Source organism: Alnus glutinosa, chromosome 9 (assembly GCF_958979055.1).
Source record: "Alnus glutinosa chromosome 9, dhAlnGlut1.1, whole genome shotgun sequence".
Taxonomy (NCBI): Eukaryota; Viridiplantae; Streptophyta; class Magnoliopsida; order Fagales; family Betulaceae; genus Alnus; species Alnus glutinosa.
Window position 1 is genome coordinate 20,885,744 of NC_084894.1, and position 72,089 is coordinate 20,957,832.

The following is a 72,089-nucleotide window of genomic DNA, read 5'->3' on the forward strand; positions in this document are numbered from 1 at the left end:
ATTGGTGGACTAAAGATTGTCGATTCAATAGCAAGACCCATTAAGATTTTTTGCAATAATTCTGCTATAGTTTTCTTTTCTAAGAATAACAAAAGTGGAAGCAGAAGTAAGCACATCGACATCAAGTATCTTAGTGTTAGAGATAACATTAAGAGACATGAAGTTTTCATTGAGCATATTAGTACAGAATCAATGGTTGCAGACCCCATGACAAAAGGTTTACCGGTAAAACAGTTTAAAGGTCATGTGGACCATAAGGGACTTGTTGATTCATTTTGTACTCAGTTTTGATCTATAGACATAAAGTTATTGTAATAAAGTTTATTGTGCACATTTGTTATTTTATCTATGAAGATAAATAAAGTTGGACCCGAATGACTTATAGGAAGTTCATTCATAAAGCTTATCTATCCATAAGGTACTCACATAAGGAATGGTTTACACTGTGATACATGGAAGGGACGACCTAATTTTATAATGGTTTTACCGCCATGATTCATATGAAACATTTTTTATTTGAGTTGGAGGATTCCATAAGAGATTGGCCAAACTAAAGAACGTAATACCATAAGGTTATGTGTCATAAAGGCCAAGTGGGAGAATGTAAAATATTATTTCCTTATGTGGCCTTTATATCACATATTACGGTGTTTATTATATTTATTATGTTTTAATAAATAAATATAATATACGATATTAAAGTTATGGTAATTTTTATTAATTTAGATTACCGTAATGGAATCGCTTAATTGATTTTAAAAAAATCAATTAATAATATTGTTTCCTTGATGGGAGGAACAATACGATATTTACCATTTTAAGGGTCCCTAACCTAGCCTATAAATAGAGTGTCTATGTACACCATCAGTATAACCATTAAGCAAAAGACATAGGTTAGAAGACGCATCAATATTTTATTCTTTAGAAGTTCTTGAGAAGCGCTTGAGCAACAATGGCCAGAGGTAAGCCTAAAACCTATTCTATATTATTTCCGCTGCGCATGTTACGTTAAATAATATGTTGATGATTTCTAACAATATATAATATGTTTTTGGGACATCTTGGAAGCAGTACATAGTTTTTGATGCAAAGGTTTTGAGCAAGATTCCTAGGGGGCCATTGATGGATAGGAAGAAGGAATAGTGTGGCAGTCTTCATGGCCATTTTCAAATAGTTGACAGTGTGCCTTCAAAGGCGGTGCTCATTTTTATCCATTGTTGTCTAGAATCCTGTTTTCTTGTTTTAGTACTTGTTTTTGCTATATATATATATATATATATGGCTCATTTTAAATGGGTCTATTTGCTGTCGGTTACTTGGTAATTATTGGAAGAAAGTGGGTGTTAGTTTTCCTTGCTTCATCTGCTGAAGTAAACTTCTTTGGAACAATTATTGTGGATGCACTCACTAATCCCCCCACCCCTGCATTCTGAACAAAAAAAAAAAAAAAAAATATTGATGCTTCTTTCTGTTGGAGTTTGAACTTAGAAAATAGTGGAATTCTGGAAGTTTATCCATTTTGACATGTTTGCTGTACTTTAATGCTTTCTCTTCCATGATGTCTCCTTTTCCCTAGATTTTTTTCATTTGTTTTTTATTCTTTATCCATTTTGATATCTGTAACCTATTATTCTTATTTAAAGGATTTTGGTGTTGGTCATTGTTGGTATTTCTGGAATGCTTCGTGTGGAATGTGAAATTCATTATAAAACTGCACCAAGAAAATTTCACTCTCCAAACCGCATCCAATTTTTTTTTCGTTTTTTTAAAAAAAACTTTCAAATTTAGTGGCTTGTTATATTAGAGACGCCACTGAAATTTGAAGTAAAAGCCACTGAAATCAATGGCGTGTCTAATATAACACACCACTAATTAGTGGCATGGTAAGAAGGACATGCCATTAAATTCCAATTAACCACGTGTTAAAAGCGCCACAAATTACATGCCACTAATAGTTAGTGGCGTGTAAAACCACCAGACACCTTACTATAGGGGTGAAAAGGGAGTTACGATTAGTGGTTATTGGACAAAACCGCTAACCGTAACCGGCTAGGCGATTGGCTGTTATAACTGCCAACCATCGTTTTTTTTTTTAACTGTTGGACTTGTTTTGAACCTTTTTTTGGCCTAGTTCTATATTTTGGAGAGGCCTAGTTTTGGGAAATGCTACTTGTAGTAACAACGTTTTTTTATATAAGTAGAAACATGGCACCTGCTGAGAAGTTCTACAATATCTTCAAGAGCCAAGTCTACAAAATTTCCAACATTTTCTTGCAACATTGATTTCACCCTTGAGCAGGGACCATATTGATTATTGAGATCAAATTCTAAACACAAGTCAACACACCATATTCAAATAGTCCATAGTCCACAAGTCAACACACCCACACTCACAACATGGTTTGATTCACAACATTAAAAAATCAAACTATATTCAAATAGTCCATAGTCCACAAGTAGGGCTGTCAAAATAGGTTGACACGACTCGTTTGACCCGCCAACCCGTTAAGGGTCAACCTTGACACGATCTGTTTAGATAAAATGGTAAAATCATTAAACCCTAACACGACCCTATTAAATAACGGGTTGACCTGACCCGACCCGTTTGACCAATTTATTAATAAAGTCTATAAAAATAAAAGTAAAAACACAAATTTAAACTAAAAAAATCATATTGTTTGAAAAATTATATTATTTCACAGTTGAAATATGAAACATTGAGTTGTTTTATTGTTTAGTTGTCTTGGTTCAACTTCTAAGTTCAAAAACTTCAAAGAAAAGAAAAAAACCCGGCTAAATTTTTTTGGTATTTGGCTTTTTTGTTCAAGTTTTAACTCAATAAAATAAAAAGACTTGTTTTGTTTTTTGTGCGATTTTTTTTAGTTTGGTCTTTACTCTTTAGACAGTAAGAGAAAGAGAGGTGTAACATGATTGTTTAGATTTAATTTTTAATGTTGAAAAAAAAAGGTTTAAGTATACGGGTCGACCCATGGGTCAATCGAGTTGACCCTGTAATGACCATTTTATTAAACGGGTCTAACGGGTCAACCCTTTTATGACCCAAACCCTTTTAAGCTTAATCCTAACCCTTTAACTTCGTGTCAGGTTCGCAGGTCGTGTCAAAAATTGCCAGCCCTATCGACAAGTCCACACACCCACACTCACAACATGGTTTAATTCACTAACAACAAAAAATCAAACCATATTCAAATAGTCCATAGTCCACAAGTCTACACACCTACACTTACAACATGGTTTGATTCACAACATCAAAAAATCAAACCATATTCAAATAGTCCACAAGTCCACACACCCACACTCATCAATTATCAAACCATACTCAAAAATCAAACCATATCCATAGTCTACACACCCACACTCAACATAAAAAAATCTTGTGGAAATAACAATACGGCTCTCATTTGGTCTTTTAGCAAAACCTTGTGATATAAATATAATGACAAGTCAAAAAATGTTGAGTGTAATTGTATTGTAATATAAATATAATGACAAGTCAAAAAATGATAACCTTCCTCTAGGGACAAGGAATAAGATGTTTTAGTCTTCCTTGAATTTGAACGTCGATTCTGAGGCCCATCTACAATAGAAAAAGTTTGAGTTAAAAAAAGAAATAATGAAAAGTGAGTGAAATGAATTTATAAATAACTAATTCATAAAAATTTACCAAGTTCATCATAGCTTTCCATAAAGTCTTGAAACACTTCCTCATAGATAATTGGGTGGTTCTTTAACCAGTCTTGTGTACAAATTAAGGCCTCAACGGTAAGTGGAGACAATGAACTCCTAAATCTATCCAATACACGTCATCCGCTGCTAAAGGCTAACTCAAAGGCAATGGTGGAAATAAGAATGGCCAATACATCACGAGCTATCTCTGGGAGAGGAGGATATTTTGGTGCATTAACCTTCCACCAATTTAAGATGACAAATTCTTTGATATTTGCTTCACATCCATCCAACAAATATTGATCCACCTTCGACCTACATTCCAAGTCATTCTCTGCGACAAGGTGTTGGGAAAACATATTCCTATATTGTGTCTCTTTATCTTCCTTACTACCATCACTACAAATAGGATTGACATCTTCTCTTCTTGTATCTTCAACAATATTAGATGACTCCCCTCCTCCCCCCCCTCACAGGCCCATTGCATTTTCTCAACCAAAACACCAATGCCTTTATCTTGTTGCGTGGGTCAAGAAGAAAACCAACATACAACATTAAGTTGATCATATCCGTAGTCCCCCAATACTTTTCGTATTTATGTTTCATATTAAAACTCACAGAACTTAGGACCTAATCTTCACTGAGACAATCTTCATTCAAGGTATTTTGGATAATACAAAGTTGCAAAAAATATGAGTTGGAGGTGACATGAGTCGAACCAGAGAGCTTCAATGTAGCTTCATAAAAAGTTTGCAAAAACGTCGCAAATGCCCTAGCATTTTCCCAATCAACAGGTTGAGGAACAATAAAATGATTATGCTTATTCTCCCCCAATAGGTCAAAAGCTCTTTAATACTTCTCAGCAGTGCACAACATCAAATATGTAGAGTTCCATCTAGTTGGAACATCTACACACACCATGTTCTTACATTTAATTTTTTTTCCGCTCTGTACAATCTTAAACTTTGGCATCCTCTCCGATGAAGACCTCACATATCTCATTGCGTTCCTTATATTAGTAACATAGTCACCAAAGTCTTTCAAGCCTTCATGAACAACAAGGTTTAAAATATGAGTAGCATAACGCATGTGAAGAAATTCTCCTCCCAAAACGTTATGACTCTTGTTCTTCGTCCTTTTTCTCATATACTCAACCCCCACTTCATTGGCTGATGCATTATCGACTGTAATAGTAAACACACTATCAATCCCCCACTGGGTCAATGCATTGTCTGTCATACTTCCAATAGTTCCACCCCCATGATTGGGAATTTGGTTAAACTTGAGTATTTTTTTTATGCATTGTCCAATCAGAGTTTATGAAGCTAGCGGTAACACACATGTAGTTTATATTTTGCAAGGATGTCCATGTATCGGTAGTGATGCAAACCCTTTTACCGCTCAAAAAAGCCCTCAACCTAAGCTTTTCTTCTTCATACAGTTTCAAGCAATCTTTTTGTAAAGTAATACGACATGGTATTTTTAACCTAGGTTCAATTCCATTTATCAATTCCCTAAACCCATCACTCTCCACATGCCTAAAAGGCAGCTCACTTTTGATGAAATACCGAACAATCAAATTTCTTATATTGTTTAAATCATACTTCATGAATCCCATTTGGTTACTATTACCACCTTCTACCGGTTTCTTGAATGACATTTGCAACAATGTTTGGTTCTTGGGTAGTTTCGATTTCTTAAGTCGAGTGTCATCATGGCTAAAGTGTCATTTCTCTTATAGTGACACCTTATCAACCTATTGCAATAATTGCACATAGCTTTAGGGTTCTTCTTGTCGACCGGTTTCACTTTTTTAAAGTGATTCCATACAATAGATTGATTCACAGGTGGTTTTCTACATTGTGGCTATTGGGAATGTGTGGGGCTTTCAACATTTGCAGTGGAATGTGTTTCAAATTCATAATTGTCCTCTACCATAATAGGGGTGGTTGCATCACTAAAAGTGTCTGCCATCTATTAAAAAAAAAATAGGGGTAATTACCTTTTCCCCCTATGAACTACCAACTTTTGCGCAAAGCCCCCACAAACTACCAACTCGATCAAAATAGAGCATTCAACTACCAAAGACAATCATTTTCCCCCCTTCCGTTAGTCAAAGGGGTTAATTGGACCAAACGCTTGGCAATCGGACCAAAACATGCTTCACTATTTTGGAAACAGAAAACCGTTTCCAAAATAGCTAAACAAACAGGCCCATAGTTTCTAGGAAATCTGAGATTCTGAATATGCAAATGGATTAGCACGATTGTATTCACATGTTCGCATGTATGCCAGAATGAAAGTCCTCAAACCAATATCAAAATATAACAAATCAACTAAATATGAAAAGTAGAGAAAATCATAAGCCATTATAGGAAGGAAACAAAAAAATTAAAAAAGGACCCATAAAGCATAAACAAAACTCTGAAACTCTACCCAAAATACAATAAAAAAGCCAAAAATCTGAAACACCACCCAACATAGTCTAATGACAGAACTGAAGAAGAAAGAAAACTTACTGGCAAAGAGCGAGAGAGACTGAGAATCAACAATGGTTAAGCGTTGGAGCTTCTGGGCAGAGGGAGAGAGGTCGGCGAGTGGCGGTGGATAGCGAGAAGGGAGAATTGGAGATGTGAAAAACTTAGAAAGTCGGGAGGTTGAGCCGTTGAGGGCTGAGGAGCTGAGTGAGGCACTGAGGTCTGAGGCGGCACAGATTATTTGAGTGAGGGATACAGGAGAATGAGATTTGGGTAGGCTTGGCAATTTTTGACACGACCCTTGAGCTCGGCACGAACACAACATGAAAATACAGGGTTTGGGTTTAGGGTAATCAGGTTCGGGCCATAATCAGGTCAACCCGATTATGACACGATTATAACCCGTTTATTAAAAAAAAAAAAAAACCTGAAACAAAGTTAGTAACAAACCCTAGCGGCTGCATCTATTCTTTTTCAGTTTTCACTGTCTTTCACGCCTCCTATCCTTCAGCCCTTTCAATGGTTTCAACTTTCACACCTCCTTCAAGTATTCAAGTTCTTCAACAAATCGACCTTCTTCACTGTCTTCATACGTTCACTTCACCGTCTTCACGCCTCCTGTTAGAGGATAAATCAGACCTGCAAAAGGATCCTCAAATCAAGGCACAAAATCCTCCAAGATTGATGCTCTCTCTCCCATAGCAGCATCTCTCATTTATTTCTGCAGAATCTTCTCCTTGTTTTCCTCTCTAATATTTCCTTGATTTTCTCCATGTTTTCTTCCATGTTTTATGGGATATGATTGGATGCGATGGGCTTCACGCCTGTCTTCTTGGCTTCAGTTCACGGCCATGGATTGCTTGGATGCGATGGGCTTCACACTCGTTTTCTTCAGACGAAGAGTCGATTCTTTACAACGGGTTACCTAGGTTGTGTTCGAGTAACTTGGTTAACAATAGGGTCGTGTTCGGGTTTAGAAATTCAACCCGATTATTAATCGGGTCAGGTTCGTGTTGGACCCTGATTGCGTAATCGAGTCGGCCGGGTTGACACGAACCCGACCCGTGAACCCGAATTGCCAAGCCTAGATTTAGGTTTAGGGTTTTTTTTTGTTTCCGCTTTTATCTTATGCGTTGCTTTAGGTTTAGTTAAGTTATATATATATATACACACAAATAAAGGCAATTAGCGGTTAGGCCTTTGTAAAAACCGCTAACCGCCTTTGTAAAGCGGTTAATGATTTTTAAGGCGGTTTTAACGGTTTTGCGGTTATATGGTTAGCAGTTATGGGTGGTTAGCGGTTATTGTGGGCAGTTATTTCACCCTTACCTCACTAAATGTAGGCCACTAAAAACTAGTTTTTTTGTAGTGTTAAACTACTATCTAATTGTTAATGTGCCATCCAAATTACTAATTGTATTAATGTCCCCTCATAAATTACCAAACAATGTCAATGTCCCCTAATGACAAAAATACCATTCATAAAATTATTAAAAAGTTATATAAAAACAAAAATTTATTTGTTTCTTTTTAAAATTAGAAATAAAAAATATGAAAAACAGAAAAAATAAAAACCAAGGTTTTCCATTTTTTTTTTGTTTTATATAATTTTTAGTTTGGTCCACCCCTTAGATTTTCATTTTCTCGTTTTTTATAAAATTTTTGTTTTTTAAAAAAAATGTTTTTTTTTTAATCTTTCAAAAAAAAAATTTCGTTTTTAATTTTTTTTTAGTTTTAGTTTTTTTTTTCTCGAATTTATAAGGATATATTTGTCTTATTGATTTTTTTTAAGGTTATTTTTTGTCTTTTTGTTGGCTTTAGGGGGGACATTGACATAATTAATAGTTTGATAGCACATTGACAGCGAAATGATAGTTCAAGGGATATATGTGATTTTCCCTTTTTTTTATTTTATTTTTAAGTTTTTTTATTTTTCCCTATTATTGGCTTTACAATCAGAGGCAACCCTTTTTCTTTCTTTTAAACCTCTTTCTTTTCTTTTCTGTTTAGATGAGGTTAAACCCAAATCTCTTTACAATTATGATAAACTTTACCAAGTTCGCTACCATTGAAATTAAGAATATAAGAAAGACATCAACCCATGAAATATAAAATAATATTAGGCTAGCTTCGATGAAAATTAATTTCAGCAATAAATAGGGATACTAAAAAGCCCAATAACTATATAGGCCCATTCCTTCTCAGTGGAATTCAACGGCTAGTCACGGTCCACCCGCTAATTGACCGTTCACGCAATTCCATATTCAAATTTCAAACACAAAGCATTTAATTTTCCAAATGGTCCCCGCCTCTGTGTCCCCAAGCGAAAGCAATTGCGACCTCTTCTTCCACGCCCTCTTTCCTTTTTCCTCCTTCTCTTGTGTGTGTGTGTGTGTGTGAGAAAGAGAGAGAAGACAGAAGAAGTCTGAGAGAAAGCTTTGATTTTTTCTTCAGAGGGGAGAGAGCGAAGAGCGAAGAGCGAGAGAGATGGAGATTGAAGCAGTGGAGAGTCAAGCGAGAGGAGTTCCCACGCACGGAGGGCGATACGTGCAGTACAACGTCCTGGGAAACCTCTTCGAGGTCTCCGCCAAGTACGTCCCTCCTATACACCCCGTCGGTCGCGGCGCATACGGCATCGTTTGGTATATTTTCTGCTTTCCTTTCAGCCTTTACCTTTGGTATTCGAATCTCAGCTTTCGCTTGCTCTTTTCACCTATATCTTTGCTGCTTGCAATGAATATCTGTTTTGATTCTGTTTAATTTTTAATTTTTATTTTCTTTTTCTTTTTGGGTTTCTTTGACCTGCTTTGTCTTTTGTTGAAAAGCAAAACAAAAACAAAAACGAATCGCTTAGGTCCTGTTTGTTTGGACAGTCCTATAAAAGATGAGTTTAAGTCAACAGAGAGAAGTAGTTAGGTCAACCGTGGGTTAAATTTACAAAATTTGAGATCTTGGTACTGATTTTATTGATATTTGTTGTGGGAAAAGGCCAACTGTTATAGTTTTGATCGTATATAATCGGATAATACTAAATGAAATTATAAAGCTGAATATTGGGTTCTTATTGCAGCTGTGCGACAAATGCTGAGACCAAAGAAGAGGTTGCAATCAAGAAAATCGGAAATGCATTCGACAACAGGATTGATGCTAAAAGGACACTTCGAGAGATCAAACTCCTTTGCCACATGGACCATGAAAATGTAAATTTCAGTTGTTTAGGGTCTCATATCCTCTGTTGTTAGTACTTCTTGCAAATTTTACAGTACTATTGGAAAGATTAATCCAATCATGGCATGTTACAACAACCTTAATTTATTGAATCTCTTTTGTTATTTATATTTCACGTGGATTTAATTTTGTGCACATTGTAATGCTGCGAGTAAGAACTCATATGCTGCATTGTTATTGTGCAGATTGTCAAAATTAAGGACATCATAAGGCCACCAGAAAGGGAAAATTTTAATGATGTGTATATCGTATATGAGCTCGTGGATACTGACCTAAATCAGATAATACGCTCTAACCAGGCCTTGACAGATGATCACTGTCAGGTAATTAGTGATTCCCCTAAATAACCAAGATGCAGTGGACCTATACTTTTTTAGTCAGTCAAAAAACCCAACTGATTTCGGGTTACAAATGATTGATTTTACATATCTCATCATGGTGAAGGGCTGTTTTTAATGCCTTATGAGTGTTCATGTGTAGAAACATCTTTTTGAAGAGTGGTTTCGTGTATTAAGCTTGCTGGCTCTACATTTTTGGTAAACACATGCAAAAAGAATGAGTATTTGCTTTGTATTGAGTTTTTTTTTTTAGGGTTTTTTGTTTTTTATCATCCATTTTTTGATATCTCTTGCTATTCTGAATTGATGTTGCTGCCAACCAGTAACAATTCATACAATATGGTCTTCTCTGAATAAAAGAAGATGAATAGCCGTGGACCTTTTTAATATTTTCAAGATTGTGCCCAAGAAACAATGAAACTAGTATCCAGATTGTTGCATTAACCCTTCACAAAATTAATTTTCACTTGCCTAGGGGTGATCCGGAAAACACTGGTGTGAAAAAGAGGATGATGAATGAGTGATTTTTGCATCTATTTAACTCTCTCTCCCTCACCCACCAAACATCACACTTGGAGTGGGAAGGGGTTCGGGGCTGGGGAGGAGAGATCAAAAGATTAGGTTAAATATTCTTTTAGTTAATTTGTAACCTCTGGTCAATGTATTTCATCTTTAACCCCATTTATACTATATGCAATTGTCCTTTGCTTCATAGTTTCCACATTTCTCAGAATCAAATGCAGTTCACTCTAAAAACATATTTAAGATGTTATACAATTTGTCCAGCTAATTTGTGACGTAAGTGACTTGATGTTTCATGAGGTCACGTGGACCACTCAAGTTTTTTTCTTCTTCAAAGAGATGTGTTTTGTGTTATTTTCTTGCACATTTTTTTTATGCAAATCTACCATTAAATCTGTGGAACCCATATGTAGTCTCACAAATTCAATGGTGGATTTACACATCTCTTGTTCAGAGATGGACAAGAGATGGGCAACAGAACAAAACTAAACATTTCTCTTTAGCTAACATGAAATTCTACTCCAAGTTGAATTCTTTCTCCCAGTTGAGTTGGACTTTTGATAACCGACTTGTGATTCCTAAAAAGTTCATATTCGCACAACGTGAAACTTAGAGAGAACGAAGGGAGAAATGCACAACTTCAATGTTTTCACTTTTGTAGTGCTGCATGACATAGGGAATTTCGAGAAAGATTCTCTTCTTGTCAAAATTCTCTTTTGTGTGAGAGTGAGATTTGGGTGTATTGGCCCTATTGAGTGATTTTCTCTACTACTTTTTATACTCTATCTTTTGATAGTGAATTTCCTTTGGGTCGTCTCCGTCGCTTGTTAAGTCAAACCACATTAAATCTTGGGATGTCCTGTGTGATTGGGTTATTTTATTCTGTCTTGTTTTCTGCTTCTTTGGGATCCTAAAAATTATTTTGTCACGACATACTTTGTTCCAGAAATCAAAAAAAAAAAAAAGTGATAAAAGGTGGCTGGTTGGTAATCTTCTTTATTGAAATATAAATTTAAATAGTTTCTTTAAATGCTTTGGCAGTATTTTCTATATCAATTACTAAGGAAGGGGATTGAAGTACATACACTCTGCGAGTGTTTTGCACCGAGATTTGAAGCCAAGCAACCTGCTTCTCAATGCAAACTGTGACCTCAAGATTTGTGACTTTGGGCTTGCAAGAACTACCTCGGAGACGGATTTCATGACAGAATATGTTGTAACTCGATGGTATCGAGCCCCTGAATTGCTACTGAACTGTTCAGAATACACTGCAGCCATTGATATTTGGTCAGTTGGTTGCATTTTCCTGGAGATTATCAGAAGGGAGCCACTATTTCCTGGTAAAGACTATGTTCAGCAGTTGATGCTTATAACTGAGGTACTTGTGCTTTAACTCTTTCCTGTCCAGAAAAGTCGCATATATTCTTTAGGTAACCTATCAATCTTATGGTCTTATCTTATGCTTTTTTTTGTTTCTTTTTTTTTTTTAAAATAAAATAAAAAATAAAAAATTCCCAAAATAGCTATTAGGTTCACCAGATGATTCACATCTTGGATTTTTATGAAGTGATAATGCTCGAATGTATGTCAAGCAGCTCCCTCGTTTCCCAAAGCAACCCTTTGTAGAGTAGTTCCCAAAGGTGTCCCCATTGGCAATCGATCTTTTTAATACGTAAATACCCAAATTTAATACGTTTGCTAGTCCATCGTTTTTTTCTTTCTACGCTCAAATACCATCTCAAAGTCAAAGCTGCCGAGAATCCACAGATGTACCATACAAATCCCCTGCAACGAAATTTTATTTTTCTCTTACAAGGATAAACTTTGGCTAATTGATTAATCCAACAATTGAAAAAGAAAAAGAAAAAATGAACACGCAACAAAATTATAATTCACAACATAGTCATGGGTTTACCTTACACTGGAAAAAGAAAGAAAAACAAAAAACTGATCATCATCAGAAAACTGTTGGATAATTTTAACTATTACCAATTCATTCATTCATTAGATACCTGATTACACATTCCATTTCCTCCAATAATCACAATTTCCAAGAATTATATTGTAGAGTATTAGAGAAACAAATAAACATAAACTAGAATGAGCTTGAGGTAACAAATAATAATATCAATTTATATACATATTTGTGCTATAACTAAATAGCTTGATAGCCCTATTCACAATATTCTCTCATCTTCAACATTTGAATCCCATCTTCCCCCACTTTTATTTTATTTTTTTACATCGGTTTGAAGGGAGAAAAGAACTGAAACTGAAAAAGAAAAAGAAAAAGAAAAGAGAATTAAAAATATACAAACAGTATGATAAGATCAGGTTGCAATAGACCCTGGAATCACAGCTTCAGAAACTAGGTCTTTTTCAGGCTGCAATCTGATTGGTCGTGAACAGGACGAGGCATCTGAGTTGCACCCAGTTGGGATTGTGGAATTTGAGCTGAGAAAGCCTCCAGTTTTAGTGTTCTTCCTTCCGAACCCAGCCACCATGGACCTGATTTTAACCGCAACGATTTTGAAAATCTTGCGTTTTATCTGGTTTCTCTGAGGAGGAACGGTTTGCGTATGTGCTTTCGTAGATTTCTGTTCCGGGATCGTCATTTCCGTGAAGTGGGCACCTATAGTTTTGAAGCTAGAGAGAGAGAGAGAGACAGGATGTGAAGAAACAGAGGAAAGAGCAAAGAGAAACAGAGGCAAAACAGAGTATTGAAGGAAATGAATCTCACACTGGTTCTTTTTTCGTGTTTTTGGAAAGTAAAGAGATGAGTATTTAAGAGCAGATTTTGGGGAAGGGGATATTCTGTCCGGGTCCCTCCACCCTTGGCTTGCAAGGCAAGGCTTTCACAGTGAAACTAACTATTACTATTTATACATAAGCCCACTATCTTTATATAAATTAAGAATTAACTGACGTGGGGAATGGTGGGATATTCTCTCTGTCTCTCTCGGGTAAACGTGTGGTCGAAAGAGCCAAAATAAAATAGGTCACGTGGCTTTAAGTAGTTCAAGTTTGATATAATAATCAGATATTATATTTCTAATACAGATTATATATATATATATATATATATATATATATATATATATATATCATCTAACAATTCTGATTTTGAAGTATTAAGTTGATGCTAGTTTGAAAAGAAAAAAAAAAATACACATCAATATGGGATAAGTAATCAAAAAAATATGAAAAATGCTAGACATCTAACTATTTTTAACAAGAAAACATGGTGTTTCATGTTCATGATACATCAATTAAGTTATTGCTTGTCCATTAGACATCTTTTACTTAAGGTAATTGAATTATTTCATATTTCAAGTTAAATAGAGATGATCTATGCTATTGTCAAGATTAGATTTCACAAATTCATATATATATATTTATATATATATATATAGAGTGATTATATTGTTACATAAATTAAATAACGTGACACCATGTATACCATTTTATTCAACAATAAAAAATCTTGATTGTAAAATGGATGTTTTGATGACAATATTATTCGCATTGGATGTTTGGTGTTTTTTAGGGATAATTGCATTACTAGTCATCGTGATTGGCCTAAATTACAAATTACTCTATGTAGTACAAAAAGTTCATAGAGGGTCCCTATGATAAACTATAATTACGAATCACTCTCTAAATCCGTTTTTCGTTATGTCATACCTAATAACTATTCATTTTCTTAATAGTATAATCATTCTGCAAACGAAATGATGCCGTAATGTTTTTAGGTAAGCCAATGTAACTTATCTATATTCAAAATGTATAGCTCTGTTAATATCAAAGTAAAAATATTAACGAAAAAATCCAAACACAAAACACATCTGACAACACAAAAAAAGAAGTCATATATACAAGGGAAGGTGCTTCCTGGGGGTGCATTATGGGAGAGGGGAGCTGACTAGTTGGAGAAGTTGAGAAGCAACATGTGAAGATTAATTGGTGATCGATAAATTAAAATATGAAACTGTGATAGGTAGAAAAATAAAAATATAATAATCAAACTTAATTAAATGATAATAATCTAATTAAACTTAATATGTAACACAACGTACATGATTTGTTATTAGTTATTAATTATTGTATGGTGTAAATAACAGTTTGTAACGGCCAATATTAGAACATGAAGAGAATTTGCATGCTGATGGGAAAGAAACAGTGAATTAAAATACAATATATACCTATTTTTACCTGCCAATATTCAATTTCAGCCAAAAGAAGCATTCTTTTCTTTTTTTTCCTTTTTTTTTTTTTTTTTTTTTGGGTAAAAATCAAAAGAATATTAATTAAGCAAATGGAAACCACGTGTAGGAATTTGTGATTTGTCGGGAAATTTACTTCAACTGCTAACTTCTCTTGACTTGCTAGCTCGCCGATTATTTTCCACGCCCGGGCTTACATGTGACAACTTACAAGCTGAAAATCGTTCTTCTAGACTCAGATATTTGCTTCTTGAGTTCCTTCCTTGTTAAGCAAATATAATTGATACATTATTATTATTATTATTATTATTATTACATGTTACAACTTTCACAATTTCACAATCGTTCTTCTAGACTCACGTATGACGTATTTGTTTCTTAATTTGCTTCCCTCCTTGTTAAGCAAATATAACTGATATATTATCTTTTAAAAAAAAAAAAAAATCAAAATACCAGTGTTTACTTTTTTAAAAAAATTATAAAATTTTCAAAATTTGAGCATAAATATTTTTGTAAATTTTGTTAGATTTTGACCAACACTTAAATTTTATGAATTTTTTCCTTTTGTTTTTCTTAAACAAAATGAGATGTATTTTAAGAATTTTGATAAGATTTAACAAAAAATTTCTAAATGAGCATTGAAATTGAAAAAATAAAAATAAAATTGAAAGATGGATGCCCTAAATTAACATTTTTTTTTTTTTTTTTTTTTTTTATAGTTTTGGTATTTTTTTTCTTTTCGAAAGTAATAAAAAATCAAGGATTATAAATAAAGTTCTCCTTTAAAATAACTCATGCTTCTAGAAATTGCCCTTTTACTTTTTAAGATTGATATTTTTTTTTCTTCTTAAAATCTAATTAGTCTAGCTTGTAATTATTAATTTGAGATTTGTTGGGACATAATACCAACTCTGCCGAATGGGCCAAAGCTCCGATCCACCAAAGCCCAACAACGGATAGTCATGATGATATTCGTTAATCTCGTCAACGAAAAGGCCATTTATGTTCTTTTCGTATTTTACCAAGGCCATCTTATCTAGAGTCGGTAAAATACCGAATGAGCATGCTTCCCACAGTTAATTAAGAACTGCCCTTGCGGTGGCCACGGAGACTGACCCCACAATCTACACGATAGCGACTATTGTGAAAAGTACCCCATGATCTAGAGCCTGTCAAAGGCCGACCCCACGATAATTGTGATGCATATGCTGTGATCCACGATCTGAGCGATTGAAGGTCGACCTTACGATGATCGTGGCATGTATACCACGATCCCATGACCTAGATGGTAGAAAAATGCTTCAGACTAGACACGTGGCCTGGTAAAGCCACCAGATTACCCTCATCGTGACTGTCTATAAATACCACACAACCACACAGGTAAAGCTCTATTGCTTGCTGTGATAAAAAGAGATATATACTTGAGATAATACTGATAAAAGCATCGGAATGGAATTGGCGGGTCCTCCCCCGATGTGGCTTTTTCTTTTGCAGGATAGTAGAGATAGGCTCTTCCGGTTCAGCAACTATGATATCGGAATCTGTGCTAACAAGATTATTATGGATGGGATTTCAGTTTTTTTTTTTTTTTTTTTTTTTTTTTTATTTTTTAAATAAAAATAAAAATAAAATCATAAGTTTTAATGAGATTTGGGTGGTATTTGCAGTGTGTATGGGATTGCAAATTTCAAGGATTTGGTGTTATTTTTAAAAACATAAAGATGTTTTCTCACATATTTAGTGAGGCTATAATTTGAATAATGCTATTTAATAAATTATTATATTACTGTTGTACAATTATGACAATAGTATAATAGTTTATTAAATAGTTTTTTTTTTCTTCATATAATATTTCGTTTGTTTCGAAATAAAATGTTTTCTGTCATAAATATTTTAAACAAAATCATTTTTTTCTCTTATATTATTGTTGTACAATTATGACAATGGTATAATAGTTTATTAAATAGTATTTTTCATATAATGCTTTGATTGTTTCGACGTAAAATGTTTTTCAATGTAAAATATTTTTAATGAAATCATTTTTTAGAAAAAAATGATTTTCTTGAAAAAAAAAATCGGCATTTGTTTCGTACGTAAAAATCACCAACGACGAAAAAATCATCTGTGACGAGATTTCGTCATTGGCTAACAGGATTCTGACAAACTGGTCGAAATTTGGCACAATACAACCATATTCTAGCCATACTAGCCAGATTGCGACCAGTTTCGCAGGATTCCGACCAAAGGTAGGAATTTGGTCACTGGAATCTAGCTACAATGTCAGACGTCACCGGATTCCAGTGGACTAGTGGCGGTCGCCGGATCACTTGTTTAAATTAATAAATAAACTATTTATATTAGCATTGATCACTTGTTTTGCCATAATCCGTTGGCAGTTGCCGGTGCCGACATTCGGCGATCGGATACCAAATTTGGGGAACTTCAATGGTAGATTCGGGCTGTCAACAAACTCCAATGCCTAACGGTGGCGGATTCTCACAAACGTGCATACAAGAATGAAGAGTTTAAATCTAGAAAACGATTTACAGTTTTTAAAATCGTATTCGTTTTTAAAAAATTAAAGAGGCTTTTACGGTCAAACTAAAAATGATTTCAGTTTACCATTATTTTCGGTTGCACCAAACACCGAAAAATACAGAAAATATTTTACGCCTAAACAAATGGAGCATAATTTATACTTTAATTTCAAAACATGCAAAATGTCACTCGAAGAAATCTAAATTAAAATTATTCGATGATCCAGAGCGGTGCAAAGAGGGAGGGATTACTTTCCTAGTCCAACTCTAGGATAAGGATCAAGGTTGTCTACTTCTGAAATGGGGGGAGAGAGAGAGTTGACAAACACCATCTCAAACCCAAAGGTGCCAAGAATCCATAGATGTACCATACAAATTAGGAATGACAATTTTTGACATGACCTTTGAACCCGGCACGAACACAACACGAAGTTATTAGATTTTATAAGATTTGATTTTAGGCTTAACGGGTTCAGATCATAAATGGGTTGACCAATTTATGACACATTTATAAACATGTTAAACGACGGGTCAACCCGCAGATTAATTAACCTGTCAACCCATTACAAAAAGAAAGAAAAAGAAAAATAGTCAAGAAAGTCTAAAAGATAAGAAACCTAGGTTGTGTAGAGAAATTGGGTGTCCAAATATTATGAACAACTGATTCTCAAATAGTGCAACTTTGTTGCACTACCCCAAAGACTCACAACCAAAAATAGAAGAAAGATCAAAACTAAATGGAAAAATGTACTTCTTATTTATGAAATAATACAACAATAGAAAAAACTTGGATTGGACAACACTTGCACAATATAGAAGGTTTTGGTGAGATATGATGGAATAAGAGACTTTGAAGCATGCCTAGGGTATATATAAGGGTTAGGAATGGTTTTAGAGTATTCTCACACTTAACTAAGAGGATAAGCATGACTTTTCATGTGACCAAGGAAGAACAACAAATTTGTACATGAAATGATAATAACATTCATTGGGAAGGTATAAGGTTGTATTGAAAGATGAAGTGGGTTGAATAAGGATAGTGATGGTTAGATGACCAAGGTAAAAGATGGTATGGTGGAACTGTGGAAAGGCTAAGAATGAGAGAATGACATGTGTCATCCATCATGTGCAAGTGAGTTCCCCACATTTAAAATTACATAAATTCCTCGCTACATCACTCAAAAAAAAAAAAAAAAAAAATTTAATAATTGTGGATTCTAAAAAATACACATTAAAATTTAACACTCCCCCTTAAAGTGATTTTTTAGAAACGATACCAAACTTCTCTTTTAGGGATTCAAACGAACCTTTGGAAAGTGACTTGGTGACAATGTCAGCAATGTTGTCCTTACTTCTCACCTCCAAAACTTTAATTAAACCCATTAGCACCTTTTCATGAATAAAATTATGCTCAATCGCAATATGCTTTGTCCTTACGTGACAAATCGGATTTGTTGCGAGCTTTAAAGCATTTTGATTGTTACTATAGATAATTGTTGGTTTGTCAATTGGTGAATAGATATCATCGATCAGTCGACGTAGCCAAACACATTCTTGTGCAGCAAGAGAAACCGCTTTATACTCTGCCTCAGTTGTTGAAAGAGACACTGAATCTTGTTTCTTGCTACACCAAAAAATATAAAATGAACCATATGAGAAGTTATACTTAATTAATATGTTAAATACTGATGTAGTAATTGATGCCGAGATGCTAAATATGAGATGATGTGATATTCACGTGATATAATCTTACATGAGATGATGTGATTGTATGCTCATGTGGCAATGTGATCATTAATTTTTTTTTTTTAAAAAAAAGTATATATACTCTTCTTAAGTTAACACTCAACTTGCAATATCGCACTAACTAAATATTGTATGAACGTTCCTTACAAATTATTAAAAATTTGCAATGAACTAATTTTTTATTTGGCGAAAAGACAAAAATGTCTTTAAAAAACTTTCAATAAGACAAAAAATACCCCTAAAAATTCAAAAAGAAAAAAAAACAATGGGTCTTGTAACCCACCATGGCCGTGGGTCACTCACCACTTTTTTTTTTTTTTGAATTTTTTATTAAATGCATTTATTATATTTTATTTGGTGGACATTACAAATTTTAATTAAGCAAATGGAAACCACGTGTAGGAATTTGTGATTTGTCGGGAAATTTACTTCAACTGCTAACTGCTCTTGACTAATTGCCAGCTCCCCGATTGTTTTCCACGTGCAGGCTTAAATGTTTACAACCTTTACAAGTTCACACTCGTTCTTCTAGACTCACGTATTTGTTTCTTAATTTGCTTCCTTCCTTGTTAACCAAATATATATATATATATATTTGTAAGTTCTTTCTTATTTTTTTTAAAGGGTTAAGCAAATATTATTATTATTATTATTATGTAGGCTAATTTTGACGTAGGGCACGCGGCCGCAAGCCCAACTGGCCAACTTGGATGCATCGTTCACGTTAACTTTTAAGCGTGCGTTTCATCTTATGATTTCATTGGTCAAATGCATATTTTTAATAAAATTGTTAAAAAAATGTCTTAATTATTATGAATGATTTGAAAATAGCATGCAAGATGGGGATTTGAATCATCTCCAGTTGATTTGAGCCGTCTTTTAGAAGTTGAGGTAAAATTGTCTTTTCATTTTTTGTTTGACAATTTTGCCTTTCACTTATAAAGAACCGGTTCATCTTCAGTTGAAATCAATTGGAAAAAAATCTATTTCCCGTAAGATTGTGCTTTTGGGTTGATGTTGCAATACCCGTCAAACTTTGGATCAATCCTTATTTTTGCTTTTAAAAAAAAAAAAAAAAAATCGTCATGAGGCTAATGAATACCATCACATTAGCCTAGTGAAATAAAAATGTAACTGCATTTTTGAAAAATCGTGTTTTCACTAACTACATTTTCTATTTTATCAAGCATTAGGTTTTGAAACTGCTAAACCATACAAACACTATAACATTGGATTTGTGAGGTCCAATTTGGGTCCCATAAATCTAAAGATAGATTTAAAAATGAGATATACAAGAGATGTATAAGAAATGTTAAAATATCATTTTTCAAACATATAATGTTTGCTTTGATTAAACAAGAAACAAACCTTTTTTTTTTGAAAAAAATACACATACCTCCTTACACTACAAAAAACTCCAATATTAGTGGCGTGTCTATAGTAGTTACTTTTACGACACGGCACTAATTAGTGAGGTGGCAAGTTATTACATTTAAGACAGGCCACTAATTAGTGAGGTGGTAAAAAATAAACGCCACTAAAATAAAATAGTGGCCTGCTATAACTTGCCATTAAGACAGGCCACTATTTACTGAGGTGTCTGTCTTCCAGGCCACTAATTGAGTGGCGGATGACACACCACTAATTTAATGCCACTAAATTATAAAATTTTCAAAGAAACCCGCGCGCTGCAATTAATTTTTGATCTATGTCTATTCACTGGAAAATCAGTGGCGTGTCTATACTACGTGCCACTATTTAGTGGCGTTTTTATATGACAAGCCACTATTTAGTGGCATGTCTGTCCACACGCCACTAATTGCTTCTAGAACAACGCACGTAGTTCTAAACATTTAGATAACAGGCCATAAAATAGTGGCATGTTGCTACAGAAAGGCCACTAATGCAGATTAGAAATATCCGCAGACTTAACTTGCCAAACACGCTTGTTATCTCAGGTCTCTAGCTCTCTCACTACATCGATCTCTCACTCTCTCTTTCACCGTCGGCCACCTTCCTCTGTACTTTGGCCACCGAAGTTGAACACCAAACGTGCCCTCCAGCCACCAACGTTTCCTCCGCCCTCTCGTTTCTCTCCCGTTTCAGGTATATAAATTTATTTATTTTATTTTTTTTGTTCCTCCTGTTGCTAGATCCATGCATTTTGGTTGTTAATGCATGCTGTTGATTTTTTATCATGTTTGGTGATTTAATTTAATTGTGTGATAAATGGATTTCAAGTTTTTAAACCTTGAGCCTTGGCTTGGGTTTCAGGTTCAAATTTTATCAATTTAATACATATGTATTTAGGTTTTTCGATATATATATATATATATCGGTTTATTTATTTACTTTTTTAATTCTGTATTTAGTTTCTACTTTTGATTTTTCATCCTTTTTCCTTCAAAAGCTTGTCCACAACAATGTTGAAGCACATCATGTACAATTATTTTATAAGATCACAAACTAGGAAGCCACAGGGCCCAAAATGGATATTGTGCTACTCAACATGGTAACCATTTGAACAAATAGTAGAGTACGCAATCGACCCGCATGCTAAAACAAAGAAATCTCTATATAGATAGTTGCTGCTAATGCAGACTGAAACAAGAAATTCAAATTAATGACCTCTATGTGGAGTACAACATTGATCTGATACTGATAACTGAGTAATGGATGGCAACAAAATATGGATGGGCAGGGGAAACCGTATCTATAAACAGAATTTAGTCCTTACTTGCAGTGAACTAACTTCCTGTCAATAACGTACAACCCAAAAGTATAAAGTAATGATGTATCCAAAACTTTCCACGTCTCTATGTAGATCCAATAGAATTTTGCAACTGCATATAGCTCTGAATGAATTTCCTTTACTCTTCCAATGCTAATAGCCTTAATAGCAAAATTGAACCCAGTAGTTCAACTACCCAAGTGAAAGACACCATCAAGCCACCTTAGCATGGTGTTCAAATTCAATCATTCAAAAGCAATTGTAATGCACCCCACCCGATCTGTGATAGGTATAGAATTTCACAATCACTATAACACTCAAAGCACAAAAAAGCAATTGGCGTTTCTATAGGAGTACAAAAGCCTCAGTTCTAATATATGTAAAATATTATTTCCTTATGTGGCCTTTATATCACATATTACGGTGTTTATTATATTTATTATGTTTTAATAAATAAATATAATATATGGTATTAAAGTTATGGTAATTTCTATTAATTTAGATTAATGGAATCGCTTAATTGATTTTAAAAAAAAATCAATTAATAATATTGCTTCCTTGATGGGAGGAACAATACGGTATTTACCATTTTAAGGGTCCCTAACCTAGCCTATATATAGAGTGCATGTGTACACCATCAGTACAACCATTAAGCAAAATGCATAGATTAGAAGATACCTCAAAATTTTATTCTTTAGAAGTTCTTGAGAAGCGCTTGAGCAACAATGGCCGAAGGTAAGCCTAAAACCTATTCTATATTATTTCCGTTGCGCATGTTAGGTTAAATAATATGTTGATGATTTCTAACATGTGGTATCAGAGCCAGCCTCTATGCCGTTTTGCTTAGCGTTTGTTTTGTGAATATTTGTTGTTCACGTACTGTTGAAAAAACCATGAATTTTGATATGGGTATTTTTCAATTATCACTATTCTCTTTAATGTGATATACTTCTTTAAATCATGTCTACAGTTTAGTGTTCGTATTGTGAAAAGCCATGAACTTTGATATGGAAATGTTATATTCGTATTTATTATTTTTCCCCTGTGAAACCTATGGAGATCCAATGCCCTTGCTGACAATGCTACAAGCAATGGCCTTTTAGCCGCTGCTTCTCCAGTAGATGGGTCGCCTTCAGTGCCCCAGCAGCGGCCTTTTGGCCACTGCTTCCCCGGTAAACGGCGACCCTTGTGGGTCGCCGTGGTCGTCAAAGTGGTGGCCTCTCTTGGCCGCCGCATAAAGGGCGGCATATGGGTGGCGGCGGCTGGGAATGAGGAAAGGGAAGGGCGGCGGCTAGGGTTTGGAGTTTTTCAGGTTGAAGTTACGATGAATCGGGTAGGGTTTCGACCCATTAAGGAATCCGAGTCGGGTTGGGATCAGGTAGGGTTTTAAACTCATTTGCCCAACCGGTTGCTAAGTGGGCTGACCCTCACCCGATGGGTCAGCCCAATCCAGAAACACATTGGCCCCTATTAAAAAAAAAAGGGAGCATTTGAGTGGGCTGACCCATTTGGGCCAGCCCAATGCAGCAACCCATCAGGTCTTTTAAAAGGACACTTAAGTCTTGTGGAGTTTAGAGCATGGGTTCACCAAGTGTAAAGGGCCTAAGGCCACATACTAAACCATTGGGCTATATGCTTATTGTGTCTTCATAATGCAATTTGATTTATCTTGAGATTTAAATTGTTGTGTATAAGAATTAATTGTTTTATTTAATACATAGATGCATATTTGTTTTTTATATTATTCAAATACAAATAGTTTGATGCCTAGACCTAAGGAATAATTAGCAATACCTAATATGTTAATGTGGGTTTGTGGCGCTATTTAAGAATGCAATGTCGGGGAAAGTTTTGGCAAGAAAAGTCTTGAGATTTAAGTGTGTCCAGGTGACCCCCCTTACTTTCCTGGGAGCTTATCTGCTTGCACCTTGGAGAATGCTATTTTCCTCATTTACATGTTGGTTTGTCTTATTCCTAGGGCCATTTGTGGGCATCTATAAAGTTGTTAGATGTTAAGAAGTCGCAATTATTATGATAATTTTTGGGAAGACACAGCATCCCAATTTTTGAATGATAATTGCATCAAGCTCATACATATGAACTTCATATAGAAAAATTAACATCGTGTTGTAATTAATTCATAAATTTAATTACTTATCCCCACAGGGAGGTTTTTTATTTTTATGACTTAATTAGAATAAGATAACAACTTTAGTATTAAAAGTAAAATTTCTCTTAGGCCCACAGGTACGAAGAATTTTATTTACTAATATTTAAACTTACTTTTTGTCTTATTAATAAAGACTAAATTTCATGCGTGATGCAACATTTGCCCCCAGGTAGGTTGAAATTTACTATTTAAATTGGCATTGGCCAATTTAAAATAAAGCCAATTCATAGCACTTAAGTAGCTTTGTTTTTCCTTGGTTATTGCAGCTATACCTGCTGGATTATTTGATGGAACTTTTCATGTTCCGAATCTTAATGGTAATAATTTTACTGAATGGAAAGAGAACTTGCTCTTTACATTAGGGTGTTTGGAATTAGACTTGGCACTCCGGACGGATGAACCACCCGTTTTAACAGCTACTAGCACTACACTAGAGATGGCTAAACATGAAAGGTAGGAGCGATCTAATCGCCTCAGCTTAATGTTTATGCAATCTCACATTGCCAGAGGCATTAGGGGTTCCATCCCTGAATGTTCTAAGGCTAAGGATTTTCTGAAAGCCGTTGAAGCACAGTTTTTGAGTTCAACTAAAGCCATGGCCAGCACTCTAATGAAGAGACTATCAAGTCAAGCCTTCGATAGTTTCAAAAATGTGCGTGAGCACATCATGGAAATGAGGGATATAGGTTGAGATTTCCGAATCCTTCTTGGTCCATTTGATTCTCAACTCTCTTCCTCCTCAGTATGGCCCCTTTAAGATTTCATACAACACACATAAGGATAACTGGTCGATTAATGAACTCTTGACCATGTGTGTTCAAGAGGAAGAGAGGTTGAAACACGAGAAACCAAAAAGTGCTCACTTGGTTGCTCGTGCTAAAGCAAAGGCTAAGAAAGGCAAGGTTGCCCACCACTTCAAGAGAGGAAACAAGGTGTCATTCAAAGGCAATAAGGATGCTTATTTCTTTTGTAAGAAGGAGGGGCACATGAAGAAAGAATGCCAGAAATATATTAAATGGCTGGAAAAGAAAGGTAATCTCCTCTCTTTTGTACGTCATGAATATTTTTTTGTTGAGGCTCCTTGCAATACATGTTGGATTGATTCTGGTTCTACAATCCACATTGTGAATACATTGTAGGGATTTCTTAAAACAAGGAAGCCGATAAGAAGTGAGCAACGTGTCTACTCAAGAAATAAATTGTTCTCACTAGTCGTAGCAGTTGGGACTTACAGACTTATTTTGAAAACTGGATATATACTAGACCCTGAGAATGCTTTTTATATTCCATCATTTTCTAGAAACTTGATTTTTGTTTCAAAACTTGATGTATTTGGATATGGTTTTTGGTTTATTAACTCAACTTTCAGTATTTTTAGAGATAATAATTTTGTTGGTGGTGGAATAAAAATTGATGGTTTATTCAAACTTTCTTTAGATCTCAAATTTGAGAACAGTTATTTATCGTTGCATGCTGATATTGGCATAAAGAGAAGCCTTGTAGATGAGAATTCCGCTTGACTATGGCACAGGAGATTGGGACATATCCCCATAGAGAGAATCAAAAGATTAGTAAGTGATGGAGTTTTACAAACTCTTGACTTTACTAATTTTTGTACTTGTATGGATTGCATAAAGGGAAAGCAAACCAACAAGATCACTAAAGGTGACAGAAAGAGTTCTGAGATTCTTGAAATCATACACACAGATATCTGTGGACCTTTTTCTACTTCCTGCCTCAATGGTCAAAGATATTTCATATCTTTTATTGATGACCATACACGATATATGTATCTCTACTTTCTAACTTGCAAGGTTGAAGTGCTAAATGCCTTCAAAACCAATAAGGTGGAAGTGGAGAAACAAAAGGGAAAGAAAATCAAGATCGTGAGATCTGATAGAGGCGGAGAGTACTATGGTAGGTACACAGAAAAAGGGACAAATGATTGGTCCATTTGCGAAATTCCTTCAAGAATAAGGTATTGTTGCTCAATACACGATGCCTGACACACCACAACAAAATGGTGTAACAGAAAGAAGGAATCGCACACTTATGAACATGGTTAGGAGCATGCTTAGTAGTTCTGAATTGCCTTTATTTCTGTGGAGTGAAGCCTTAAAAACTACTGTGTATGTATTAAACCAGGTTCCATCCAAGGCTGTTCCCAAGACACCTTTTGAATTTTGGAAAGGATGGAAACCAAGTTTAAATCTCATACACATATGGGGTTGTCCTGCCGAAGTGAGGATTTACAATCCAAACATGAAGAAACTTAACCCAAGGACAACCAGCGGTCATTTTATTGGCTATGCAGTAAACTCAAAGGGATTTAGGTTTTACTGTCCTTCTCATAGTACTAGGATTGTTGAGTCTATGAATGCAAAATTTTTAGAGGATGCTGAACCTAGTGGGAGTGCTTATCCACAAAGAATAGTATTAGTGGAAGCACGAGAGTTGGCCAAATCTCCTCCTCACAGAGGAAGAATGATTGTATTCAGGGAAAATCAGATTGATTATCTTGAGCCACAATCAGTTCTAGAACAACCGACTCATGAAGAACAGGGAAATCAATTTGATCCTCCTGAGCCACAACCAGTTCTAGAACAACCAACTCATACAGAACAGGTTCAGACTGATTCTACTCTCCCATTGCAAAATGAAGAGGAAGTGGAATTAAGGAAGTCCTCAAGAATAAGGAGACCAGCAATCTCTACAGATTATGTTGTATACCTCCAAGAGTCTGACTTTGATGTTGGATCTAAGGATGATCCAAGTGTGTTTTCACAAGCCATGAGTGGGGATAACTCCACATTGTGGTACGATGTCATGAAGGAAGAAATGGAATCCATGGCTAAAAACCAAGTTTGGGATCTCGTTAACTTACTAAAGGGAGCAGTAGCCATAGGCTTCAAATGGGTTTACAAAACCAAAAAGGATGTTTTTGGTAATGTTGAATGATATAAGGCTAGACTTGTGGCCAAGGGTTTCACTCAAAAGGAAGGCATTGATTATCATGAAACCTTCTCTCCAGTATCAAAGAAGGATTCGTTTAGGATAATCATGGCATTAGTAGCTCATTTTGACTTAGAGTAACATCAGATGGATGTGAAAACAGCCTTCCTGAATGGGGATTTTAAAGAAGAGGTTTATATGAAACAACCTGAAGGCTTTGATGATGATAGCAAGAGAGCTTGCAAGTTAAAGAAATCTATATATGGACTAAAACATGCCTCCCATCAATGGTATATTAAGTTTCACAAGGTTATTACCTCATTTCGATTTATTGAGAACGTTGTTGATCAATGTATATACCTTAAGGTCCGTGGGAGTAAAGTGATATTTCTAGTCCTATATGTAGATGATATTTTAATTGCAAGCAATGATTTAGGTTTGCTACATGAAACTAAGCAATTACTCTCTCAAAGATTTGAAATAAAAGATTTGAGTGAAGCCTCTTATGTCATTGGCATAGAGATTCACAGAGACAGACAACAGAAAATATTGAGACTATCTCAGAAGGCCTACATTGAAAAAGTTTTAGATAGATTCAGGATGTGTGACTGTAAGTCTAGTGTGGCACCTATCACTAAAGGTGAAAGATTCAGTAAAGACCAGTGTCCCAAAAATGAATTGGAACAACAACAGATCCCATATGAATCTGCAGTAGGGAGCCTGATGTATACTCAAGTTTGCACCAGACCTGACATTGCATTGGCGGTTGGAATGCTGGGACGATACCAAAGTAATCCAGGATTAGAGCATTGGAAAGCTGTCAAGAGGGTCGAGATACCTGGAAGAAACCAAGGGTTACAGTTTGACTTCAGACACACCGATCGTTTGGAGGTTTTTGGGTATACAGATTTAGACTTTGCTGGATGTGTAGATAGTAGAAAGTCTACTTCAGGATATATCTTTCTTCTTGCTGGAAGGGCTAAAGCAGCAAGAAGATTATAGTTGTTACATCTATCATGGAAGCAGAGTTCGTTGCATGCTATGAAGCCACTACACATGCATTGTGGTTGAGAAACTTCATTGGTAGACTAAAGATTGTCGATTCAATAGCAAGACCCATTAAGATTTTTTGCGATAATTCTGCTGCAGTTTTCTTTTCTAAGAATAACAAAAGTGGAAGCAAAAGTAAGCACATCGACATCAAGTATCTTAGTGTTAACATGAAATTTTCATTGAGCATATTAGTACAGAATCAATGGTTGCAGGCCCCATGACAAAAGGTTTACCGATAAAACAGTTTAAAGGTCATGTGGACCATATGGGACTTGTTGATTCATTTTGTACTCAGTTTTGATCTATAGACATAAAGTTATTGTAATAAGTTTATTGTGCACATTTGTTATTTTATCTATGAAGATAAATTAAGTTGGACCCAAATGACTTATAGGAAGTTCATTCATAAAGCTTAACTATCCATAAGGTACTCAAATAAGGAATGGTTTACACTGTGATACATGGAAGGGACGACCTAATTTTATAATGGTTTTACCACCATAATTCGTGTGAAACATTTTTTATTTGAGTTGGAGGATTCCATAAGAGATTGGTCAAACTAAAGAACGTAATACCATAAGGTCATGTGTCATAAAGGCCAAGTGTGAGAATGTAAAATATTATTTCCTTATGTGGCCTTTATATCACATATTACGGTGTTTATTATATTTATTATGTTTTAATAAATAAATATAATATACGGTATTAAAGTTATGGTAATTTCTATTAATTTAGATTACCGTAATGGAATCGCTTAATTGATTTCAAAAAAATCAATTAATAATATTGTTTCCTTGATGGGAGGAATAATACAGTATTTACCATTTTAAGGGTCCCTAACCTAGCCTATAAATAGAGTGTCTATGTACACCATCAGTACAGCCATTAAGCATAAGGCATAGGTTAGAAGACACCTCAAAATTTTATTCTTTAGAAATTCTTGAGAAGCGCTTGAGCAACAATGGCCGGAGGTAAGCCTAAAACCTATTATATATTATTTTCGCTGCGCATGTTAGGTTAAATAATATGTTGATGATTTCTAATAATATATAATATGTTTTTGGGACATCTTGGAAGCAGTACATAGTTTTTGATGCAAAGGTTTTGAGCAAGATTCCTAGGGGGCCATTGAAGGATAGGAAGAAGGAATAAAGTGGTAGTCTTTATAGCCATTTTCAATTAGTTGTCAGTGTGCCGTCAAAGGCGGTGCTCATTTTTATCCACTGTTGTCTAGAATCCTGTTTTCTTGTTTTAATACTTGTTTTTGCTATATATATATATATATATATATATATATATATATATATATATATATATATATATATATATATATATATATATATATATATATATATATATATATATATATATATGACTCATTTTTAAATGGGTCTATTTGCTGTCGGTTACTTGGTAATTATTGGAAGAAAGTGGGTGTTAGTTTCCCTTGCTTCATCTGCTAAAGTAAACTTTTTTGAAACAATTATTGTGGATGCACTCACTAAATCCCCCCACCCCTGCATTCTGAACAAAAAAATAAAAATAAAAATAAATAAATAAATAAATAAAATTGATGCTTCTTTCTGTTGGAGTTTGAACTTAGAAAATAGTGGAATTCTGGAAGTTTATCCATTTTGACATGTTTGTTGTACTTTAATGCTTTCTCTTCCATCATGTCTCCTTTTCCCTAGATTTTTTTCATTTGTTTTTCATTCTTTATCCAATTTGATATCTGTAATCTATTATTCTTATTTATAGGATTTTGGTGTTGGTCATTGTTGATATTTCTGGAATGCTTCGTGTGGAATGTGAAAATCATTATAAAACTGCACCAAGCAAATTTAACTCTCCAAACCGCATCCAATTTTTTTTTTTTTAAAAAACTTTCTAATTTAGTGGCTTGTTATATTAGAGACACCACTGAAGTTAGAAATAAAAGCCACTGAAATCAGTGGCGTGTCTAATATAACACACCACTAATTAGTGGCATGGTAAGAAGGATACGCCATTAAATTCCAATTAGTGACAACCGGATTACATGTCACAAATTACATGCCACTAACAGTTAGTGGTGTGTCAAACCATCAGACACCTCACTATAGGGGTGAAAAGGGAGTTACGATTAGTGGTTATTGGACAAAACCGCTAACCGTAACCGGCTAGGCGGTCGGCGGTTAAAAATACCAACCAGCCTTTTTTTTTTTTTTTTTTTTTTTATAACTGTTGGACTTGTTTAGAACCTTTTTTTGGCCTAGTTTTTAAGGCCTAGTTTCTATATTTTGGAAAGGCCCAGTTTTGGGAAATGCTACTTGTAGTAACAACGTTTTTTATACAAGTAGAAACATGACACCTGCTGAGAAGTTCTACAATATCTTCAAGAGCCAAGTCTACAAAATTTCCAACATTTTCTTGCAACATTGATTTCACCCTTGAGCATGGACCATATTTGATTATTGAGATCAAATTCAAAACACAAGTCAACACACTATATTCAAATAGTCCATAGCCCACAAGTCAACACACTCACACTCACAACATGGTTTGATTCACAACATTAAAAAATAAACCATATTCAAATAGTCCATAGTCCACAAGTAGGGCTGTCAAAACAGGTTGTCACGACTCGTTTGACCCACCAACCCGTTAAGGGTCAACCGTAACACGACCTGTTTAGATAAAATGGTCAAATCCTTAAACCATAACACGACCCTATTAAATAACGGGTTGACCCGACCCGACCCAATTGACCCATTACTAATAAAGTCTATAAACATAAAAGTAAAAACACAAATTTAAACTAAAAAAATCATATTTTTTGAATAATTATATTATTTCACAGTTGAAATATGAAACATTGAGTTGTTTTATTGTTTACTTGTTTTGGTTCAACTTCTAAGTTCAAAAACTTCAAAGAAAAGAAAAAAACCCCGCTAAATTTTTTTTGGTATTTGGCTTTTTTGTTCAAGTTTTAACTCAATAAAATAAAAAGACTTGTTTTGTTTTTTGTGCGATTTTTTTAGTTTGGTCTTTACTCTTTAGACAGTAAGAGAAAGAGAGAGGTAACATGATTGTTTAGATTTAATTTTTAATGTTGAAAAAAAAGGTTTAAGTATACGGGTCAAACGGGTCGACCCACAGGTTAAACGCGTCGACCCATGGGTCAAACGAGTTGACCCTGTAGTGACCATTTTATTAAACGAGTACCCCTTTTACGACCCAAAGAGCTTTTACCTATTTAAGATATTTTGGTGCATTAACCTTCCACCAATTTAAGATGTCAAATTCTTTGATATTTGCTTCACACCCATCCAACAAATATTGATCCACATTCCAAGTCATTCTCTGTGACAAGGTGTTGGGAAAACATATTCCTATATTGTGTTTCTTTATCTTCCTTACTACCATCACTACAACTAGGATTGACATCTTCTCTTTTTGTGTCTTCAACAATATTAGATGACTCCACTCCCCCCCCCCCTCTCACAGGCCCATTGCATTTTCTCAACCAAAACACCAATGCCTTTATCTTGTTGCGTGGGTCAAGAACAAAACCAACATACAACATTAAGTTGATCATATCCATAGTCTCCCAATACTTTTCGTATTTATGTTTCATTTTAAAACTCACAGAACTCAGGACCTAATCTTCACTGAGACAATCTTCATTCAAGGTATTTTGAATAATACAAAGTTGCAAAAAATATGAATTGGAGGTGACATGAGTCGAATCAGAGAGCTTCAATGTAGCTTCATAAAAAGTTTACTAAAACGTCGCAAATGCCCTAGCATTTTCCCAATCAACAGGTTGAGGAACAATAAAACGATTATGCTTATTCTCCCCTAATAGGTCAAAAGCTCTTTGATACTTTTCAGCGGTGCACAACATCAAATATGTAGAGTTCCATCTAGTTGGAACATCTAGACACACCATGTTCTTACATTTAATTTTTTTTTCCGCTCTATACAATCTTAAACTTTGACATCCTCTCCGATGAAGACCTCACATATTTCACTGCGTTCCTTATATTAGTAACACAGTCATCTAAGTCTTTCAGGCCTTCATGAACAAGGTTTAAAATATGAGCTGCACAACGCATGTGAAGAAATTCTCCTCCCAAAACGTTATGACTCTTGTTCTTCATCCTTTTTCTCATATACCCAACCCCCACTTCATTGGCTGATGCATTATCGACTGTAACAATAAACACACTATCAATCCCCCACTGGGTCAATGCACTCTCTATCATACTTCCAATAGTTTCACCCCTATGATTGAGAATTTGGTTAAACTTGAGTATTTTTTTATGCATTGTCCAATCAGAGTCTATGAAGCTAGCGGTAACACACATATATTTTATATTTTGCAGAGATGTCCATGTATCAGTAGTGATGCAAACCCTTTTACCGCTCAAAAAAGCCCTCAACCTAAGCTTTTCTTCTTCATACAGTTTCAAGCAATCTTTTTGTAAAGTAATACAACATGGTACTTTGAACCTAGGTTCAATTCCATTTATCAATTCCCTAAACCCATCACTCTCCACATGCCTAAAAGGCAGCTCACTTTTGATGAAATACCGAACAATCAAATTTCTTATATTGTTTGAATCATACTTCATGAATCCCATTTGGTTACCATTACCACCTTCTACTGGTTTCTTGAATGACATTTGCAACAATGTTTGGTTCTTGGGTAGTTTCGATTTCTTAAGTGGAGAGTCTAGGCAATTATGAGCAAGGTGTGTCATCATGGCTAAAGTGTCATTTCTCTTATAGTGACACTCTATCAACCTATTGCAATAATTGCACAGCTTTAGGTTTCTCCTTGTCGATCGGTTTCACTTTTTTAAAGTGATTCCATACAATGGATTGATTCACACGTGGTTTTCTACATTGTGGCTATTGGGAAGGTGTGGGGCTTTCAACATTTGCAGTGGAATATGTTTCAAATTCATAATTGTCCTCTACCATAATAGGGGTGGTTGCATCACTAAAAGTGTCTGCCATCTATTAAAAAAAATATATCAAAATTTGATAATTGAATAACATATTTTATTATGTATAATAGATGCACATAATCTGATTGGTGAATTTAATAATTGTGTAACATATTTTAGATGCACAGTTTTATCCAAAACTGTTTTCAATAATTGATTAAAAACACATATTAAATGTTCTTACTAATGACCATAATGACAAGATGACTAGGAGTCAAAATCTTATACATTGGCTCCAAAAACCACCAGAATCTGAATGACTCCCCAATGACCATGTTGGCTTGCATCAAAGCATCTATTTTGCTTGTTTTTATTTTAAAAACAACTAACCAAACGCTAGTCAATCAGACCAAAACATGTTTCACTATTTTGGAAACAGTTTTCTGTTTCCAAAACAGCTAAACAAACAGGCCCATAGTTTCTAGGAAATCTGAGATTCTGAATATGCAAATGGATTAGCACGATTATATTCACATGTTCGCATGTTTGTCAGACTGAAAGTCCTCAAACCAATATCAAAATATAACAAATCAACTAAATATGAAAAGTAGAGAAAATCATAAGCCATTATTGGAAGGAAACAAAAGAATTAAAAAATAAAATTAAAAAGGACCCATAAAGCATAAACAAAACTCTGAAACTCTACCCAAAATACAATAAAAAAGCCAAAAATCTGAAACACCACCCAACATAGTCTAATGACAGAACTGAAGAAGAAAGAAAACTTACTGGCAAAGAGTTAGAGAGACTGAGAATCAACAATGGTAGAGCGTTGGAGCTTCTGGGCAGAGGGAGAGAGGTCGGCAGTGGCGGTGGATAGCGAGAAGGGAGAATTGGAGATGAGAAAAACTTAGAAAGTCGGGAGGTTGAGCCGTTGAGGGCTGAGGAGCTGAGTGAGGCACTGAGGTCTAAGGCGGCACATATTGTTTGAGTGAGGGATACAGGAGAATGAGATTTAGGTAGGCTTGGCAATTTTTGACATGACCCTTGAACCCAGCATGAACACGACACGAAAATACAGGGTTTGGGTTTAGGGTAATTAGGTTCCGGTCATAATCGGGTCAACCCGATTATGACACGATTATAACCCGTTTATTAAAAAAAAACCTGAAACAAAGTTAGTAACAAACCCTAGAGGCTGCATCTTTTCTTTTCAGTTTTCATTGTCTTTCATGCCTCCTCTCCTTCAGCCGTTTCAATGGTTTCAACTTTCACACCTCCTTCAAGAATTCAAGTTCTTCAACAAATCGACCTTCTTCACTATCTTCATACTTTCACTTCACCGTCTCCACGCCTCCTGTTAGAGGATAAATCAGAACTGCAGAAGGATCCTCAAATCAAGGCACAAAATCCTCCAAGATTGATGCTCTCTCTCTCACAGCAGCATCTCTCATTTATTTCTGCAGAATCTTCTCCTTGTTTTCCTCTCCAATATCTCCCTGATTTTCTCCATGTTTTCTTCCATGTTTTATGGGATATGATTGGATGCGATGCGATGGGCTTCACACTCGTCTTATTGGCTTCAGTTCACGACCATGGCTTGCTTGGATGCGATGGGCTTCACACTCGTTTTCTTCAGACGAAGAGTCGATTCTTCACAGCAGATTACCTAGGTCGTGTTCATGTAACTTGGTTGACAATAGGGTCGTGTTCGGGTTTAGGAATTCAACCTGATTCTTAATCGGGTCGGGTTCGTGTTGTACCCAGATTGCGTAATTAGGTCGGTCGGGTTGACACAAACCCGAATTGCCAAGCCTATATTTAGGTTTAGGTTTTTTTTGTTTCATCTTTTATCTTATGCGTTGCTTTAGGTTTAGTTAAGTTATAAATAAAACGACGCCGTTTTATATATAAAAAAATTATACACACACACACACACACACACACACACATATAAAGGCAATTAGCGGTTAGGCCTTTGTAAAAACCGCTAACCACCTTTATAAAGTGGTTAATGGTTTTTAATGCAACGGTTTTGCGATTATATGGTTAGCGGTTATTGTGAGCAGTTATTTCACCCTTACCTCACTAAATGTAGGCCACTAAAAACTAGTTGTTTTGTAGTGTTAAACTACTATCCAATTGTTAATGTGCCATCCAAATTACTAATTGAATTAATGTCCCTTCATAAATTACCAAACAATGTCAATACCCTTCACAAAATTATTAAAAAATTATATAAAAACAAAACAAAAAAAAAAAACAAAAATTTATTTGTTTCTTTTTAAAATTAGAAATAAAAAATATGAAAAACAGAAAAAATAAAAACCAAGGTTTTCCATTTTTTTTTGTTTTATTTTTTCTTTTGTTTTATATAATTTTTAGTTTGGTCCACCCCTTAGATTTTCATTTTCCCGTTTTTTATAAAATTTTTGTTTTTTTTTTTAATTTTTTTTTTTAATCTTTCAAAAAAAGAAATCGTTTTTAATTTTTTTTTTAGTTTTATTTTTTTTTTCTCGAATTTATAAGGATATATTTGTCTTATTGAATTTGTTTTTAAGGTTATTTTTGTTTTTTTGTTGGCTTTAGGGGGGACATTGACATAATTAATAGTTTGATACCAGATTGACAATGAAATGATAGTTCAAGGGGTATATGTAATTTTCCCTTCTTTTTTTTTTTCTTTTTTTTCTTTTTTTTTTTTCCATTTGATTTATTGGCTTTACAATCAAAGGCAACCCTTTTTCTTTTTTTCTTTTCTGTTTAGATGAGGTTAAACCCAAATCTCTTACAATTATGATAAACTTTACCAAGTTTACTAGCCGAATAATGAAATTAAGAATATAAGAAAGACATTAACCCATGAAATATAAAATATTATTCGTATAGCTTCGATGATAAATAATTTCAGCAATAAATAGGGATACAAAAAAGCCCAATAACTATATAGCTTCGATGACAAATAAGAGAGAGAAGACGGAAGAAGTCTGAGAGAAAGCTTTGATTTTTTCTTCAGAGGGGAGAGAGCGAAGAGCGAGAGAGATGGAGATTGAAGCAGTGGAGAGTAAAGCGAGAGGAGTTCCCACGCACGGAGGGCGATACGTGCAGTACAACGTCCTGGGAAACCTCTTCGAGGTCTCCGCCAAGTACGTCCCTCCTATACACCCCGTCGGTCGCGGCGCATACGGCATCGTTTGGTATATTTTCTGCTTTCCTTTCCTTTCCTTTCAGCCTTTACCTTTGGTATTCGAATCTCAGCTTTCGCTTGCTCTTTTCACCTATATCTTTGCTGCTTGCAATGAATATCTGTTTTGATTCTGTTTAATTTTTAATTTTTATTTTCTTTTTCTTTTTGGGTTTCTTTGACCTGATTTGTCTTTTATTGAAAAGCTAAACAAAAACAAAAACGAATCGCTTAGGTCCTGTTTGTTTGGACAATCCGATAAAAGATGAGTTTTAGTCAACAGAGAGAAGTAGTTAGGTCAACTGTGGGTTAAATTTACAAAATTTGAGATCTTGGTACTGATTTTATTGATATTTGTTGTGGGAAAAGGCCAACTGTTATAGTTTTGATCGTATATAATCGGATAATACTAAATGAAATTATAAAGTTGAATATTGGGTTCTTATTGCAGCTGTGCGACAAATGCTGAGACCAAAGAAGAGGTTGCAATCAAGAAAATCGGAAATGCATTCGACAACAGGATTGATGCTAAAAGGACACTTCGAGAGATCAAACTCCTTTGCCACATGGACCATGAAAATGTAAATTTCAGTTGTTTAGGGTCTCATATCCTCTGTTGTTAGTACTTCTTGCAAATTTTACAGTACTATTGGAAAGATTAATCCAATCATGGCATGTTACAACAACCTTAATTTATTGAATCTCTTTTGTTATTTGTATTTCACGTGGATTTAATTTTGTGCACATTGTAATGCTGCGAGTAAGAACTCATATGCTGCATTGTTATTGTGCAGATTGTCAAAATTAAGGACATCATAAGGCCACCAGAAAGGGAAAATTTTAATGATGTGTATATCGTATATGAGCTCGTGGATACTGACCTAAATCAGATAATACGCTCTAACCAGGCTTTGACAGATGATCACTGTCAGGTAATTAGTGATTCTTCTAAATAACCAAGATGCAGTGGACCTATACTTTTAGTCAGTCAAAAAACCCAACTGATTTCGGGTTACAAATGATTGATTTTACATATCTCATCATGGTGAAGGGCTGTTTTTAATGCCTTATGAGTGTTAATGTGTAGAAACATCTTTTTGAAGAGTGGTTTCGTGTATTAAGCTTGCTGGCTCTACATTTTTGGTAAACACATGCAAAAAGAATGAGTATTTGCTTTGTATTGAGTTTTTTTTTTTTAGGGTTTTTTGTTTTTTATCATCCATTTTTTGATATCTCTTGCTATTCTGAATTGATGTCGCTGCCAACCAGTAACAATTCATACAATATGGTCTTCTCTGAATAAAAGAAGATGAATAGCCGTGGACCTTTTTAATATTTTCAAGATTGTGCCCGAGAAACAATGAAACTAGTATCCAGATTGTTGCATTAACCCTTCACAAAATTAATTTTCACTTGCCTAGGGGTGATCCGGAAAACACTGGTGTGAAAAAGAGGATGATGAATGAGTGATTTTTGCATCTATTTAACTCTCTCTCCCTCACCCACCAAACATCACACTTGAAGTGGGAAGGGGTTCGGGGCTGGGGAGGAGCTGCCCCAGAGATCAAAAGATTAGGTTAAATATTCTTTTAGTTAATTTGTAACCTCTGGTCAATGTATTTCATCTTTAACCCCATTTATACTATATGCAATTGTCCTTTGCTTCATAGTTTCCACATTTCTCAGAATCAAATGCAGTTCACTCTAAAAACATATTTAAGATGTTCTACAATTTGTCCAGCTAATTTGTGACGTAAGTGACTTGATGTTTCATGAGGTCACGTGGACCACTCAAGTTTTTTTCTTCTTCAAAGAGATGTGTTTTGTGTTATTTTCTTGCACATTTTTTTTATGCAAATCTACCATTAAATCTGTGAAACCCATATGTAGTCTCACAAATTCAATGGTGGATTTACACATCTCTTGTACAGAGATGGACAAGAGTTGGGCAACAGAACAAAACCAAACATTTCTCTTTAGCTAACATGAAATTCTACTCCAAGTTGAATTCTTTCTCCCAGTTGAGTTGGACTTTTGATAACCGACTTGTGATTCCTATAAAGTTCATATTCGCACAACGTGAAACTTAGAGAGAACGAAGGGAGAAATGCACAACTTCAATGTTTTCACTTTTGTAGTGCTGCATGACATAGGGAATTTCGAGAAAGATTCTCTTCTTGTCAAAATTCTCTTTTGTGTGAGAGTGAGATTTGGGTGTATTGGCCCTATTGAGTGATTTTCTCTACTACTTTTTATACTCTATCTTTTGATAGTGAATTTCCTTTGGGTCGTCTCCGTCGCTTGTTAAGTCAAACCACATTAAATCTTGGGATGTCCTGTGTGATTGGGTTATTTTATTCTGTCTTGTTTTCTGCTTCTTTGGGATCCTAAAAATTATTTTGTCACGACATACTTTGTTCCAGAAATCAAAAAAAAAAAAAGTGATAAAAGGTGGCTGGTTGGTAATCTTCTTTATTGAAATATAAATTTAAATAGTTTCTTTAAATGCTTTGGCAGTATTTTCTATATCAATTACTAAGGAAGGGGATTGAAGTACATACACTCTGCGAGTGTTTTGCACCGAGATTTGAAGCCAAGCAACCTGCTTCTCAATGCAAACTGTGACCTCAAGATTTGTGACTTTGGGCTTGCAAGAACTACCTCGGAGACGGATTTCATGACAGAATATGTTGTAACTCGATGGTATCGAGCCCCTGAATTGCTACTGAACTGTTCAGAATACACTGCAGCCATTGATATTTGGTCAGTTGGTTGCATTTTCCTGGAGATTATCAGAAGGGAGCCACTATTTCCTGGTAAAGACTATGTTCAGCAGTTGATGCTTATAACTGAGGTACTTGTGCTTTAACTCTTTCCTGTCCAGAAAAGTCGCATATATTCTTTAGGTAACCTATCAATCTTATGGTCTTATCTTATGCTTTTTTTTGTTTCTTTTTTTTAAAAATAAAAAATAAAAAATTCCCAAAATAGCTATTAGGTTCACCAGATGATTCAGATCTTGGATTTTTATGAAGTGATAATGCTCGAATGTATGTCAAGCAGCTCCCTCGTTTCCCAAAGCAACCCTTTGCAGAGTAGTTCCCAAAGGTGTCCCCATTGGCAATCGATCTTTTTAATACGTAAATACCCAAATTTAATACGTTTGCTAGTCCATCGTTTTTTTCTTTCTCCGCTCAAATACCATCTCAAAGTCAAAGCTGCCGAGAATCCACAGATGTACCATACAAATCCCCTGCAACGAAATTTTATTTTTCTCTTACAAGGATAAACTTTGGCTAATTGATTAATCCAACAATTGAAAAAGAAAAAGAAAAAATGAACACGCAACAAAATTATAATTCACAACATAGTCATGGGTTTACCTTACACTGGAAAAAGAAAGAAAAACAAAAAACTGATCATCATCAGAAAACTGTTGGATAATTTTAACTATTACCAATTCTCATTCATTAGATACCTGATAACACATTCCATTTCCTCCAATAATCACAATTTCCAAGAATTATATTGTAGAGTATTAGAGAAACAAATAAACATAAACTAGAATGAGCTTGAGGTAACAAATAATAATATCAATTTATATACATATTTGTGCTATAACTAAATAGCTTGATAGCCCTATTCACAATATTCTCTCATCTTCAACATTTAAATCCCATCTTCCCCCACTTTTATTTTATTTTTTTACATCGGTTTGAAGGGAGAAAAGAACTGAAACTGAAAAAGAAAAAGAAAAAGAAAAAGAAAAGAGAATTAAAAATATACAAACAGTATTATAAGATCAGGTTGCAATAGACCCTGGAATCACAGCTTCAGAAACTAGGTCTTTTTCAGGCTGCAATCTGATTGGTCGTGAACAGGACGAGGCATCTGCGTTGCACCCAGTTGGGATTGTGGAATTTGAGCTGAGAAAGCCTCCAGTTTCAGTGTTCTTCCTTCCGAACCCAGCCACCATGGACCCGATTTCAACCGCAACGATTTTGAAAATCTTGCGTTTGATCTGGTTTCTCCGAGGAGGAAAGGTGTGCGTGTGTGCTTTCGTAGATTTCTGTTCCGGGATCGTCATTTCCGTGAAGCGGGTACCCAGAGTTTTGAAGCTAGAGAGAGAGAGAGACAGGATGTGAAGAAACAGAGGAAAGAGGAAAGAGCAAAGAGAAACAGAGGCAAAACAGAGTACGAAGGTGATGAATCTCACACTGGTTCTTTTTTCGTGTTTTTGGAAAGTAAAGAGATGAGTATTTAAGAGCAGATTTTCGGGAAGGGGATATTCTGTCCGGGTCCCTCCACCCGTGGCTTGCAAGGCAAGGCTTTCACTGTGAAACTTACTATTACTATTTATATATAAGCCCACTATCTTTATATAAATTAAGAATTAACTGACGTGGGATATTCTCTATCTCTCTCTCGTGTGAACGTGTCGTCGAAAGTGCCAAAATAAAATAGGTCACGTGGGATATAAATTATCTAAAATGACGGTTTTTACATTAGACAATATTAAAATTATTATTTTTAAGTATATGATGTATCTTCAATCACATGTTAATAGTTGTACGTATAGCTAACAAATGTCATCTTATTGTCAAGAGTAAGTTATACTAATTCAACTTATATCAAATGAACAAGCAAATTATACTAATACATAATAATTCTTCGTTTGTTTGAGCGTAAAATATTTTTTGAAAAATATGTACGGTACTTTCTGGTATTTGGTGCAACAAAAAATGATGGTCAACGTAAATCATTTTTTAGTTTAACCGTACAAACCTCTTTAATTTTGAAAAACAATTTACGATTTTTAGGAATTTAAATTCTTCATTTTTACATGTATATTTGTGAGAATTTATTACTGTCAGGCATTGGAGTTTGTTGGTAACTCGAATCTACCACCGAAGGTCTTCGAATTTTGGTATCCGATTGTCAGAATTCAGCAACCGTTTGTCAAAATCTAAAAATTTATGTCGGATTTCGGCGAAATTTGTTGAAATCTAGCCGTTACCGTCGGATTCCAACCTTCATCACCGGAATCCGAGGAAAGTGGTTTTTTGCCATTAGTAATTCTTTCGTAAGAGCCAATTACCAAAAAATATTTTTGAAAAAAAATAATTTCAATAAAAATATTTTACGACAAAAAGTATTTTACCTCGAAACATATACAATGAACATACTATTTTTAATAGGAAAAATGTCAGTCGTAACGGGATAAGTTGGCAAGACCGATATCTTGTTGATAACCAATATTTTAACATTTTATTAATCTAATAAATAAATATATTCCCGGTATATATATATATATATATATATATATGTTTTTCTTTTTTGGTCTTTTTCTGCTATTTCTGATGTTTTCGAAATATCATCCAATAGATATTAATTTATAATTATGATATGTCACAATTATATTATCAGTGATATTGTTAAAATTGATATTAATGTTATTGCTAGGTGAACATCAAAAGAAAGGGCTTTTTGAATTGATCATGAAAATTGGAGCTTCAACAAAGATATCTAATTAAAACTGAAGAATCACTCCAACTTACAAAATCTATTGGCTTTCATTTGTAATTTTTTTTTTAATCTATCTTTTGTTTATTTTCTCAAAATAAAAACATTAACAAACAACTAAAATACAAAATACTCTTAAAAACATAAAATTAATTTTCACATTTATATCACATCAAAACATTTTTTCAAACAAAAAACAAAACATCCCCTCGGCCCTCAAAACAAATTAATGTTAGAATGATCTTTACTATAAAGAAAAATATTCATATCGAATTCAAAAAAATTGGATATATATATATATATATAGGGAATATGTAACAACAATACATGATTTGTTATTAGTTATAAATTAATTATTGTATGGTGTAAATAACAATTTCGAGAAATGATCCCTACACTCATTTCTCACAACAGCCTCACAACAAGCTGACGTGGTTGGTAATATTTTATTATTTTTTTGTTTTGTTTTCATTTCTTTTTGTAAAAAGATAATAAAATATTACCAGCCACGTCAGCTTGTTGTGGGGCTGTTGTGAGAAATGAATGTATGGATCATTTCTCAACAATTTATAACGGCCAATATTATTAGAACATGAAAGAGAATTTGGTACGTGATGGGAAAGAAACGGTAAATTAAAATACAATATATACCTATTTTTACCTGCCAATATTATTCAATTTCAGCCAAAAGAAGCATTATTATTATTATTATTTTTTTTTGGGTAAAAATCAAAAGAATATTAATTAAGCACGTGTAGGAATTTGTGATTTGTCGAGAAATTTACTTCAATCTAATTGCTCTTGACTTGCCAGCTCGCCGATTATTTTCCACGTGCAGGCTTACGTGTTACAACTTACAAGTTGAAAATCCTTCTTCTAGACTCACGTACTTAATTTGCTTCCTTCCTTGTTAACCAAATATAATTAATACATTATTATTACATGTTACAACTTTTACAATCGTTCTTCTAGACTCACGTATGACGTATTTGTTTCTTAATTTGCTTCCTTCCTTGTTAAGCAAATATAACTGATATATTATCTTTTAAAAAAAAAAAAAAATACCCGTGTTTACTTTTTTTAAAAAAAATTATAAAATTTTCAAAATTTGAACATAAATATTTTTGTAAATTTCGTTAAATTTTGACTAACACTTAAATCTTATAAATTTTTTTTCCTTTTGTTTTTCTTAAACAAAATGAGAGGCATTTTTTAGAATTTTGATAAGATTTAACGAAAAATTTTAAAAGAGCGTTGAAATAGAAATATATATAGAAAGATGGATATTCTAAATTAACATTTTTTATAATTTTTATATTTTTTTTTCCAAAGTAATAAAAGATCAAGGACTAAAAATAAAGTTCTCCCTTAAAATAACTCATGCTTCTAAAAATTGCCCTTTACTTTTTAAGATTGCTATTTTTTTTCTTCTTATAATCTAATTTGTCTAGTTACTAATTATTAATTTGAGATTATTTTGGATGGGATTTCAGTTTTTTTTTTTCTAAAAATAATAATAAGTTTTAATGAGATTTGGGTGGTATTTGTAGCGTGTATGGGAGTGCAAATTTCAAGGATTTGGTGTTATTTTTCAAAACATAAAGATGTTTTCTCACATATTTAGTGAGGGTATAATTTGAATAATGCTATTTAATAAATTATCATATTATTGTTGTACAATTATGAAAATAGTATAATAGTTTATTAAATGGATTTTTTTTCATATAATACTCCGTTTGTTTCAACATAAAATGTTTTCCGTCGTAAAATATTTTCAACGAAATCATTTTTTTCTCTTATATTACTATTGTACAATTATGACAATGGTATAATAGTTTATTAAATAGTATTTTTCATATAATGCTTCGTTTATTTCGACGTAAAATGTTTTTCATCGTAAAATATTTTCAATGAAATCATTTTTCAGAAAATAAAAAATAAAAAATAAAAAAAATAAAAAAAATAGGTGTTTGGTTCGTACTTAAAAATTACCAACGACGAAAAAATCACCGGTGACGAGATTCAGTCATTGGCCAGCAGGATTCTATCAAACTGGCCAGAATTTGGCACAATACAACCGGATTCCGGCCGTACTAGCCAAATTGCGGCCAGTTTCGCTGGATTCCGACTAAAGGTAGGAATCTGGCCAATGGAATCAGGCTACAGTGTCAGACGTCGCCGGATCACTTGTTTATATTAATAAATAAACTATTTGTAGTAGCATTGATCACTTGTTTGTCGAAATCCGGTGGCAGTCGCCGATGCCGGCATTCGGTGATCGGATACCAAAATTTAGGGACCTTCGGCAGTGGATTTGGGCTACCAACAAACTCTAATGCCCAATAGTAGTGGATTCCCACAAACGTGCCTACAAGAATGAAAAGTTTAAATTCAGAAAACGATTTATAGTTTTTAAAATCATAAATAGTTTTTCAAAAATTAAAGAGGCTTTTGCGGTTAAACTAAAAATGATTTCCGTTGATCATTATTTTCGGTTGCACCAAACACCAAAAAATACAAAAAAAATATTTTACACCCAAACAAATGGAGCATAATTTATACTTTAATTTCAAAACGTGCAAAATGTCACTCGAAGAAATCTAAATTAAAATTATTCAATGATCCAGAGTCGTGAAAAAAGGGAGGGATTACTTTCCTAGTCCAACTCTAGGATAAGGATTAAGGTTGTCTACTTCTGAAATGAGAGAGAGAGAGAGAGAGTTGACAAACACCATCTCAAACCCAAATGTGCCAAGAACCCATAGATGTACCATACAAATTAAGAATGACAATTTTTGACACGACCTTTGAACCCGGCACGAACACAACACAAAGTTATAAGATTTTATAAGATTTGATTTTAAGCTTAACGGGTTTAGATCATAAACGGGTTGATCAGTTTATGACACATTTATAAACATGTTAAACGACACGTCAACTCGCAGATTAATTAACCCGTCAACCCGTTACAAAAAGAAAGAAAGAAAAAAAAAATAGTCGAGAAAGTCTGAAAGATTAGAAACCTAGGCTGTGTAGAGAAATACGGTGTCCAAATATTAGGAACAACCGATTCTCAAGTAGTGCAACAAAGTTACACTAGCCCAAGGACTCACAACCAAAAGTAGAAGAAAGATCAAAACTAAATGAGAAAATGTACTTCTTATTTATGAAATAATACAACAATAGAAAAAACTTTGGTTAGACAACACTTGCACAAGATAGAAGAAGGTTTTGGTGAGATATGATGGAATGAGAGACTTGGAAGCATGCCTAGGGTATATATAAGGGCTAGGAAGGGTTCTAGAGTATTCTCACACTTAACTAAGAAGATAAGTATGACTTTTCATGTGACCAATGAAGAACAACGAATTTGTACATGAAATGATAATAGCGTTCATAGGGAAGGTATAAGGTTGTATTGAAATATGAAGTGGGTTGAATAAAGGTACTGATGATTAGATGACCAAGGTAAAAGATGGTAGGGTGGAACCGTGGACAGGCTAGAAGGAGAGAATGACATGTGTCATCCATCATGTGCAAGTGAATCCCCCACATTTAAAATTACATAAGTTCCTCACTACATCACTCAAAGCAAGAAAATTAATAACTGTGGATTCTCGAAAATACACTTTAAAATTTAACACTCCCCCTTAAAGTGATTTTCTAGAAATGAAATCAAGCTTCTCTTTTAGGAATTCAAACGGACCTTTGGAAAGCGACTTGGTGACGATGTCAGCAATATTGTCCTTACTTCTCACCTCCAAAACTTCAATTAAACCCATTAGCACATTTTCACAAATAAAATTATGCTCAATCTCAATATGCTTTGTCCTTGCATGACAAATCGGATTTGTTGCGAGCTTTAAAGCACTTTGATTGTCACCGTAGATAATTGTTGATTTGTCAATTGGTGAATAAATATTCACGATCAGTCGACGTAGCCAAACGCATTCTTGTGAAGCAAGAGAAACCGCTTTGTACTTTGCTTCAGTAGTTGAAAGAGATACTGAATCTTATTTCTTGGTATACCAAAAAATATAAAATGAACCATATGAGAAGTTATACTTAATTAATATGTTAAATACTGATGTGGTAATTGATGCTGGGATGCTAAATATGAGATGATGTGATATTCACGTGATATGATCTTACATGAGATGATGTGATTGTATGCCCATGTGGCAATGTGATCATTAATTTATTTAGAAAAATTATATATATTCTTAAGTTAACACTCAATTTGCAATGTCGCACCAACTAAATATTGTATCGATGTTTCATACAAACTATTAAAAATTTGCAATGTACTAATTTTTTATCTTGTGAAAAGACAAAAATGTCTTTAAAAAAACTTTCAATAAGACAAAAAATACCCCTAAAAATTCAAAAAAAAAAAAAAAAAAAAAAAAAAAAAGGTTCTTGTAACCCACCATGGCCGTGGGTCACTCACCACTTTCTTTCTTTTTTTTTGAATTTTTTATTAAATGCATTTTTATTTTATTTTATTTGGAGGATATTACAAATTTTAATTAAGAAATGGAAACCACGTGTAGGAATTTGTGATTTGTCGAGAAATTTACTTCGATCTAACTGCTCTTGACTTGCCAGCTCGCCGATTATTTTTGACGTGCAGGCTTCCATGTTACAACTTACAAGTTGAAAATCGTTCTTCTAGACTCACGTATTTGTTTCTTAATTTGCTTCCTTCCTTGTTAAGCAAATATATATATATATATATATATATATATATATAAGTTTTTTTTTTTTTTTTGAAGGGTTAAGAAAATATTATTATTATTATAACTATGTAGGCTAATTAACCCAAAAGGATGTAGGGCGCGCAGCCGCAAGCCCAACTGGCCAACTCGGATAGTTGGATGCATTGTTCACGTTAACTTTAGTCTTTAAGTGTGCGTTTCATCTTATGATTTCATTGGTCAAATGCATATTTTTAATAAAATTGTTTAAAAAATGTCTTAATTATGAGTGATTTGAAAATAGCATGCAAGATGGGGATTTGAATCCTCTTCGGTTGATTTGAGCCGGTCCTTTATAAGTGGAGGTAAAATTGTCTTTTCATTTTTTGTTTGACAATTTTGCCTTTCACTTATAAAGGATCGGTTCATCTCCAGTTGAAATCAATTGGAAAAAAATCCGTTTTCCGTAAGATTGTGCTTTTGGGTTGATGTTGCAGTACCCATCAAACTTAGGATCAACCCTTATTTTTGCTTAAAAAAAAAAAAAAAAATCATCATGAGGCTAATGAATACTATCACATTAGCCTAGTGAAATAAAAATGTAATATTTAACTTTACTCTTTTACCAAATGTTTAACTGCATTTTCGAAAATCGTGTTTTCACTAACTACATTTTCTATTTTATCAAGCATCAAGTTTTGAAACTGTTAAACCATACAAACACTAAAACATTAGATTTGTACGGTCCAATTTGGGTCCCATAAATCCAAAGGCAGATTTAAAAATGATGTGTACAAGAGATGTATAAGAAATATAAAAATATCATTTCTTAAACATATAATGTTTGCTTTGATTAAACAAGCAACAAACCTTTTTTTTTTTTGAAAAAAAATACACATACTTCCTTACACTACAAAAAACTTCAATATTAGTGGCATGTCTACGGTAATTACTTTTACGACACACCACTAATTAGTGAAGTGGCAAGTTATAGCAAGCCACTATTTTATTTTAGTGGCGTTTATGTTTTACCACCTCACTAATTAGTGGTGTGTCTTTAAGACAGGCCACTATTTAGTGAGGTGTCTGACTTCCAGGCCACTAATTGACTAAATTGAGTGGCGTGTTAGTGGCGGGTCATGTATAACACGCCACTAATTTAGTGCCTCTAAATTGTAAAAAATTCACAAAAACCAGCGCACAGCAATTAATTTTCGGTCCATGTCTATTCATTGAAAAATCAATGGCGTGTTATATATAACATGCCACTAGTTAGTAGCGTGTCTATACTACATGCCACTATTTAGTGGCGTGCCTTTGTCCACACGCCACTAATTGTTTCTAAAACAACACGCGTAGTTCTAAACATTTAGTGGCGTGTTGCTACAAAAAGACCACTAAATAGTGGCGTGTCTGTATAGACACGCCATTAATGCAGATTAGAAATATATGCAGACTTAACTTGCCAATCATGCTTGTTATCTCAAGTCTCTAGCTCTCTCTCTACATCGATCTCTCTCTCTCTCTCACCGTCGGCCACCTTCCTCTGTACTCTAGCCACCGAAGTTGAACACCAAACGCGACCCTCTAGCCACCAACATTTCCTCCGCCCTCTCGCTCTCTCCCGCCCCAGCAACGGCCTTTTGGCCACTGCTTCCCGGTAAACGGCAACCCACAAGGGTTGCCGTGGTCGTCAAAGTGGTGGCCTCTCTTGGCCGCCGCATAAAGGGCGGCATATGGGTGGCGGCGACTGGGCATGAGGAAAGGGAAGGGTGGCGGCTAGGGTTAGGAGTTTTTCAGGTTGAAGTTATGATGAACCGGGTAGGGTTTTGACCCATTAAGGAATTCGAGTCGGGTTGGGATCAGGTAGGATTTTAAACCCATTTGCCCAACCGGTTGCTAAGTGGGCTGACCCATCCAGAAACACATTGGCCCCTATTCAAAAAAAAAAGAAGGGAGCATTTGAGTGGGCTGACCCATTTGAGCGAGCCCAATGCAGCAACCCATCAGGTCTTTTAAAAGGACACTTAAGTCTTGTGGGGTTTAGAGCTTGGGTTCACCAAATGTAAAGGGCCTAAGGCCACATACTAAACCATTGGGCTATATGTTTATTGTGTCTTCATAATGCAATTTGATTTATCTTGAGATTTAAATTGTTGTGTATAAGAATTAATTGTTTTAATTAATACATAGATGCATATTTGTTTTTTATATTATTCAAATACAAATAGTTTGATGCCTAGACCGAAGGAATAATTAGCAATACCTAATATGTTAATGTGGGTTTGTGGCGCTATCTAAGAATGCAATGTTGGGAAAAGTTCTGGCAAGGAAAGTCTTGGGATTTAAGTGTGTCCGGGTGACCCCCCTCATTTTCGTGGGAGCTCATTTGCTTGCACCTTGGAGAATGCTATTTTCCTCATTTACATGTTGGTTTGTCTTATTCCTAGGGCCATTTGTGGGCATCTATAAAGTTGTTAGATGTTTATGAAGTCACAATTATTATGATAATTTTTGGGAAGCCACAGCATCCCAATTTTTGAATGATAATTGCATCAAGCTCATACATATGAACTTCATATAGAAAAATTATCATCGTGTTGTAATTAATTCATAAATTTAATTACTTATCCCCACATGGAGGTTTTTTATTTTTATGACTTAATTAGAATAAGATAATAAATTTAGTATTAAAAGTAAAATTTCTCTTAGGCCCACAGGTACAGAGAATTTTATTTACTAATATTTAAATTTGCTTTTAGTCTTATTAATAAAGAGTAAATTTCATATGTGATGCAACCTTTGTCCACAGGTAGGTTGAAATTTACTATTTAAATTGACATTAGCTGATTTAAAATAAAGCCACTTCATAGCACTTAAGTAGTTTTGTTTTTCCTTGGTTATTGCAGCTATACCTACTGGATTATTTGATGGTACTTTTCACGTTCTGAATCTTAATGGTAATAATTTTACTGAATGGAAAGAGAACTTGCTCTTTACATTAGGGTGTTTGGAATTAGACCTGGCACTCCGGACGGATAAACCACCCGCTTTAACGACTACTAGCACTACACTAGAGATGGCTAAACATGAAATTTGGGAGCGATCTAATCGCCTCAGCTTAATGTTTATGCAATCTCACATTGCCAAAGGCATTAGGGGTTCCATCCTGGAATGTTCTAAGGCTAAGGATTTTCTGAACGCCGTTGAAGCACAATTTGTGAGTTCAACTAAAGCCATGGCCAGCACTCTAATGAAGAGGCTATCAAGTCAAGCCTTCGATAGTTCCAAAAATGTGCATGAGCACATCATGGAAATGAGGGATATAGCAGCTCAATTAAAGTCCCTAGAGGTTGACATTTTCGAATCCTTCTTGGTCCATTTGATTCTCAACTCTCTTCCTCCTCAGTATGGTCCCTTTAAGATTTCATACAACACACATAAGGATAACTGGTCGATTAATGAACTCTTGACCAAGTGTGTTCAAGAGGAAAAGAGGTTGAAACACGACAAACCAGAAAGTACTCACTTGGTTGCTCGTGCTAAAGCAAAGACTAAGAAAGGCAAGGTTGCCCACCACTCCAAGAGAGGAAACAAGGTGTCATTCAAAGGCAATAAGGATGCTTGTTTCTTTTGCAAGAATGAGGGGCACATGAAGAAAGAATGCCAGAAATATATTAAATGGCTGGAAAAGAAAGGTAATCTCATCTCTTTTGTATGTCATGAATCTTTTTTTGTTGAGGCTCCTTGCAATACATGGTGGATTGATTCTGGTTCTACAATCCACATTGTGAATACATTGCAGGGATTTCTCAAAACAAGGAAGCCGATAAGAAGTGAGGAAGTGAGCAACATGTTTACTCGGGAAATAAATTGTTCTCACCAGTCGTAGCAGTTGGGACTTACAAACTTATTTTGAAAACTGGATATGTACTAGACCTTGAGAATGTTTTTTATATTCCATCATTTTCTAGAAACTTGATTTCTGTTTCAAAACTTGATGTATTTGGATATGGTTTTTGGTTTATTAACTCAACTTTCAGTATTTTTAGAGATAATAATTTTGTTGGTGGTGGAATAAAAATTGATGGTTTATTCAAACTTTCTTTAGATCCCAACTTTGAGAACAGTTATTTATCGTTGCATGCTGATATTGGCATAAAGAGAAGCCTTGTAGATGAGAACTCTGTTTGGCTATGGCACAGGAGATTGAGACATATCTCCATAGAGAGAATAAAAGATTAGTAAGTGATGGAGTTTTACAAACTCTTGACTTTACTAATTTTGGTACTTGTGTGGATTGCATAAAGGGAAAGCAAACCAACAATACCACTAAAGGTGCCAGAATGAATTCTGAGATTCTTGAAATCATACACACAGATATCTGTGGTCCTTTTGTACTCCCTGCCTCAATGGTCAAAGATATTTCATATCTTTTATTGATGACCATACACGATATATGTATCTCTACTTTCTAACTGACAAGGCTGAAGCGCTAAATGCCTTCAAAACCTATAAGGTGGAAGTGGAGAAACAAAAGGGAAAGAAAATCAAGATCGTGAGATCTGATAGAGGCGGAGAGTACTACGGTAGGTACACAGAAAATGGACAAATGACTAGTCCATTTGCGAAATTCCTTCAAGAATAAGGTATTGTTGCTCAATACACAATGCCTAGCACACCACAACAAAATGGTGTAGTAGAAAGAAGGAATCGCACACTTGGACATGGTTAAGAGCATGCTTAGTAATTCTGAATTGCCTTTATTTCTGTGGAGTGAAGCCTTAAAAACTGATGTATATATATTAAACCGGGTTTCATCCAAGGCTGTCCCCAAGACACCTTTTGAATTATGGAAAGGATGGAAACCAAGTTTAAATCACATACACATATGGGGTTGTTCTGCCGAAGTGAGGATTTACAATCCAAACATGAAGAAACTTGACCCAAGGACAACCAACAATCATTTTATTGGCTATGCGGTAAACTCAAAGGGATTCAGGTTTTACTATCCTTCTCATAGTACTAGGATTGTTGAGTCTATGAATGCAAGATTTTTAGAGGATGTTGAACCTAGTGGGAGTGCTTATCCACAAAGAATAGAATTAGTGGAAGCACGAGAGTTGGCCAAATCTCCTCCTCACAGAAGAAGAATGATTGTATTCAGGGAAAATCAGATTAATTATCTTGAGCCACAATCAGTTCTAGAACAACCGGCTCATGAAGAACAGGGAAATCAATTTGATCCTCCTGAGCCACAACCAGTTCTAGAACAACCAACTCATACAGAACAGGTTCAGAATGATTCTACTCTCCCATTGCAAAATGCAGAGGAAGTGGAATTAAGGAAGTCCTCTAGAATAAGGAGACCAGCAATCTCTACAGATTATGTTGTACACCTCCAAGAGTCTGACTTTGATGTTGGACCTAAGGATGATCCAAGTGTGTTTTCACAAGCCATGAGTGGGGATAACTCCACATTGTGGTATGATGCCATGAAGGAAGAAATGGAATCCATGGCTAAAAACCAAGTCTGGGATCTCGTTGACGTACCAAAGGGAGATTTAGCCATAGGCTGCAAATGGGTTTACAAAACCAAAAGGGATGCTTCTGGTAATGTTAAACGATATAAGGCTAGACTTGTGGCCAAGGGTTTCACTCAAAAGGAAGGCATTGATTATCATGAAACCTTCTCTCCAGTATCAAAGAAGGATTCGTTTAGGATAATCATGGCATTAGTAGCTCATTTTGACTTAGAGTTACACCAGATGGATGTGAAAACAGTCTTCCTGAATGGGGATCTTAAAGAAGAGGTTTATATGAAACAACCTGACGGCTTTGATGATGATAGCAAGAGAGCTTGCAAGTTAAAGAAATCTATATATGGATTAAAACAGGCCTCCCGTCAATGGTATATTAAGTTTCACAAGGTTATTACCTTATTTGGATTTATTGAGAACCTTGTTGATCAATGTATATACCTTAAAGTCAATGGGAGTAAAGTGATATTTCTAGTCCTATATGTAGATGATATTTTACTTGCAAGCAATGATTTAGGTTTGCTACATGAAACCAAGCAGTTACTCTCTCAAAGCTTTGAAATGAAAGATTTGGGTGAAGCCTCTTATGTCATTGGTATAGAGATTCACAGAAACAAACAGCAAAAAATATTGAGACTATCTCAGAAGGCCTACATTGAAAAAGTTTTAGAGAGATTCAGGATAAGTGACTGTAAGTCTAATGTGGCACCTATCACTAAAGGAGAAAGATTCTGTAAAGACCAGTGTCCCAAAAATGAATTGGAACAACAACAAATGAAAAGTATCACATATGCATTTGCAGTTGGGAGCCTGATGTATGCTCAAGTGTGACGACCCGTTTTTTTTTTTTTTTTTTTTTTTTGTACAAAACATTTATAAAACATTAACGAGTCATCACAGTGGCATGACTACATGTCGCTCAGCCAACATACGTACACGCTCCATACCATGTACTTGATATTCAGAGTATTATCTAGAAGCGGAATAATTGTAATATAACAACCATAACGGAAAGCACATCTAAAAATAACTAGTGGTCCATACAAAAGAGCCATATATCTGTCTAACAGTTTAAGGTTTACATTTACCCATTGATACAAAAGAATGGTTACACAAAAGAATATGTGACACCTACGTCACTAGCCATATACAAAATACCCCAAAAGAGTGAACTCCATAGTCCAACTCAGTACGACTGTCGCGGAATACTTCAATCGTAGTATCCCAAATACGCAGCTACAGGGTCTTCCTCAAAGTCAGGTGTACCTGCAGTCATAGGAACTACATCTATACGGTTGTGGGGGTTTGCCACATCCGTATAGGTGGAATTATGAGCCCACCATCTTAGCATAAATAAATACACTAAGACCTCAGAGGTATACTATTCACTGAATTTTCGCAAAGAACCAACTTTTCATTTTTAGTCATGCTTACACTATAACGGCTACCAATTTTATAAACTTTTGTTTGAAAATCCTCATAGCTGATATAGCATACACTGACAATTAGAAAGCGTTTAAACGTACTAGGTAGCTAATATTATATGTAGAAGATTCGATATAGAAAACAATGGCATTTAAATCATGCAACCATCCGATAGAAATATACATAAGTTCTTTTTCTATCGAGACTCTTATGCATACTAATACGTCTAGCAAAACTACAATATACTTATCATGAAAACATCACACAATTTAAACAATGTTATGCATGCTCATGATAGTCTTTTTGTTCATTGTGAGCCTCACACTCTCTTCCATTATTATGAGCCTTACGCTCTCTTTGTTATTATGAGCCTCACGCTCTCTTCTTTGTTATGAGCCTCACGCTCTCTTCGTTATTATGAGTCTCACGCTCTCTTCTTTATTATGAGCATCACGCTCTTTTCTTTATTATGAGCCTCACGCTTTCTTCATTATTATGTGTTCGTGCTTTATGCTTTACAACTCAAACTCTATACTTCTATTCTTTACAAATCATGCTATCTTCAAATACAATAAACCAATCAACATGAAGTTTTCATCATTTTTCTTTGCATAATTAGAATCCCAACTGCAGTATATATTCAAACACTTTAAATCAATTTAAAACCTTTCATTCATGCATCATTTCATAACATCATTGATATTTCAACATAATTGAAACTACTTAAAACATTCAAAGCATACATGTTAACATATCGTCGGTTCAGTAGAAAATCATCTATCATTTGCATTTCTATAAAATACGAAAAATATCTTTTCTCAGTGAGTAGAATACTCACCTTGACTGCTTGCACATCAACACTAACAAGTCCTAGGCTCACTCCTCCAAAGTGCCGCTGAACACAACATATTGCACCCATTTAGTTTCCATCCAATAATTACACTATCTCATGAATCGTTTAAGGACTATTTTACTCGACAGTTGCCTAAACTCATACTTAATAGTATTCCTAGGCTTATAAATAAAACCCCAATTTTATACAAGTTACTACATTAAAACCTAACCCCATGAATATTTATTCTTACAAAACCCATAGTTAATGTGAGATTAATCATCACTATCTCCCACAATTTACCCACAAATTAACAATCCAATTTTAAATAATTAAAAACTTCAAGTTAATCTAATCCATCAAATTAGGGCTTTTCCAAACTTAACCCCAATAACAATATTTTAAACACAATCACATTTACTAAAAGTTAATCTCTTAAAATCCCACAAATATCAAATACCCAAAAATTAAGGCTTAAGGAAAAACTTACCCAAATTCACCAAACTCCAACCCAAAGTTTAGGTAGCCTCAAGTAAGCTTCAATAAGCTCAAATACCTAAAGAATATAGATGATTAAACTCATATTTAGGATTTTACCCGAAAATCACGAAATCATGAGTTTAGTGTTTTGCCTTAAAAAAATCGGTAAGAACGTAGATCCTGAAAACAGATTGAGGATCCGACCGTTGGATCTTCATAGATCACAATTTTTTCTACTCAAAACAAAGAGAAACCTCACTCTTATTTTCCCTCTTTTTTCTTCTTTTTCTTCTCTGTGCTCGAATGAGGCATTCTGCCTCATCACTTTTTCTTTTTTTTTTTCTCTGAGGGGCCACAGACGTGCCACCTCACCTCGTCTTTCTTTTCTTTTTTTTTTTCTTATGCAAAGAGGCATGTGCCTCTTTTGGTTGAAGGGCCGTACGGCCCTTCAACGTTCAAAATGGTGAGGCGCACTGTGCGCCTCATCATTTCATATATATATATATATATATATTAACTGAAGAGGAAATGGCCACTCGGCCATTTCCTGTATTGGCCGTACGGCCTTTCAAATGAAAGGTCGTGCGGCCCTATATATATATATATATATATATATACATTTTTTTTTTATTCATCTATTATTTGTATTTGTAATTTCTTTTGTAATTCCTAATTCTTTTTAGACTTTAAAAATATTCTCTTGCATTTTTATTTTCTTGGCTACCAATTACAAATCTATAGAATCATTTTATTTATTCTAACACACCAAATAGACTTATTTTTATTTTATCCTAATAAATCCATTAAATATTTTCTAGGACATTACATCAAGTCTGCACCAGACCTGACATTGTATTGGTGGTTGGAATGCTGGGATGATGCCAAAGTCATTCAGGATTAGAGCATTGGAATGCTGCCAAGAGGGTCATGAGATACCTGCAAGGAACCGAGGGTTACAGTTTGACTTTTAGACACACCATCGTTTGGAGGTTTTTGGGTATATAGATTCAGACTTTGTTGGATGTGTAGATAGTAGAACGTCTACTTCAGGATATATCTTTCTTCTTGCTGGAGAGGCTATATCCTGGAAAAGCAGCAAGCAGACTATAGTTGCTACATCTACCATGGAAGCAGAGTTCGTTGCATGCTATGAAGCCACTACACAGGCATTGTGGTTGAGAACCTTCATTGGTGGACTAAAGATTGTCGATTCAATAGCAAGACCCATTAAGATTTTTTGCGATAATTCTGCTGCAGTTTTCTTTTTTAAGAATAACAAAAGTGGAAGCAGAAGTAAGCACATCGACATCGAGTATCTTAGTGTTAGAGATAACATTAAGAGACATGAAGTTTTCATTGAGCATATTAGTACAGAATCAATGGTTGCAGAACCCATGACAAAAGGTTTACCCGTAAAACAGTTTAAAGGTCATGTGGACCATATGGGACTTGTTGATTCATTTTGTACTCAGTTTTGATCTATAGACATAAAGTTATTGTAATAAAGTTTATTGTGCACATTTATTACTTTATCTATGAGGATAAATAAAGTTGGACCCGAATGACTTATGGGAAGTTCATTCATAAAGCTTAACTATCTATAAGGTACTCACATAAGGAATGGTTTACACTGTGATACATGGAAGGGACGATCTAATTTTATAATGGTTTTACCGCCATGATCCGTGTGAAACATTTTTTATTTGAGTTGGAGGATTCCATAAGAGATTGGCCAAACTAAAGAACGTAATACCATAAGGTCATGTGTCATAAAGGCCAAGTGGGAGAATATAAAATATTATTTCCTTATGTGGCCTTTATATCACATATTACGGTGTTTATTATATTTATTATGTTTTAATAAATAAATATAATATACAGTATTAAAGTTATGGTAATTTCTATTAATTTAGATTACCGTAATGAAATCGCTTAATTGATTTTAAAAAAATCAATTAATAATATTGTTTCCTTGATAGGAGGAACAATACGGTATTTACCATTTTAAGGGTCCCTAACCTAGCCTATAAATAAAGTGCCTGTGTACACCATCAGTACAACCATTAAGCAAAATGCATAGGTTAGAAGACACCTCAAAATTTTATTCTTTAGAAGTTCTTGAGAAACGCTTGAGCAACAATGACCGGAAGTAAGCCTAAAACCCATTCTATATTATTTCCGCTGCGCATGTTAGGTTAAATAATATGTTGATGATTTCTAACAATATATAATATGTTTTTGGGACATCTTGGAAGCAGTACATAGTTTTTGATGCAAAGGTTTTGAGCAAGATTCCTAGGGGGCCATTGAAGGATAGGAAGAAGGAATAGAGTGGCAGTCTTCATGGCCATATTCAATTAGTTGACAGTGTGCCGTCAAAGGCGGTGCTCATTTTTATCCATTGTTGTCTAGAATCCTGTTTTCTTGTTTTAGTATTTGTTTTTGCTATATATATATATATATATATATATATATATATATATATATATATATATATATATATATATATATATATATATATATATATATATATATATATATATGTCTAATTTTTAAATGGGTCTATTTGCTGTCGGTTACTTGGTAATTATTGGAAGAAAGTGGGTGTTAGTTTCCCTTGCTTCATCTGCTGAAGTAAACTTCTCTGGAACAATTATTGTGGATGCACTCACTAATCCCCCCACCCATGCATTCTGAACAAAAAAAAAAAAATTAAAAATTGATGCTTCTTTCTGTTGGAGTTGGAACTTAGAAAATAGTGGAATTTTGGAAGTTTATCCATTTTGACATGTTTGCTGTACTTTAATGCTTTCTCTTCCATCATGTCTCCTTTTCCCTAGATTTTTTTCATTTGTTTTTTATTCTTTATCCATTTTGATATATGTAATCTATTATTCTTATTTAAAGGATTTTGGTGTTGGTCATTGTTGGTTTTTTTGGAATGCTTCATGTGGAATGTGAAATTCATTATAAAACTGTACCTAGCAAATTTCACTCTTCAAACCGCATAATTTTTTTTTTTTAAAAAAAACTTTCTAATTTAGTGGCTTGTTATATTAGAGACGCCACTGAAGTTAGAACTAAAAGCCACTAAAATCAATGGCGTATCTAATATAACACGCCACTAATTAGTGGCATGGTAAGAAGGACACGCCATTAAATTCCAATTAGTGACAATCGGATTAGTGGCGTGTTAAAAGCACCACAAATTACATGCCACTAACAGTTAGTGGCGTGTCAAACCATCAGACACCTCACTATAGGGGTGAAAAGGGACTTACGATTAGTGGTTATTGGACAAAACCGCTAACCGTAACCGGCTAGGCGGTTGGCGGTTTTCAAATAACCGCCAACCAGTTTTTTTTTTTTTAATTAACTGTTGGACTTGTTTTGAACCTTTTTTTGGCCTAGTTTTTAAGGCCTAGTTTCTATATTTTGGAGAGGCCTAGTTTTGGGAAATGCTACTTGTAGTAACAACGTTTTTTATACAAGTAGAAACATGGCACCTGTTGAGAAGTTCTACAATATCTTCAAGAGCCAAGTCTACAAAATTTCCAACATTTTCTTGTAACATTGATTTCACTCTTGAGCAAGGACCATATTGATTATTGAGATCAAATTCAAAACACAAGTCAACACACCATATTCAAATAGTCCATAGTCCACAAGTCAACACACCCATTGTTTGATTCACAACATTAAAAAATCAAACCATATTCAAATAGTCCATAGTCCACAAGTAGGGCTGTCAAAACAGGTTGACATGACTTGTTTGACCGGCCAACCCGTTAAGGATCAACCCTAACACGACCCGTTTAGATAAAAAGGTCAAATCCTTAAACCCTAACACGACCGTATTAAATAACGGGTTGACACGACTCGACCCGTTTGACCCATTTATTAATAAAGTCTATAAAAATAAAAATAAAAACAAAAACACAAATTTAAACTAAAAAAATCATATTGTTTGAATAATTATATTATTTCATAGTTGAAATATGAAACATTGAGTTGTTTTATTGTTTACTTGTTTTGGTTCAACTTCTAAGTTCAAAAACTTCAAAGAAAAGAAAAAAAAAAAAACCCTGCTAAATTTTTTTTAGTATTTGGCTTTTTTGTTAAAGTTTTAACTCAATAAAATAAAAAGACTTGGTTTTTTTTTTTGTGCGATTTTTTTAGTTTGGTCTTTACTCTTTAGACAGTAAGAGAAAGAGATAGGTAACATGATTGTTTAGATTTGATTTTTAATGTTAAAAAAAAAGGGTTTAAGTATACGGGTCAAACAGGTCGACCCACAGGTCAAACGCGTCAACCCACAGGTCAAACAAGTTAACCCTGTAATGACCATCTTATTAAACGGGTCAACCCTTTTATGACCCAAACTCTTTTAAGCTTAACCCTAACCCTTTAACTTCGTGTCAGGTTCGCGGGTCGTGTCAAAAATTGTAAGTTCTATCCACAAGTCCACACATCCACACTCACAACATGGTTTAATTCACTAACAACAAAAAATCAAACCATATTCAAATAGTCCATAGTCCACAAGTTCACACACCCAAACTCACAACATGGTTTGATTCACAACATCAAAAAATTAAACCATATTCAAATAGTCCATAGTCCACAAGTCCACACACCCACACCCATCAATTATCAAACCATACTCAAAAATCAAACCATATCCATAGTTTACACACCCACACTCAACATAAAAAAATCTTGTGGAAATAACAACACGGCTCTCATTTGGTCTTCTAGCAAAATCCTATGATATAAATATAATGACAAGTCAAAAAATGTTGAGTGTAATTGTATTGTAATATAAATATAATGACAAGTCAAAAAATGATAACCTTTCTCTAGGGACAAGGAATAAGATGTTTCAGTCGTCCTTGAATTTGAACGTTGATGCTGAAGCCCATCTACAATAGAAAAAGTTTGAGTTAAATAAATAAATAATGAAAAGTGAGTGAAATGAATTTATAAATAACTAATTCAAAAAAATTTACCAAGTTCATCATAGCTTTCCATAAAGTCTTGAAACACTTCCTCATAGATAATTGGGTGGTTCTTTAACTAGTCTTGTGTGCAAATCAAGGCCTCAACGGTAAGTGGAGACAATGAACTCCTAAATGTATCCAATACACGTCATCCGTTGCTAAAGGCTGACTCAGAGGCAATGGTGGAAATAGGAATGGCCAATACATCACGAGCTATCTCTGGGAGAGGAGGATATTTTGGTGCATTAACCTTCCACCAATTTAAGATGTTAAATTCTTTGATATTTGCTTCACACCCATCCAACAAATATTGATCCACCTCCGACCTACATTTCAAGTCATTCTCTGCGACAAGGTGTTGGGAAAACATATTCCTCTATTGTGTCTCTTTATCTTCCTTACTACCATCACTACAAATAGGATTGACATCTTCTCTTCTTGTATCTTCAACAATATTAGATGACTCCCTTCCTCCCCTCCCCCCCAACACAGGCCCATTGCATTTTCTCAACCAAAACAAACACCAATGCCTTTATCTTGTTGCGTGGGTCAAGAACAAAACCAACATACAACATTAAGTTGATCATATCCATAGTCCCCCAATACTTTTCATATTTATGTTTCATATTAAAATTCATAGAACTCAGGACCTAATCTTCACTGAGACAACCATCATTCAAGGTATTTTGAATAATACAAAGTTGCAAAAAATACGAATTGGAGGTGACATGAGTTGAACCAGAAAGCTTCAATGTAGCTTCATAAAAAGTTTACAAAAATGTCGCAAATGACCTAGCATTTTCCCAATCAACAGGTTGAGGAACAATAAAATGATTATGCTTATTCTCCCCCAATAGGTCAAAAGCTCTTTGATACTTCTCAGCGGTGCTCAATATCAAATATGTAGAGTTCCATCTAGTTGGAACATCTAGACACACTATGTTCTTACATTTATTTTTTTCCCGCTCTATACAATCTTTAAACTTTGACATCCTCTCCGATGAAGACCTCACATATCTTACTACATTCCTTATATTAGTAACACAGTCACCTAAGTCTTTCAAGCCTTCATGAACAACAAGGTTTAAAATATGAGCAACACAACACATGTGAAGAAATTCTCCTCCCAAAACGTTATGACTCTTGTTCTTCATCATTTTTCTCATATACTCAACCCCCATATCATTGGCTGATGCATTATCGACTGTAATAGTAAACACATTATCAATCCTCCACTGGGTCAATGCACTCTCTATCATACTTCCAATAGTTTCACCCCTATGATTGGGAATTTGGTTAAACTTGAGTATTTTTTTTGCATTGTCCAATCAGAGTCTATGAAGCTAGCGGTAACACACATGTAGTTTATATTTTGCAGGGATGTCCATGTATCGGTAGTGATGCAAACCCTTTTACCGCTCAAAAAAGCCCTCAACCTAAGCTTTTTTTCTTCATACAGTTTCAAGCAATCTTTTTGTAAAGTAATACGACATGGTACTTTGAACCTAGGTTCAATTCCATTTATCAATTCCCTAAACCCATCACTCTCCACATGCCTAAAAGGCAGCTCACTTTTGATGAAATACCGAACAATCAAATTTCTTATATTGTTTGAATCATACTTCATGAATCTTATTTGGTTACCATTACCACCTTCTACCGGTTTCTTGAATGACATTTGCAACAATGTTTGGTTCTTGGGTAGTTTCGATTTCTTAAGTGGAGAGTCTGGGCAATTACGAGCAAGCTGTGTCATCATGGTTGAAGTGCCATTTCTCTTATAGTGACACCCTATCAACCTATTGCAATAATTGCACATAGCTTTAGGGTTCTCCTTGTCGATCGGTTTCACTTTTTTAAAGTGATTCCACACAATGGATTGATTCACAGGTGGTTTTCTACATTGTGGCTATTGGGAAGGTGTGGGGCTTTCAACATTTGCAGTGGAATGTGTTTCAAATTCATAATTGTCCTCTACCATAATAGGGGTGGTTGCATCACTAAAAGTGTCTGCCATCGATTAAAAAAAAAAAGGAGTAATTACCTTTTCTCCCTATGAACTACCAACTTTTGTGCAAAGTTCCCACAAACTACCAATTCGACCAAAATAGAGCATTCAACTACCAAAGACAACAATTTTCCCTCATTCCGTCAGTCAAAAGGGTTAAAAGAAACGGTCAACGGATCACGTGACCGTCACATGCTGTTTTACCCTCATTATCTTTCCTATTTTTCCCCTATGAACTACCACCATCTTCCAACATGCCCCCATGAACTACCACCATCTTCCAACATGCCCCCATGTAAAACGGCACGTGACGGTCACGTGACCCGTTGATCGTTTGTTTTAACCCTCTAATTGACGAAATGAGGGAAAATGGTTGTGTTTAGTAGTTGAATGCTCTATTTTGGTCAAGTTGGTAGTTTGTGGGGGCTTTGCGCAAAAGTTGGTAGTTCATGGGGGAAAATAGGTAATTACCCCAAAAAAAATATCAAAATTTGATAATTGAATAACATATTTTATTATGTATAATAGATGCACATAATCTGATTGGTGAATTTAATAATTGAGTAACATATTTTAGATGCACAGTTTTATCCAAAACTGTTTTTAATAATTGATTAAAAACACATATTAAATGTTTTTACTAATGACCACAATGACAAGATGACTAGGAGTAAAAACCTTATACATTGGCTCCAAAAACCACCAGAATCTGAATGACTCCCCAATGACCATGTTGGCTTGCATGCAAAGCAGTCTGTTTTGCTTGTTTTTATTTTAAAAACAACTAACCAAACGCAAGTCAATCGGACCAAAACATGTTTCACTATTTTGGAAACAGAAAACTGTTTCCAAAACAGCTAAACAACTAGGCCTATAGTTTCTAGGAAATATGAAATTTTGAATATGCAAATGGATTAGCACGATCGTATTTACATGTTCGCATGTATGTCAGACTGAAAGTCCTCAAACCAATATCAAAATATAACAAATCAACTAAATATGAAAAGCAGAGAAAATCATAAGCCATTATAGGAAGGAAACAAAAAAATAAAAAAAGAAAATAAAAAGGACCCATAAAGCATAAACAAAACTCCGAAACTCTACCCAAAATACAATAAAAAAGCCAAAAATCTGAAACACCACCCAACACAGTCTAATGACAGAACTGAAGAAGAAAGAAAACTTACTGACAAAGAGTGAGAGAGACTGAGAATCAACAATGGTAGAGCGTTGGAGCTTCTGGGCAGAGGGAGAGAGGTCGGCGAGTGGCGGTGTGTAGCGAGAAGGGAGAATTGGAGATGAGAAAAACTTAGAAAGCCGAGAGGTTGAGCCGTTGAGGGTTGAGGGTTGAGGAGCTGAGTGAGGCTCTGAGGTCTAAGGCGGCACAGATTGTTTGAGTGAGGGATACGGGAGAATGAGATTTAGGTACGCTTGACAATTTTTGACACGACCCTTGAACCCGGCACGAATACGACACGAAAATACAAGGTTTGGGTTTAGGGTAATCGGGTTTGGGTCAACCCGATTATGACACGATTATAACCCGTTTAATAATAATAAAAAAAAAACCCCCGAAACAAAGTTAGTAACAAACCCTAGCGGCTGCATCTTTTCTTTTCAGTTTTCACTGTCTTTCACGCCTCCTCTCCTTCAGTCGTTTCAATGGTTTCAACTTTCACACCTCTTTCAAGTATTCAAGTTCTTCAACAAATCGACCTTCTTCACTGTCTTCATACTTTCACTTCACCATCTTCACGCCTCCTGTTAGAGGATAAATCAGACCTGCAAAAGGATCCTCAAATCAAGGCACAAAATCCTCCAAGATTGATACTCTCTTTCTCAGATTCGTGCTCTCTCTCTCATAGCAGCATCTCTCATTTATTTCTGCAGAATCTTCTCATTGTTTTCCTCTCCAATATCTCCCTGATTTTCTCCATGTTTTAAGGGATATGATTGGATGCGATGCAATGGGCTTCACGCCTGTCTTCTTGGCTTCAATTCATGGCCATGGCTTGCTTGGATGCGATGGGCTTCACACTCGTTTTCTTCAAACGAATAGTCGATTCTTCACAACGGGTTACCTAGGTCGTGTTCGAGTAACTTGGTTAACAATAGGGTCGTTCTCGGGTTTAGGAATTCAACTCGATTAATAATTGGGTCGGGTTCGTGTTGGACCCCGATTGTGTAATCGGGTCGGTCGGGTTGACACGAACCCGACCCGTGAACCCGAATTGCCAAGCCTAGATTTAGGTTTAGGGTTTTTTTGTTTCCGCTTTTATCTTATGCGTTGCTTTAGGTTTAGTTAAGTTATATATATATATATATATATATATATATAATATACACACACACACAAATAAAGGCAATTAGCGGTTAGGCCTTTATAAAAAACGCTAACCACCTTTGTAAAGTGGTTAATGGTTTTTAAGGCGGTTTTAACAGTTTTGCGGTTATATGGTTAGCGGTTATGGGTGGTTAACGGTTATTGTGGGCGGTTATTTCACCCTTACCTCACTAAATGTAGGCCACTAAAAACTAGTTTTTTTGTAATGTTAAACTACTATCTAATTGTTAATGTGCCATTCAAATTACTAATTGTATTAATGTCTCCTTCTAAATTACCAAACAATGTCAATGTCCTCTAATGACAAAAATACCCTTCATAAAATTATATAAAAACCAAACAAACAAAAAAAACAAAAAATTATTTTTTTCTTTTTAAAATTAGAAAAAATAAAAAAAAGGAAAAACAGAAAAAATAAAAACCAAGTTTTTCCATTTTTTTTTGTTTTATATAATTTTCAGTTTGGTCCACCCCTTAGATTTTCATTTTCTCGTTTTTTATAAAAAAAACTTGTTTTTTTAAAAAAATGTTTTTTTTAATCTTTCAAAAAAAAAAAAATCGTTTTTAATTTTTTTTTTTTAGTTTTAGTTTTTTTTTTCTCGAATTTATAAGGATATATTTGTCTTATTGAATTTTTTTTAAAGGTTATTTTTGTCTTTTTGTTGGCTTTAGAGGAGACATTGACATAAATAATAGTTTGAGAGCACATTGACAATGAAATGATAGTTCAAGGGATATATGTAATTTTCCATTCTCTTTTTTTTTTCCCCTATTATTAGCCCATTTGATTTATTGGCTTTACAATCAAAGGCAACCCTTTTTCTTTCTTTCAAACCTGTTTCTTTTTTCTTTTTTTCTTTTTCTGTTTAGATGAGGTTAAACCCAAATCTCTTACAATTATGATAAACTTTACCAAGTTTACTAGCCGAATAATGAAATTAAGAATATAAGAAAGACATTAACCCATGAAATATAAAATATTATTCGTATAGCTTCGATGAAAAATAATTTCAGCAATAAATAGGGATACAAAAAAGCCCAATAACTATATAGGCCCATTCCTTCTCAGTGGAATTCAACGGCTAGTCACGGTCCACCCGCTAATTGACCGTTCACGCAATTCCATATTCAAATTTCAAACACAAAGCATTTAATTTTTCCAAATGGGCCCCGCCTCCGTGTCCCTACGCGACAGCAATTTGCGATCTTTTCTTCCGCACCCTCTTTGCTTTTTTCCTCCTCGTGTGTGTGTGTGTAAGAAAGAAAGAGAAGACAGAAGAAGTCTGAGAGAAAGCTTTGATTTTTTCTTCAGAGGGGAGAGAGCGAAGAGCGAGAGAGATGGAGATTGAAGCAGTGGAGAGTGAAGCGAGAGGAGTTCCCACGCACGGAGGGCGATACGTGCAGTACAACGTCCTGGGAAACCTCTTCGAGGTCTCCGCCAAGTACGTCCCTCCTATACACCCCGTCGGTCGCGGCGCATACGGCATCGTTTGGTATATTTTCTGCTTTCCTTTCCTTTCCTTTCAGCCTTTACCTTTGGTATTCGAATCTCAGCTTTCGCTTGCTCTTTTCACCTATATCTTTGCTGCTTGCAATGAATATCTGTTTTGATTCTGTTTAATTTTTAATTTTTATTTTCTTTTTCTTTTTTGGGTTTCTTTGACCTGCTTTGTCTTTTGTTGAAAAGCAAAACAAAAACAAGAACGAATCGCTTAGGTCCTGTTTGTTTGGACAGTCCTATAAAAAGATGAGTTTAAGTCAACAGAGAGAAGTAGTTAGGTCAACCGTGGGTTAAATTTACAAAATTTGAGATCTTGGTACTGATTTTATTGATATTTGTTGTGGGAAAAGGCCAACTGTTATAGTTTTGATCGTATATAATCGGATAATACTAAATGAAATTATAAAGCTGAATATTGGGTTCTTATTGCAGCTGTGCGACAAATGCTGAGACCAAAGAAGAGGTTGCAATCAAGAAAATCGGAAATGCATTCGACAACAGGATTGATGCTAAAAGGACACTTCGAGAGATCAAACTCCTTTGCCACATGGACCATGAAAATGTAAATTTCAGTTGTTTAGGGTCTCATATCCTCTGTTGTTAGTACTTCTTGCAAATTTTACAGTACTATTGGAAAGATTAATCCAATCATGGCATGTTACAACCTTAATTTATTGAATCTCTTTTGTTATTTGTATTTCACGTGGATTTAATTTTGTGCACATTGTAATGTTGCGAGTAAGAACTCATATGCTGCATTGTTACTGTGCAGATTGTCAAAATTAAGGACATCATAAGGCCACCAGAAAGGGAAAATTTTAATGATGTGTATATCGTATATGAGCTCGTGGATACTGACCTAAATCAGATAATACGCTCTAACCAGGCTTTGACAGATGATCACTGTCAGGTAATTAGTGATTCCCCTAAATAACCAAGATGCAGTGGACCTATACTTTTAATCAGTGAAAAAAACCCAACTGATTTCGGGTTACAAATGATTGATTTTACATATCTCATCATGGTGAAGTGCTGTTTTTAATGCCTTATGAGTGTTCATGTGTAGAAACATCTTTTGAAGAGTGGTTTCGTGTATTAAGCTTGCTGGCTCTACATTTTTGGTAAACACATGCAAAAAGAATGAGTATTTGCTTTGTATTGAGTTTTTCTTTTAGGGTTTTTTGTTTCTTATCATCCATTTTTTGATATCTCTTGCTATTCTGAATTTCGTATTGATACATAGAGGTGTAGGACTGTTTAGCTTGAAGAAAATTGATGTTGCTGCCAACCAGTAACAATTCATACAATATGGCCTTCTCTGAATAAAAGAAGATGAATAGCCATGGACCTTTTTAATATTTTCAAGACTGTGCCCAAGAAACAACGAAACTAGTATCCAGATTGTTGCATTAACCCTTCACAAAATTAATTTTCACTTGCCTAGGGGTGATCCGGAAAACACTGGTGTGAAAAAGAGGATGATGAATGAGTGATTTTTGCATCTATTTAACTCTCTCTCTTTCACCCACCAAACATCACACTTGGAGTGGGAAGGGGTTCGGGGCTGGGGAGGAGTTGCCCCAGAGATCAAAAGATTAGGTTAAATATTCTTTTAGTTAATTTGTAACCTCTGGTCAATGTATTTCATCTTTAACCCCATTTATACTATATGCAATTGTCCTTTGCTTCATAGTTTCCACATTTCTCAGAATCAAATGCAGTTCACTCTAAAAACATATTTAAGATGTTCTACAATTTGTCCAGCTAATTTGTGACGTAAGTGACTTGATGTTTCATGAGGTCACGTGGACCACTCGAGTTTTTTTTCTTCAAAGAGATGTGTTTTGTGTCATTCTCTTGCACATTTTTTTTGCAAATCTACCATTAAATTTGTGGAACACATATGTAGTCTCACAAATTTAATGGTGGATTTATACATCTTTTGTACAGAGATGGACAAGAGATGGGCAATAGAATCTCTTTAGCCAACATGAAATTCTTCTCCAAGTTTCACGCTGTGTGATTGGGTTATTTTATTCTGTCTTATTTTCTGCTTCTTTGGGATCTTAAAAATTATTTTGTCACAGCATACTTTGTTCTAGAACCCCCCCCCCCCCCCTCCTTGGGGCTGGTTGGTAATCTTCTTTATTGAAATAAAAATTTAAATAATAAAGATTAAAACAGTTTCTTTAAATGCTTTGGCAGTATTTTCTATATCAATTACTAAGGGGATTGAAGTACATACACTCTGCAAGTGTTTTGCACCGAGATTTGAAGCCAAGCAACCTGCTTCTCAATGCAAACTGTGACCTCAAGATTTGTGACTTTGGGCTTGCAAGAACTACCTCGGAGACAGATTTCATGACAGAATATGTTGTAACTCGATGGTATCGAGCCCCTGAATTGCTACTGAACTGTTCAGAATACACAGCGGCCATTGATATTTGGTCAGTTGGTTGCATTTTCCTGGAGATTATCAGAAGGGAGCCACTATTTCCTGGTAAAGACTATGTTCAGCAGTTGATGCTTATAACTGAGGTACTTAAGCTTTAACTCTTTGCTGTCCAGAAAAGTCGCATATCTTCTTTAGGTAACCTATCAATCTTATGGTCTTATCTTATGCTTCTTTTTGTTTCCATTTTTTTTTAAAAAAAAAAAAATTCCCAAAATAGCTATTAGGTTCACCAGATGATTCAGATCTTGGATTTTTAAGAAGTGATAATGCTCGAAAGTATGTCAAGCAGCTCCCTCGTTTCCCAAAGCAACCCTTTGTAGAGAAGTTCCCAAAGGTGTCCCCATTGGCAATCGATCTTGCAGAGAAAATGCTAGTGTTTGATCCATGCAAACGCATAACTGGTATTCCTCAAAACTTGAATAAATTACCATTTCATTGTTGTCAGTCATTTTTTATCTGATGAGGATATCATTTTTTTTAATGGTACATGTAAAGTTGAGGAAGCACTGAATCACCCATACCTATCCGGTCTTCATGAGATAAATGAGGAGCCCACTTGTCCATCTCCTTTTATCTTTGGATTTGAACAGGCATCCTTGAATGAGGAAGATATAAAGGAGCTCGTATGGGAGGAGTCTCTAAATTTCAACCCAGATGACATGATGGAGTAAGCTCACCATCACCAATAACTGTCCTTGTTTCCCTGGTTTGGTTCGCTGAAGTCCTGGTTAAAAAGATTGAGATTTTCGTTTGGAGAGAGTATACCATATACGTATACTATATGTAAACTTCTGAATAAGCATAGCATTTAGGGAGATAGGTTCTCCCTTCCTGTCTTGAGATGATGGATTGGCAGTTTGTGCTGGGAAGTTACTGGATTCATTCCTTTCTGGAATCCAGTGCTCACTGAGGCTTGGTATGCGTAAAAGAAGGCTATGTTCTATTATGCCTGTGATTTGTACATTGTAAATCCAATTTTACTAAGAGAAAAAAGAACTTAAAAAACAAGTGTTTGTATTACTCTGATGCGTGTTTGGAGATTATCTATTGTTTTAGGGATAAATATATTTTAGCCCTCTAAATTACTACCTTTTTTTTCGGATGGCTCCCCAAACTACCAATGCTTAGATTCTGGCCTCCCAAACTACTACTTTATGATTTTTTGGCCTCATTCGTTCATTTATGCAGTCAATTCTAAACAGAAATCTGAAAATACTCTTCATACACTTTGAAATTTCCACGGTTAAGGGAGAAGTATTTTCGGGTTTTTGGCAAATTTCTGTTAGAATTGATAGCATAAATAGATGAATAGGGCCAAAAAATCAGAAAGTGATAGTTTGGAGGGCCATAATCTAAGCATTGGTAGTTTGGGGGGCCATCCGGAGAAATGGTGGTAGTTTAGGAGTTAAAATATATTTAACCCATTGTTTTAAGATTACCTTGTCTCTCAACGGAATATAAATGCATTGAGCGTGTTGCCCCTCAGGGTTGTTTTGTCCGAGGATTGTTAGAAATTTAACCTGGCTCATTAATTAGGTTTATGCTTTATAAAACTTCATAGTGTCCAAAACTAACAGAAATATCATGATAAGAATATAAGTTTAGATCAAATGACAAAATGATGGAGATGAGTTGACTTGTATTTATGAGATGATAAAATATGGCAAAACTGTTACCAAAAATCGGTTCACGTAGGAATGGACTTATTGGTTTACGTAAGAGCACGTATTGTTAAAGTGTCACACATCGCCAAGAGATACATGACATGGACACTTTATAAGTCATGGACACTCCTTCCCTTTCAATGTGTCTTTTGAATGTGAGCAAGGCTCATGGATTTTGACATGGTATCAGAGCAAGTTCCTATATTTGGCTAAAGTTGTCACACGTGAGGAAACGTGTTAAAGTGTTCTATATCGCCAAGCGATACATGACCTGGGTACTTTATAAGCCATGGACACCTCTACTCTCTCAAGATGTCTTTTGAGAGTGAGTAAGGCTAATAAACTTTTACACGCATAAAATACCAAAAGAGTTATTCATGTTTGAGTAAGTTTCAACAATACCATTTGTGAGTGGTTAATAAATAATAATACAATGTAATTTTATTGAAGATCCTTGGTTGCAAGGAAGTTATTGATTGGGAAGTTCGAGAGATCATGGGTAAATTATGGTGTGCAACCAAGGGATTAAGATCCTCTCAAATTACTTAATTAAATTCTTTCAAATTCAGACAAATAATTTAATAGGATCCTAATCCAATAAATATATATTATTACCGGATAAATTTATTTCTTGTTAATTATGGAGCAAAATATGAAATTTGACATGAGGAGACTGTTGTATGTCTTTTCTTTTGTTTTGTCCTATGAAGTATCAACAAATGGGACAGCAAAATATGGCACTTTTTTTTTTTTTTTTCGTACGTAAGAACATACAAAGTATGTTTTATTAGGTTTCGACAATCTTTTAAATTGATATTAATGATACTTATTTATTTTCATATGCATTGATAATATTGCTTAAAGATCAAATATAGAAAATCTATTTTTTTTATTTTAAAAAAAAAAAGGAATAATTTATGCTTTTCTTTTTTACTATCTTAAAAGAAATTCTTGAAATATTAAATATTGGGAAAATGTTTTTAAAAGCCTACGGATGTAAATAATTTATGTTCCTGAGACCAACTTGACAACTTCCATAGTTGTTGGGCAATTTGGCAAACGAAAGGAGATTTCCAGAGCTTTCCTCATTTTCCTCAGCTACAAGATGAGCTTTGGAATTCTCAGAAGGGCTTCACAAACGCATCATCCCCCAAACACAAAGCGATTGCCGTCACTTCTTTCCCTACTATTTTCACGCTCCTTCTCTCAGCTTTGCTCGCAATCCCAACGGTCATTCACTCAGCTTTTTCTCTGTTTTTTTTTTTTTTTTTTTTTTAAATCTCATATATATATATATATATATATATATATATATATATATATATATATACAAACAATGCTTTAGAGCTTAGTTTTGGTGCTTTGGTTCTGGGTCATTGAACTACAGGCCTTCTCTTGGTATTGCGTTCGACATTGACGGTGTCGTTTTGCGCGACCACACTCCTATCGGAGGCTCCCCCCAGGCTCTGAGAAGGTTATATGATGAGTCTGGTACTACCCTTTATGTGTTTCTGCAATATTTTGTTTATTTCACGTTTTTAAGATTGATTATTAGTTTGTGCCCAAAAAAATAAATTTCATTTTTCTTTGTCGTATTAATTTTAGGCACTTTTCTGCTCTTATTTTGCAAGCAGGTGTTCTGAAGATTCCTTATGTTTTCTTGACAAATGGTAAGTCTCTTGGTGTCGTATCGAAGTCATGGGATTGAATTGTATCTCACATTCTATGGCCCAGACATTGGACCAGAAGAAAGAAAAAAGCTGTGTTCTTCTTTTTGTTGGAAGTTGTATTAGGGAGAAACTGGATTTTGGATTTACATATCGAGTCTTAAAAGTATTTTAAGTATGTGTATGATTTAGTAGTTAATATTGTTAGTGCTTTGATTTAACAGGAGGTGGTTTTCGTGAATCCAAAAGAGCTTTAGAGTTAAGTGAGCTCTTGGGTGTAAAAATTTTGCCATCACAGGTACAATTGTGAAGTTCTTCAGAAATATTTTTGAAGTGCTATTTTTCTCTTCCTTTTTCTATTGTCAACCATGTATGTCAATTTGCTAGGCACTCATGCTTGTTGAGTGATGACATGAATTTGTTATCATGTCAAAATGGATAGTATTTGACCACAGAACTCCTGGGCTTTTGTTTTTGTTTTTCTCTTTTGTATTGATTTTTGTTTCTCATCGTTTAAGTACAATTATGATTCAGGTGGTACAGGGCCATTCTCCTTTTAGACAGCTAGTGAATAGGTATGCTTTCGAACTTGGTATGCAAATCATCGATGTGCAATAAAGTCGAATATGATTAAATTTGTGCATGTGTGCATGGATACTTGTGTATATCATTGTGTATTAAACAACATAAAGTTGGCAAGTACATAAGTTCATGCTGAAGTCATTGATGGGTTGAAGTTCATATCCAGGAAATTAAAGCACATGATATAAGGCTATGATGAAAGCTCAGGCATACACTTTCTTAAACCATTAGAAGCAACACATGCATTTAGATATGTGTATTTATCATATTCTATTACATGTAACGTATGTGCCAGAATTTATAGAATAATGAAAGAATAGACATGCCAAACAAAGGGATACATCTTATGATATGTTACAACAATAAAATTAATTTCAGAATCTTGATCCTGGGGAGAATAGAAAGCCTGAACTAAAATGGAGAATTGATTCATTTCATTGATAAGATCAAATTCACCTCTTTAATGATTACATCTTGTGTTGTCCAGATATGAGAATGAATTCATTGTAGCTGTTGGAAAAGGTGAACCTGCTGCAGTGATGTTTGAATATGGATTTAAGTAAGGCTTTTGCCTTGTTGTATTATCTTT

General features: G+C 34.7%; 2 protein-coding genes and 2 pseudogenes across 3 annotated transcripts in view; all 4 read left to right on the forward strand.

Moving 5' to 3' along the window:
• Positions 1–8,505: 8,505 nt before the first annotated feature.
• LOC133877843 (mitogen-activated protein kinase homolog NTF6-like) lies at positions 8,506–12,200 on the forward strand (annotated as a pseudogene).
• Positions 12,201–35,544: 23,344 nt separating this feature from the next.
• Positions 35,545–40,168, forward strand: LOC133877669 (mitogen-activated protein kinase homolog NTF6-like; annotated as a pseudogene).
• A 24,658-nt stretch (positions 40,169–64,826) lies between these two features.
• Positions 64,827–68,607, forward strand: LOC133877666 (mitogen-activated protein kinase homolog NTF6-like). The gene is made up of 6 exons (XM_062316056.1): positions 64,827–65,124; positions 65,565–65,694; positions 65,905–66,042; positions 67,338–67,670; positions 67,805–67,988; positions 68,083–68,607. The coding sequence occupies exons 1-6, from the start codon at positions 64,970–64,972 to the stop codon at positions 68,256–68,258; spliced, it is 1,116 nt and encodes a 371-aa protein (XP_062172040.1). The 5' UTR covers positions 64,827–64,969; the 3' UTR covers positions 68,259–68,607.
• A 1,669-nt stretch (positions 68,608–70,276) lies between these two features.
• Positions 70,277–72,089, forward strand: part of LOC133877938 (mitochondrial hydrolase YKR070W-like) — a 4,916-nt gene continuing 3,103 nt past the window's right edge. For both annotated transcript variants that reach the window (XM_062316394.1, XM_062316395.1), the window contains exons 1-6: positions 70,277–70,481; positions 70,639–70,742; positions 70,886–70,921; positions 71,143–71,216; positions 71,453–71,493; positions 71,988–72,059. In XM_062316394.1, the coding sequence (XP_062172378.1) occupies positions 70,357–70,481; positions 70,639–70,742; positions 70,886–70,921; positions 71,143–71,216; positions 71,453–71,493; positions 71,988–72,059 (452 nt within the window). In that variant the 5' untranslated portion in view covers positions 70,277–70,356. The remainder of the gene's footprint in view (positions 70,482–70,638; positions 70,743–70,885; positions 70,922–71,142; positions 71,217–71,452; positions 71,494–71,987; positions 72,060–72,089) is intronic.

Excerpts from the sequence above, each read along its gene's own strand:
- LOC133877666 (XM_062316056.1), top strand. The coding sequence starts at position 64,970 with ATGGAGATTGAAGCAGTGGAGAGTGAAGCGAGAGGAGTTCCCACGCAC. Across the intron at positions 65,125-65,564 it reads GGCGCATACGGCATCGTTTG|CTGTGCGACAAATGCTGAGA; the intron begins GTATATTTTCTG and ends TTCTTATTGCAG. Across the intron at positions 65,695-65,904 it reads GCCACATGGACCATGAAAAT|ATTGTCAAAATTAAGGACAT; the intron begins GTAAATTTCAGT and ends GTTACTGTGCAG.